Here is a 72,089-nt window from a genome sequence, read left to right as displayed (position 1 = left end):
TCTCATTGATAGAAATACATAAGTGACTAAAAATACAAAATTCCTGTTTGCATTTTTAATTCCATACATCCTGAAACAGATACTTGCCCAAACATTCCCTAAATTTTATAACCATGACAATGTCTCAAATTAAAACTTGGATATATCAGTTTATTCTTAAATTATAATGAGTTATATTATTAAAACTATATTGTTTAACAACTTTCCTTATTATATGGAATATACACCAGTATCTGTTTTACAGAACCAACTAGATTTTAAAAGCTAAATTTATGTTGATTATATATACATTTATTCTTATGTATATATAATGTAGAGAAGATGGCCAGATGTAGAATTCTTTTCTAGCTGAAAGTATAATCAAATAGACAAGTACTCTGTTAGTAAATGTCTTTCAGCAGATTAGTGAATGAAGGATAGAAACAATTCAAGACAACAAATTGCACACACACAACACACATTCATATATTTCCAATAAAAATAACTTAAAATTATATACTTTTTAAATAGAGTACTTTTTGCCCCATGATTTTAAGACACAGAAAACAGAAGACCTGACCTTCCACAAATAGTTATTGCCTCCTACATATCTTAGATTCCATCAGCTAGAAAATTAGTTATCTGGGGGTAAGTAAGATATTTTGACTTACTTATTTAGTATAAAATCTCTGGTCATTTAATTGCCCTGTCATCATATTTGGTGGTTTAGATGGACTTGAACAGATGCTACACACAAAATAAATTCTTTTCTTGCCCAAATTAATGCACCAATTTTAAGTTCAGTGTTACCAGTGATGAAATCACCATTAGTGAATGAAAGTTAAATATATTTTCATCCCTTTACTCAGTGGTATGAGCAATCCAAAGACATATAAGCCACCATTACTATATTTTATGATTCATATCTGCCAGAAGCTAATATAACAATACATGGTAGAATAAGAAAGTAAGCAATGGAGTTCAGAGAAGTCATGAATATAGAAGAAAAAGATCAGTTTAAACAATACATATGATTTCATCAATTAAAATTTTCATAGGCACACTTTTGGCCTGTTCTTAGCATTCTGAAGTACTTTGCCTTAAGAGATTTATTTGTTTGAGGATTTATATATTTGAGGAAGACATTATATCATGATACAGCAAACGGTATTCTCAGATATCAGCACATCATAAACTTCCAGAGCTTATCTATTTTTTCAGTTTTTACAAATAAAGGAGTTAAAAGATTCGCCTTGCATTATGTAACTAGTAAAAGTAACAGGATCAGAATTGGAACTCTGTCTTATTGTTATTGCTGTTATTTTATTGTGTTCTGTTTTATTAGGAAGGCAGTGGTCTTCACCAGACTTCCTGTCATAACCATGAATATTCATGGGCCATATGGAGACACCTAGAATGTATGTCTTTCCTTCCATATGTGGGTAGGACACTCTTTCCCTAAACATTTTATTGAAAGAAAAATCAGACATATCAGTAACGTTAGACATATATTAAAGTAACTGTAGATTGTTAAAGATGAAAAATAAGCACAATCTAGGTACAGCTAGAAAAATCCTAAATGACTTAGTATGTTGAACAACATATTACACCTGGCAGACAGAAAATCATTATGTAGGGTTTTTTTTTCAAATTCAGAATAATTAATCACTATTTATCAATAGTCTACATTTTTAAAAAATGATTTAATAAGAATTTAATTTCTACTTCATAGAATCAAACATTGGCAAAGACAATACATATAGTTCTCATGCTATAGTGTGTTAATTAAAAATTTCATGTATAAACATGTAATTTAAATGCTGTTAGAATTACCTTACACATAGGAATTATGGTGTCAGATATTTTTATTTTTTCATTTTTAAAACCTCTGCCATGACTTCATTCTCTTGGTATTGCTTGCAAGTTAAATGAAGATCATCATTTCAGTGAATAGATCATTTGAATCCCAGAGAAAAAGCTTTATAATGTGATGATTTTTTTTTCTTTTTAAATAAACTTCAGTCTTGGGGCATTTTTAGCTGCACGACAAAACTTATCAGAAAATATAGTTCCCACATACCTCCTGGCCCCACAGAAGCCCAGCCACCCCTGCTACCAACATTCCCTACTAGAGTGGTACAGTTATTGCAGTTGGTGAGTCTACTGTTTCATAATTACCACTCAAACTCCATAGTTTACCTTAGAATTCACTGTGGATGCACTGAATTCTAAAAATTTTGACAAATGTATAATGACACGTAACCATCAGTATAATGATATGTATCCAACATAATAATACAGTGCATATTTTCACTTCTCTAAAAATCCTTTGCTTTGTCTAATTTTCTGCCCCAACAATCACTGATCTATTTACTGTCTTCATCCATAGTTTTGCCTGTTCCAGAAAGTTATAGATTTGAAATCATATGGTAGGCAACATTTTCAGATTTGCTTCTTTCATTTAGTAATATGCATTTAAGTTTCCTCCATGGCTTTTCATGCCTTGATACCTTATTTCTTTTTAGTGCTGAATTATATTTCATTATCTAGACATACCACAGTTTATCCATTTCCCTGCTGAAGGACATTATGGTGTTTCCAAGTTTGGGCAATTATGAATAAAGCTGCTTTAACATATGTATGCTGGTTTTTATGTGAATGTAAGTTTTCTACTCATTGGGGTAATTACCAAATAGCACAGTTGCTGGATCATATAATACGATTTGTTTCATTTTGTAAGAAACTGCCAAATTGTCTTCCAAAGTGGGTCTACCATATTGCCTTCTCATCAGCAACGAGGGTTTCAGTTGTTCCCCATCCTCCCCAGTATCTGGTGTTGTGAATGTTCAGATTTTGGCCATTCTAATAGTTGTGTAGTGGCATCTCATTATTGTTTTAATTTGCATTTCCCTGATGACATACGATGTAAAGCATGTTATAATATATATTTTTCATCTTTATATCTTCTTTGGTGGAGTGCCTATTAAGTTCGTTGACCTATTTTTTAATCAGGTTCTTTTCTTATTGTTGAGTTTTAAAAGTTTTCTGTATATTTTGGATAACAGATCTTAATCAGATATGCTTTTCTTTTCTTTTCCTAGTCTGTGGCTTGTCTTTTCATTCTCTTGAGAGTATATTTTACAGAGAAGTTTTTAATTTTAATGAAATCTAGCTTATCAATTTGTTTTATAGATCATGCTTTTGATGGTATCTATAAAGTCATCATTATATTTTAGGTCCCCGGATTTTGTCTTGTTATCTTCTAGCAGTTTTATAGTTTTGAGTTTTATATTTAGGCCTATCATACATTTTGAGTTTCTTTTTGTGAAGGGCATAATGTCTAAATCTAGATTCTTTTTTTTTTTCATGTGGATATCTATTTTTTTAAAAGACAATATGATGGATTTAAAAATCACATACAATTTAAAAAGTTTCTTTATTTACAATGTAATTCATGTTAGTCTTTATATTTAACATTTGAGTACCATTAATATTATGCATTATTTCATGTCTGAGAGAGCATAACATTTAAGAAAGAAAAATGCCAAGTTATAAAGATTATTATCACTGAGTCTAAATTACCTGAAGCTATAGGAGTGTTGAATGTGGACGTAAAACTAAGCTTAACAGTACTTTTCTTAGGAGTGGTCCTTTAGACTGCATTTTAGAAGATCTGCATTATACACACAACTTTATATAAATGATAAAGTTATCTAAAATTTGGTGTTTGCCTTTCCAGACACCTATACCCAGCTGTATGTGCTATGTGTACACTCAGTTTAACCCTCATACAAATCCTGCAGGTAATGCTATTACCCCCATTCTACCTATAAGTGAATGAGGCTCACAAAGATCTTTGACCAGAATGGAACTCATAGTAGTCCTCAAGTTCAGATTTCCCTGACTTTGATCATTCCAGCTTCTACTGTCTTATCATGCCTCATCTCACAGTGATCTTAGAAAAACACTTCAAATGGGATACCAAATCATTTGAATGGGTTAAACATTACATTGTTCGCATTTGTAAAGACATCCTTTCATCACATTTATCATAGTGTTTTAATTTTGAATATGTTCGTTTAACTTCTACTCAGGCCTTAAATTTATCAATATACAAAGTAATCTTTGATATTTGAGAGATCCAAAGTCTCCATATGGTTGTTTACGCTTTTTTTAATTTCAAAAAGAAGTATTAAAAAATGCATGTATTTCAGTCCCTGGTGAATCACTTCAATAAAGATTCTTCAACATTTAAATTTTCAACATTATATTTATCAAATCTATGAGAACACAGCAATAAATTTGCCTTATTTTAAAAGTTTGATTAATGTAGGTAATTAAGAATAAACAACAAGGTCTGCTTTATAATGAAAAGCTTGGTTTTCATTTATAAAATCTATTTCCTTAATTCCTTTGGACTTTAACTCAATTTTCTGTTTCCTTTTTCTGCAAAAACACATTCATAAGCCTATTCTCGGCAATGCTCATACACCTTCATTAAGAAGGAGGTCATGTTTTCTCAACCTACCCTATATTATGCTGTCACAGATTTATTCTGTCTTCTATGCTGTGGATTAGCAGCCAAAGCCATGCGAGTCTTGCATAACATACCTGGTGGTTATAAGAGTATTCAGGTCAAGCTCCACCTCCATAGCCCCTCCCACAGATATTGTAAAAGTACATTCTCTGGGGTGCCTGGGTGGCTCAGTGGGTTGAAGCCTCTGCTTTCCGCTCAGGTCATAATCCCAGGGTCCTTAGATCAAGGCCCACATTGGGCTCTCTGCTCAGCAGGGAGCCTGCTTCCTCTTCTCTCTCTGCCTACCTCTCTGCCTACTTGTGATCTCTGTCTGTCAAATAAATAAATAAAATCTTTAAAAAAAATAGTACATTCTCTGCCACTTTCAGAAATCTATGTCTTTCATTCATCACCTGCCTTGGAAGATGTAGGAATACTAACTTACCTGTCTAATATCCCATGGCAGTTTCAGCAACCTCAAGAAACAATTCTTAAGTGGTATTAAAAACAAAAATGGAATACAGTTTACAGAGATCAATTGTAAAAGGTTATAACTAGAGGATGAAAAGAGGGAGGCTGAGAGATTGGATAAAGGTGTTCATTTGGTTCCTGCCTCCTTGGTCTTCCTTGGTATTCTTGGTGTTTCTCCACGCCTCATGCTTTTTTTCACTTGCCCATCATGTGATCATTAACCTCCTATAGCCAAATACTTGCGAGAGCTCCACAAGGAATCATGCTCTGCCATCCCTTGGGCCATACGCTCTACTCTTTTATTTTTCTCCCTAAGTATAATGACCTTTCTCTTTGAATTACTGCTGTCATTTCCAAACTAAAACAAAACAAATTCTCTCAGTGATAGCCACACCAAGACGTGAGCATTTTAGGAGGCTTATCAATTGAAAATCATGTGAAGCTTTAATTCATGGAATTTCAGACACAATAGTAAAACAGCCATCTTCCAGAGAAGATACTTTGGAAAGAACAAGCCATAGGCTATCTAAAATCATATCATAAATTCAATCTGAAAATCTTACTTGACACAATTATTTAAAAAATAAGTCTGTTCAGGATAATTCAATTAATAAACATGTACTTTGTACAGCCACAATGATACTAAAGAACCATGGCTTATCAAATCTTGAAAACTTTCTGAAACCCACTCTTATATTTTAGTATTTCATCCAATTTTTAACTGAGGTGCTATTTCTTGTTCATATAGATAATAGAAAAGTTCCCCTCTATAAGATGTGCCTGGATCATTGATAATTCAGTTAATTCAGTTCAATATTCCTAAACTGGGAAATATTTACAAAATGTCATATCTAGCAATTTGAGTGGATGAGTACTCTAAGAACATTAAGTCTAGTATCTACTCAAGTCAATAATTTCTCTATGATGAAACTATGATGATGTGATACTAGAACATCTGCTTCAGGTTCAGAAAGATATGAGTTCCAATTTGATCTCCATGATCTACTCCATAACCTTGAGCCACTTATTTACCCTATGTGAGTCAAAGTTTTCTAATAAAGGGAATAATGGCTTGTTTTACAGAGTTGATTTTATGGTTTATTAACATATATAAAATAAATTCTCTGCTTGTACATTTTCAGGAAAGTTTAGAGACTATTGTATAGTAGCAATGGAAAAGAGATTGGGATAAATTTAGGAAAAGCAGTTAAATTGTTTGAAATTTATATCTATTTTTACAATGAAAGAGAATAATCTAATAATTTAAAAATTTTTGAAGACTCATTGAAGCACTCTATGTAAAAGGACTTTGAAATAATTCAGTGACATGTAAATATTCATTTTTTAACTCTCATTGAGAATTTACTAGCTCTAATTATTGGGAAATCCTATTAATTTTCAACTCCAATATTCCTCCCTAACACATCTAACTCTTAACTTTATTTTCCATTCAAAGAAGATCATTTTTTCTTTTTTTATCTGTTCCTATAGTAGCCTTAACCTACAATCATTTACATAATGCCCTTTGTCATAATACTTTGCCATAATAATACTGTAAAGTACCCTTTACAATAAAAGTGACAGGTATTTTCAGGTTTTTGGGGGGTTTTTTTTGTTTGTTTGGGTTTTTCTTTGGCTGTAGTTTTGTTTTGTTTTGTTTTTACAATATGCATAGGTTGGCTTTAGTACTGAAAATACATTTCTTATGAAGCATATAGTTATTTTGTATAAATTCAAATGGAATTAAGTTTAAAAATACACAAAGTTGGGAAGTTGAAAGAAAAAATATAAAAAATGTAATTCTTATCCCTTTTTTATTCACATGGATAAGGCCACGTAATTTCTTAACTTATCATCTTTACTTAAAATTAGTGTGTGTGCTTTTCTAAGTAATCCATTCTTTTAAGTAAAATTTTGTATTTTTTTTTCAGCGGGATTCAAAAGATAAATATATTTCTTTGTGATCTCTCTTTTGTTTATATTCAGATGGAAACCAGACAAGACACTCACAATTTGGAAAGAATATGAGAAATAAATGACAATTAAATTAGAATAATATGAGAAAAAATGTTGCTCTTCAAGAACACCACACTTAGTGAGTTAGAAAGGTGTATATAATAGAAAGAGCACCTGCACTAAAGATGCTGAAGTTCTCTGCACCATTGCTTCAAGAAAGGAAGGAAAGAAGGAAGGAAGGAAGGAAGGAAGGAAGGAAGGAAGGAAGGGAGGGAGGACAAACCCTGGAAATAACTGATTTCTACAGGACAGAATATGATTTTCTTGCTAGCTCTCATATTGTTACATAATCATGGAATACAGAATCCAACAAAACAGGGAAAGTAAAATCGTAGTCTCAGCACTTCTTGGATTGACATTTAAAAAAATTAAGCATCTAGCAACAAAGTACATGCATATATGTGTTAATGTATAGAAACATGTACAATAATCTCAGAAGAAAATTTCAAAATTATATCTATGCAGCTCCTAGGTCCAAAACCACATTATTACTGTTGTCTAAAGGATCAAGATGAGGTAATGTCCAAAACCATATCTTATAACATATCCGGATGTGATTAGACTTCAGTTTTACTACAGGATCATAGTTCACCAAACAATTTCCTATTGCTTTTGTTTAAGTTAAGACTGCCTTTTCTGTATTCCTACTACCCTCCTCTGCAGAGTTCCGGATTAAAGGGGCACACTATATTTGAGTTTCTTTAGCTGATTTTTTTTCCTTCTACAATACTTTTTTTTTTTTTTAACCCTGGAGGAATTGAAGTCTACAGGAAACTAATTACAAATGACCTTGACCTTTTCATTTGAAAATTAACTTCTCTAGCAATCAGTCTTTTTGCTTTGAAATTTAGTAAAATAATAATGCAATGACACATAATTGTGTAATTAGTATTAAGTTCAAAGGAAACATGAATTGATCTAGGGATAGCTAGTGTTTCATCTCAGGGTAGTTAATTCTCTCAAAAGAATTTTTTTGTTATCTTCTCTCTAGTTCATGAGTCACACATACAGCAATAAAACATCAAACAGAATAAAAATAAAAGCATTTAGTTGTCGAAGCTTTCAAAATTTTTTGAAGATTCAACCTTTTGTGATTCAGTCATAAGAAGTGTGAAGTTATTAACTGATATATGAAGATATATGAGGATCTTATTTGTAGATCTCATTAAAAGGACAATTTTTGGTTCAAAAGATTAAATGAATATAGATCAGTGTCTTAGCTGGGAAAAATGATATGTATGTAATTAACAGAAATTGCAGGTTTTTAAGGATACTTAATTTTGCAATCATTATGACCATGTTAGTTCAACATAGGAAATTTAAAAATCTAAGATAAAAAGCATAGAAATTATAGAATATATTGCTTAAATTACACAAAAGTTCTCAGTAAAGATGAAGATGAGTGTCAGGATTTCCTTTACTCGATTCCATGAAATTTCAGAGATTTTCTATTATTGTTTCAAAAATCATTTATATCCATAATTTAAATCCCTGAATGTTAAAATAATATAATATAAGGAGTCTCACAAATTGATTTTAAGTGATCTGCAGTATAAAGGAACCTCCAATCATTCATTATTTTGACAAGAAATAACATTGTTGGATTAAGTGAATCTATTCCCTCCAACTTAGTTCATAGCATCAGTTTTATAAACAAAGACACAAATTAGCTGCTAATAAAACTGCCATTGACTGTTTTATGTTTGATCTTCTCATTTTTCTTTTTATCCAGAGATGAATGTGCTATAAAGATTAAAAAAAAAAAAACTTGGCAAGAAAAAAAAGTATAAACATACAGATAAATAGCTTGTGAGGATTTTAAAATGAACCATTTTTTTATAAAGAGTTTTGCCAAGATATATGGATAGTTTAAGAAGTCAGTATCTGCAAATACTAAGTGGTAAGATACAAAGTGTATCCATGGAGTATCCAACTGTCCAGTAACCAAGGAAAAACAATGTTTATAAAAGAGAAGAAATATGTTGTACCTCTATAAAATTAAAAAATAATAATTTACACTCTTTTAATAACTGAAAATGCTACAAAATCTCACAAAGTAATAAGACATTCTAATCTAATATTAAAGAAAGGTTATGGGAGCTCAGTTGGTTAAATGACTGTCTCCTGATTTTGGCTCAGGTTATGATCTCAGGGTCATGAGATCGAACCCCTTGTTAGGCTCCATCCTGGGTATGGAGCCTGCTTAAGATTCTCTCTCTCCCTCTCCCTCTGCCCCTACTCCCATCTCTAAAAAGAAAAAGAAAAAAAAAAAAAAAAAAAAAAAAAAAACAAGAAAGAAAGGTTAAACATTATAATGCCTTTAAAAAAAAAAGATTTTATTTATTTATTGAGAGAGAGAGAGAGAGCATGAGCATGGGGTAAAGGCAGAGTGAGAAAGAGAATTCCAAGCAGACCCCATGCTGAGCTTGGAGCCCACACAGGACTCAAGCTCATGTCCCAGAGATCATGACCTGAGCAGAAAACAAGAGTCTGATGCTTAACCTACTGACACCTAGGTGCCCCTATAATGCCTTCTAACTGGAGGGGAGCTGATAAAGAAAATATCGTTTTGATGATGACCAGTGCTGTGATGTATAAGATTTAATGCCTCATATATATTTAAATTTTGAAATCAAAGCAAAACTCTTAATATACACATCTATCTCATTTATATTTTATTTAAGCAACACTTTCTTCACCATTAGAAGACACTATTATACTCTCTATATGGGTTTTTCCCTTTCTGTTTTGCTATTAAACCTGGCATTTGGTCAGTAAGGACTGACCAGTAATGAGCATTTAGGAACTCAGTCTTTGGATGGTGTCAAAAGATTAACACCGTTAGAGGTGATAATGAGTAGGTAATTGTGAATATACTCACTCCCTGAAATGTTCCTTACATGTATATTGAAGTTATTCTTTCCTGGGCACTTAGAAAATGTATTGTGGTAAGAACACTTAAAATGACATCTACCTTCTCATAGAGATTTTTAAATGTACAATACAATATTGTCAACAGTAAGCAAAATGTTGCACAGCAGATCTCTAAAATTTATCCATCTTGAATAGCTGAAACTATATTTATTGATCAGCAACTCCCCATTTGTCCTGGTGACCACTATTCTACTCTCTGCTTCACTGACTTTGACTATTTTAGATACCTCCTTTAAATGGAATCAATAAGATTTTTCCTTCTGTGACTGGATTATTGCACTATCCTCAGGGTTCACCTACGTTGCAGTATACTGCAGGATTTCCTTATTTTTTAAGGCTGAGTAATTTCATTGTGTGTCTATATCACATTTTTTTATCCATTCATCTTTCATCAACAAGTTGTTTCTACATCTTAATGATTATGGATAGTACTGCAATGTACCTGGGAGTGCTAATATTGCTTTAAGTTCTTGATTTTAATTCTTTTGAATAAATACTCAGAAGTTGGATTGTTGAGGGATGCCTGGGTGGCTCAGTCGGTTAGGCTGCTGCCTTTGGCTTGGGTCATGATCCCAGGCTCCTGGGATGGAGTCCCACATGGGGCTTCTTGCTCGGTGGGGAGCCTGCTTCTCTCTCTGCCTCTGCCTGCTTGTGCTCTCTCACTCTTTCTCCTCTCTCTGACAAATAAATAAATAAATAAATAAATAACATCTTAAAAAGAAAAAAAAGAAGAAGAAGATGTTGGATTGTTGAATCATATGGTAGTTTAATTCTTTTGAGGAACCTGAGTAGGGTAGTGGGAAACCCGGATATTCACATGCAAAAGAATTAAATTGAACCTTATCTTATCTCATACAAGAAAATCAACTCATAACGGATTAAAGAAAGTTCTGGGACTGTAAATACTCCTAGAAGAACACATAGGAGAAAAGCTATATGACATTAGTCTTAGAAATGATTTTATAGGTAAATGACACCAAAAACACAGGTAACTAAACAATAAATAGACAAGTGGATTTCCAACAAACTAAAAAGCTTCTACAAAGCAAAGGGCAAAAAATCAAGAGAATGAAAGGCAATCTATGAAATGGGAGAAAATATTTATAAATCATACACCTGATAAGTAGTTAATTTTAAAAATTTATAAGAAACTCCTACAACCCAGTAGCAAAATAGTTAATAATCCAATTACAAATAAGGGGTGCCTGGGTGGCTCAGTTGGTTAATTTACTGCCTTCTACTCAAGTCATGATCCCAGAGTCCCAGGAGCAGTCCTGCCTTGGGTTCCCAGCTCAGCAGGGGTCTGCTTCTCTTTCTTTCTCTCTCTCTCTCTCTCTCTCTCTCAAATAAATAAATAAATAAATAAAAATGAGCTAAGTACTTGGGTAGACATTTCACCAAAGAAACATACACGTGGCCAGCATCCATAAAAAGGTGCTCCACTTCAGTAATCATCATGGAAATGCAAAATCACAAACCACAATGAACTATCACCTCAAACTTCTTAGGATAGGTATTATAAAAAAGTATTTAGAAGTGTAATGAAGATGTTGAGAAATTGGAACACTTTTGCACTATTGGTGAGAAATAGTGTAGCCATAAGAAATTTCAATACCATAGTGATAGTGATTTAAGGCAACAGTAGAAGCTATAGTTACCTATAATTGAATTCTTTTTTCCCTAAACTTAAATACTGTGTGAGGATGGTCACTTAACTGTCTTGCAATTTAAAACAGAATTATCCATTTGGTCAATTTATTAGGGATTTATTAGGGATAGTGTGTGTTGCAATAGATTGGTTGTTAAATAAATTGAACAAATCCATTATATTCTTATCACATATTTTAGCATCTATTTTCTCATGTTTATGACACTAAAGTTTCTGATTTATTATTATATTATATTCAGATTATTACAGATTGCTAAAGGCCATAGCAGAGAAGTAAAAATGTACTCATTCTATTCTTTTTGAGGGTGCTAGCTATATCCATGATTGAGTTTTATTTATAAACTACTTTGGAGGGATTACAAAAGAATCTAAGGATATAGAGCAAAGAAGCAAAAATCTTGTGAGAGTAGTACAGGGATGCCTGGGTGACTCATTTGGTTAAACCTCGGCCTTTGGCTCAGGTCATGATCCCATGATCCCATGATCCCCCATCAAGATATTGATAAGATATTGATAAGATATCTTATCAATAATTTTATGGCTTGTCACTAGTACCAATCTCAACATATTAGTGAATAGTGGCTTTAACAATGTCTGAAATTATTTTTATGATGAATTTGCTTGTAGAATACTTTGGAATATTTTAATTTTCTACCTGGGTGAGATATTTTGCATATTTCTAAATGATAAATTAGAGCTGAAAGAAAGCAAGAAAGCAAGCAAGCAAGCAAGCAAGAAAGTCTATTTTCTCTGATGTTCATAGCAGCATTATCAAATTATGGAAAGAGCCCAAATGTCCATCGACTGATGAATGGATACAGAAAATATAGTATGTATATATAAAACAGAATCACTCAGCCATAAAAAGAATGAAATCTTGCCATTTGCAATATCGTGGATGGAGCTACAGAGTATAATAAGCAAAATAAGTCAGTCAGAGAAAGACAAATACCATATGACTTCACTCATAGGTGGAATTTAAGAAACAAAACATAAACATAGGGTAAGAAAAAGGGAGAGGCAAACAAGAAAACAGACTCAACGACAGAGAATAAACTGACAGTTGCTGGAGGAGAGGTGGGCTGGAGGATTGGGCTGCATGGATGGTGGGTATTAAGAAGGACACTTGTCTTGAGGAGCATTGAGTATTGTCTGTAAATGGTGAATCACTAAATTCTACACCTGAAACTAATGTTATACTGTATGTTAACTAACTGGATTTAAATGAAAACTTGAAAATACAATACAATAAAATACAATAAAAAATAAAATAGAATAAAATAAAAGAGCACATTCAAAAATTCAAAAGGATTAAAAATAATTGCAAAAAGTTTCTTTAAATTTTTAAAACTTGTTATAGCCATTAAAATGAAACACTTCTCCACTTCCTCATATCAGGGAGATGGGTTAAGGGGGTAGGAGAAGAATAAATGAAACGAGATGGGATTGGGAGGGAGACAAACCATAAGTGACTCGTAGTCTCACAAAACAAACTGAGGGTTGCTGGGGGGAGGTGGTTGGGAGAGGGGGGCTAGGGTTATGGACATTGGGGAGGGTATGTGCTGGGGTGAGTGCTGTGAAGTGTGTAACCTGGCGATTCACAGACCTGTACCCCTGGGGATAAAAATATATGTTTATAAAAAATAAAATAAAAAATAAATTTAAAAAAATGAAACACTTCAATAATTAAATAAATATACTTGTCTTTTGATTTCAACACTATGATTCTATAAAAACACATAACTTTTAGTAGTCTGCTACAATCTGTTAAATAACCTCAAGGAGAACTTTCTGAAGTTAGACATTTTTTTCAAAAAATGTTATTTCTGTTGTTCTCTAAGCTCTTTTTTTGTAACATGACATTGACCTTCTGACTGCTTCATTTATATCACTCTTGTTTCTACACAACATTTACAATGACCTTTTCAAAAATTTCCCTTGACAACTGTGGTTCCAAAGGTTAATTATTTTACTTTTTTTTTTTCAAGATGTAATGAATTAAACTGAACAAAACCCCTCTTCCTTCTCCAGTCTGACCAGAAGTCTTGATCTATAACCTTCAGACATTTTACATATGACGATATCTCTGCCAGGAATGACTCTTTTCTTTGAGCTGATAATGTGAACTCATATGTTAGTTCTAAGCTCAGCCTTGTCTGATGTTCCATCCTGGAAAAATTATTGGGTGTATATACTCACTTAATATTATATACCCTTGCCAAACACTTACCACACTTAATGGATTTATACGTATTCATTCATTTCTTGATTAAAGTCTTTCTCCCCAGAAAACTATGAGCTCCACAGAGTTAGTTCATGTCTTTTTTTGCTCACTATTTTATTTCCAAAAGTCAACACATGCAATAGCACATAATAGACATTGGATGAATGTGTGTAGAATGAATGAACAAATGAAATTTTCAGGAAACGATTTTCATTAGGCATAGAAATCTGGCAAAAAGTGATGTCCAGATTCCAAAATATAAAAAAATTTAAACCCCTAATTTTCATAGTTTTGGAAAACTAGCTTTGGAACATAATCTATAGCCAAGATGAACTCATGTTTCCTATATACTGGTTGAATAATTCTGGGCAATGGTTTACTAGTTAGAATCTTCAGTTCCCTTATCTCTAAATCAGGAATAATAACCATGCTCACTGTTGAGTAAGAGGCTATCATGAGTATATAATGAGTAATGTATGTAAGTACTTAACATCGTCTCTGCTGTGTAGAGCTTAATAGACAGCATCTATTATTATTATTATCAGTGCTCGAGTGTCAGTCCTAAGCTAGCTTCTATAGTACACGGGTAATAGTGATCTCTTGTCTTGATAAATATTCTTTAATGAACAGTTAAATAGGAATGGAATTACAAAGAAAAAAACAGTATAAGAATGTTTTGGGGGGGGGAAGAAAAAAGGATTAATTTTATCATGAAACGGTAGCAAAAAATTCAATGAATAAATAACCATACAGTTTCCTCTAAAAGAATAAAATGATATTTTATCACATGGTGGGAAAATGAGGCTATCTTAGAAAGAAAATTGTGAACAACAACAAAAGAAAAAGAAGAAGAATTATAATTAATACATATAATATAGTTAATATAATTATAATAATTATAATTATAATAATATATTATATGATATATATAATATGATATAATATTATTTTATTATATAATATAATTATATTATATTATACATATTATATTATTATATATTATTATATATTATTATATATCATATTATATATTATATAATATATAATATTATTATATTATATATTAATTATATAATAATATAATTAATTTTTGTTGTGAGCAACAAAAAGTAGTGTTAAGTGAGCTGAGCCCAAATGTTATGCCATTCTAAGTAATGTAGATTTTATGATTAAGCACTTGGCATGTTCCAAATCCTCTTCCCATTATCCTAGAAATGTAGTCAGCATATATATTTTAGAAAAATACCAACACAATTTAATGAAATAATAATTAGCTAGCTCACATGCAATAGAAAGTAAGTCCTAAGTCCCAATTCTACTATCATTTTCATGCCACTATTTGCTAAATGTGTTAGTTTTCCACTGCTGCTCAATAAGTTATCTGAGAAATTAGAAACTTAAAAAGGAAAGTAAGGGGCACCTGGGTGATGCAGTCAGATAGGTGTCTGCCTTTGGCTCAGGTCATGATCCCAAGGTCCTAGGATCAAGCCTCGAATTGGACTCCCTGCTCAGCAGGGAGCCTGCTTCTCCTTCTCCCTCTGCCTGCTGCTCTGCCTACTTGTGCTCTCTCTCTATATCTCTGTCAAATAAATCATATATATATGTATATATATATAAAGATAAGTAGGTATTTAAAAAAAGATAAGTAGGTATTACTCCTTGTTTGTGTGGGTCAGGAATTCAAAAGCAGCTCTGGCTCAGGGTCTCTAGTTAAGCTATACTCCAAGTAAGGACACTTAGAAGTTCTATCTGTGACTGGACGGTCTGCTTTCTACATAGCTCACCCTTCTGGGTGTTGGCAGGAGGCCTCAGTTCTTTGCAGTGTGATCCCTCTATGGCAATATCAAAGGGTCCTCATGCCATGGCAGCTGGCTACCCCAGAACAACTTGCCCCAGACAGAAAGGTGTAAACCACAATGTCTTTTATAATCTAGCCTTGGCAACCACATATTGTTATTTCCTCAACACCCTACTAATTACGCAAGTCAGCCCTGTGTAATGTGGGAACAGAATGTAGAAGGGTGTCCAGATTAAGAAGTAATGATCAGTGTGAGTCACCACAGTCCCAGATCATTTGGTAGTAATAGTTACACCCAAATACAATTAGTGATAGAATTTTATAAATTTTGAATTGTTGTCTACAAAAGCTAACTTATAAAATTGATATTGAGAATTATTTTGGCATGAGCATAATGATTTTTAACATATTTATAAACACATAAGAAACATGTTTATTTGTACTCATTTATTTGTACTTATATTTTTATTCATATTTATTTGTACTCATATCGTCTTACTTTCTCATTAACTCATTCTACTCTCCACAACCTACCCAGAATTAGCTTCAAAGTTGTAAATGAAACATTTTCACTTTCTCTTTGCAAAGAAGAAAATATCCTCAATAGCTTGCCACTATCAAAGGACTTAATCATGTATTATCAACCATGATCCATATAACTGAACTTGATAATACAAAGTAGTGAACAGTGTCCATGCTTTGTATTATACACAACTAAATGCTTTCACATACTGGACTATTAGATATGCCTGTGGAAAGTTACAGCATATGGTACTTCCTAACTCACTCAGGATAGCTATCAATTGAACCTAAGGGTAGATTAGTATCTTCTAATTGGCTTAGACATAGTTATCTGGCAAGTACAGTATAAGGATAATAGTTAATGAGATTGTCAGTTTTCCTACCCAGCCTTGCTGGCTAGCTTCTTTTTTATTTTTGTTTCTCACTCAATATTTCAGGAAGCGAAAATTCAGACTGACTTCATTTCTTCCTAAAAACAGTCTGAATATGACCATAGCAATCACAACAGTTATGGTCGGCTGTCTAACCTCCAAAAAATCCCATCTAGCTGCTCATCACCTCATCTACAGGGTGTTTGTTTCCATGTTGATCTGCGGTGTTAGGCTGCTGTACACAACCACTTGAATTAAGTGTCTCACACCTCCAGGAAAAAAAAAAAAGTGGGTTATGTTTATTCTTATTGACCTTTCCAATGCAAATGTCTTCAAAGGCATTTCATCAATACAAAACCATTGCAGAGTAACAATATATATCTCAGAGTTAGGCATCTCTTTAGGATCCATAAATATTATAATGCATGCTTCCGGCTGCAGGCATATGTATTTCACAGTCCAGTTTCTTTGAGCTAGTGGTCCGCTCTAATACTCTGATGCCACAAGATGTGCAGCATCTGTTACTATTCATCAGTGGCTAAGAGGATTTACGGCTTTTCATTAATCACCTGGAAGAGAAACTATTTATTCACTTAGATGGCAGCTCTTCTGTGATTACAAGCAGTGCAGAGAGAGAGCACAATTTCAAAAGAGTGAAGCACAAAGGCCAATAAATGACTGACAAATAAGAAGCAGGAAGGAAGGCATGTAGCATCACATCCCAGGAGGCCTTCCAGATTTTTCCTTTTTGTAATCACTTCTTAACATAAGGAAATAGGGTATTCTCATAAGACAGTGATATATTTACTCTATTACTTTAAACTTTCACTTTCAAAGAACCACTACATATGTAACTCTTTAAAGTCTTTTCAGCATTAAAAAAAAATTTTTGAAAAAAAAAAAAGGCAATATGGAAACTCTGCCCTAGAACTTAACATCATGACAGATTAACTTCTAGTTACTTCCTTTTCATTTAGCAGTGTGATAATTCTTTTTTGAGAGGATATACATACGTGTACACATAAGTTTATTTGGTAGCTGAAATTTAACACATTTTAAATATCAAAAATTAACAAGCTAACAATAAAATGGAGAAATAATGATAATAACATTTGTTACCTTATAAAAAAAATTCTCCAAGTGGTATTTTTTTCAAGAATGAACAACTTATAAACATTCAGATATCACTTAAGATAACCCAGTACATCAATAGATAAAGAAGAAAAAAAATAAATGACCAAATCGAAAGGTACAAAAAAGCATTTGACAAAATATATATCCATTCATAATAAATACTCTTAAAAAACTAGGAATGGGGAACATTCTCACCTTCATAAAGAATAACTAAAAACCTATAGCTCACATCCCCCTTAATAGTGAAGAACTAGAAGGAATTAACAAAACTTCTTTGTTCACAGTCTGTATGATGATTTATTTAGAAAATCCCAAATAAGAGAAAGCAAAAATGAAAATAAACAAACAAAAGAACCCTCCTGGAACTAGATAGCAATTATAACAAGTTTTCAGGTTATAAGGATGATATATGAAAACTGATGTCCATGTATAAGGATATACATAAGCAATGAAGAATAAGAATTTTAAATTAAAGACAGAACGTCATTTACATTAGCACCAAAAAAAAAAAAAAAAAAAAAAGCAGAAGGAAAATAAAGGAAGGAAGGAAAAGAAAAAAGTTTAACAAAATATGTGCAATGTCTACTATTAGAAAAATGAAAAATTCTGATGAAAGAAATCAAAGATCTAAATAAATGTAGAGCTGGTTCAAGTTCATGGTTAGGAAAATCCAATATTAAGATATCAGTTATTCCATACCTGATCTATAGATCCAATGCAACCCTTATAACAATCCAACATGTTAATTGTGGGTTATTAACTGACCTTAAGGTATAGAGAAAATCAAAAGATCCAAAATAGCTACAAAATATTAAAGAAATAAATAATGATAAAATTAAAGTAGCAGGGACTAGATACTACCTGACTTCAAGTCTTAATATAAACCTACAATAATCAAGACAGTGTGTTACTGGGGAAAGAATGAACAAATAGATAGATGGAAGAAAATACAGAGCCCTAAATAGATCCACCCCAAATATGATCAACTGATCTTTGACAGAGAAGCAAAGGCAACTTTATGAAGAATAGTCTTTTCAACAAATGGTCTTGGAATAAGGAGCCATCCAAATGTGAAATGATATCTCAAAACACAGACTTTCAACTTTTCAGAAAAATGATCTATAAATATATCATGGGCATAAATGTGAAAACAAAACTATAAAACTTCCAGAAGATAATGTAGAAGAAAATTTCAGGGATTTTGGATTTGGTGATGTCTTTTTAGATGAAACACAAAAAAAGCACAATCCACGAAAGAAAAGAAATTGTTAAGTTGAACTTCATTAAAATTTAAGATCTTCTGTTCTGCAGAAGACACTTGTTAAGAGAATGAAAAGTGAAACCACAGACTGGAAGAAAATCCTTGCAAAACACATATCAGATAAAGAACAAGTGTTCAAAATGCACAAGCAAATCTTAAAGCTGAAAAATAGAAAAATAAACAATTAAAACTGAGTAAAATCCTAAATAAACAACTCACCAAAGAAGATATATAGAAGACAATAAGATATGAAAAAATATTCAGTGTCTGATATGATTAGGAAATCGCTAATTAAAACAACATTGAGATATCAGTGTAAATCTATAAGAATGGCTAAAATCTCAAACATTAGCATAAGTGTGACAATAACAATTCTTGTCCATTGCAGATGGGAAGGAAAGATGGTAGAGCCAATGTGGCACTTTCATATAAAACTAAACATAGGTTTACTATTTGATCCAGCAATCATGGTCCTTGATATTTATTCAAATGAAAGGACAATTTATGTCCACACAAAAATCTGCACATACGTGTTTTAAAAAGCAGCTCTACTCACAATACACACAGATACAGCTTCTGAAAAAATGTAAATGCCTTTTCCATCTGAAAGAGCACAAACAAAATGACAGATAAAAACTTAAAATATAAACAATATTATCTTAAGCACATATTCTTCGTTGCAAGAGGCATAAAACAGGAGGGATCAACTCTCTCCATCTCTGAGTTGACAAAAATTAGAAACTACCAAATATTCTTAAATAGGTGAATGGATAAACAAACTGTGGTATGTGCATACAGTGGAATATTATCCAGCAATAAAGAAAAAAATGAACTAGCAAATCACAAAAGACATGGAGGAAGCTTAAATGCATATTCTTGAGTGAAAGAAGCCAGTCTGAAAAGACCACATATTACTACATGTATGATTCCAACTATATGACATTGCAGGAAAGGCAAGACTATGACAGTAAAAACATCAGTGGTCATCAATAGTTCAGGGGAAGGAATCAATAATACAGTGGAATCATTCTGTATTTCATTATAATAATGGATACATGACAATGCATAAGCCAAACCAGGAAGTTGTACAACACAAAAAGTGAATCCTAATATAAACTACGGATTTTATTTTATTTATTTTTTTTTTTAAAGATTTTTTTTTATTTATTTATTTGACAGAGACAGATCACAAGTAGATGGAGAGGCAGGCAGAGAGAGAGAGAGGGAAGCAGGATCTCCGCTGAGCAGAGAACCCGATGTGGGACTCGATCCCAGGACCCTGAGATCATGACCTGAGCCAAAGGCAGCGGCTTAACCCACTGAGCCACCCAGGCGCCCTAAAGTACAGATTTTAATTAAAACAATATATCGATATTCATTCATCAACTGTAACATTACATCAACTGTAACAAATATGCCACATTACTGAAAGATGTTAATAATAGGGGAAATTATGTGGGAGAAGAGAGGGAGGGATTTGGTAACTCTTTGTTTTTTCTGCTTGATTTTTCTGTAAACATGAAATTGCTTCAAAAATATTCTATTTTAAAAAACATTTTTATTACTCTCAGTTTTAAAGCCATATATTTGCAGGATATTACTGTAAAAATAAAAGGAGTGAGAAAGTATTTTTCCTTAGAACTATAATTGATTCTGGGCTCAGTATTTGCCTATCAACTTCCAGAGGAAAAGACTTTGTGCTTTGTTAAGAGATTTTTTTAGAAAGATTCAGTGTGATTTTAAACTCTTGCCTTGGATCCTATTTTTATTGGCATCATTTCCATTATTTTAACTGTCTATCAAATAAGAAAACTTTAAACCACACTGCATCAGACACACTGATGTATGTAACTCCTGGAAAAAAAAATGACATTTCCATTTGAAAGAGCACAAACTAAATGTAGATATACAACCTAAAAGGTAAACTATAATTATTGAGTATATATTTACATTTTTCAGTGCAAGAAAAAAGAGGTATAATGGTGGAGGAGCTCCCTGTTTCCATTATTAAATAATTTAATTGGTCAGGCTTGAAGTAGAACATCTAAAAATTATATTTAGCTTTAATATGTATTTCCTGTAAAGTTTGTCTTCAATAACATTGTTTATCCATTCAATCTTATATAGCTAGCCCCAGGGCTTGACATAGAGTAGGAAACTTCTAAATATTTAATAATGGTTGGATGTCGCAGTCAGTTCTAACAAATGTCCCATGATCTGCTGAGGTTACACTCATTTTAGCCTTCACTCAAGGTCATGAAGTTGCTAATTCATTTTGAAACATTGTGCCTCAGGATCATTACTGAATAATCATTTCTTCCATTTTCTAAATCAGCTTTTCAAATCCTTGGCAATGAAGAATGTGATGGTGGGGTAATGATAACTCCCTAGCAATATTTTGGTCTCCTAACAATTCCCTCTCCCCACAATTTAAGCTCCTGAATAATAATTACAAAGCAGAATGGCTTTAAAATTTATCTTCATATTTTTTTCTAAGTGTCATGCACAAAATTCCATCAATTATAGGAAAATTGTGATCTATAGAGCCAGGACAAATGTTAAATATGTTAACACTTTCTATGTAGTCTTGGAAGTATTCTGGTTCTAAAGATACAGACATTTTTATAAAGAGTAGATACATTTATCACTTAAAATTACTGATCATCAAGCTTAAATCATGTTAATTAAAAGTAAAATATTGTGGAAACTCGTTTAAAAATGGTTTTGATGCTGTATAAAAACCCTTGGCTTTCTTTGGAGATCTATTGTTTTCATAGAATATGAAAAAGAAAAAATACTGAGTAAAAACTGAACATCACTCAACTCTGTTTTAATAACATTATTGGGAGGGTGTTTTGACAGGAGAATGTTTGTTCTAACTTGAATCTATAGAAGTCACTGGATTAATACATTTCATTCTACTTACCCTTAAGAGGAAAATGAGCTGGTACCTGTGTAGGGTAGTATAAAGATAAAAGAACATCCAGAAGAAGAATTAAAGCAAAAGCCATATTGCGAATGAAAACTCTAGGAAAATCATGTTCCTTTAGATGATAAGACATGCAAACTTTAATAAACACAATTAAGTCTTTAGAATATCACCTGGGAAATAACAAAGATGTAGAGTTAACTAGAGAGGATAAACATTACTGAAAAGCGAAAAGAAAGACATGAAAAGTTTCTTCTTTGTTTGTAGGACCCAAAAGGTACAAATACCACATCAAAGATATGAATAGCAATTGGCAAAACTAAATAGAAATCAAGGAAAAAAACAAGTGTTTCAAAAGTTTCCATTGTTTATTAACGGTTCTATTGGATTAAACATCTAAAAGAACAAGTACTTAAGGGCACTCTAAAATCTGTTATCTACCTAACAGTAAAAGCAGCCTCTTCCCCATGGAACAACACTGCTCTGCTGAAAGGGTCAGGTTAAGCTGTCAGAGGCGCGGATGGTTCAGAGGAAGACTTCAATCACAAAGCCAGCAGATTATCAGTGTAAATGTTCCAAATTTCCATGGAAACCTGTCTTACTCTGCTCTTCTTTTAGGATTTTTATCACTTAGAGGGAAAGAAGGAAAGAGTAAGAGAATGCAGGTGGCATGATACCATATTTTATCAATGAAAATAGACTAACAAGAGTTCAGTGAAAGGTACTGAGAGATCAGGCATAGCATAATGTTGCAAACATTAAATGGGAAGATGGGCATTATTTGGGGCAAGAATACAATTCTGTTTGGGGTTTTGTCTTTGTTTTATGAACAGTGTAAGGCCCATGAACAGAAGTGAGGTTTGTTAGTGGAGTTCCCTTCTTGCATTTTTACATTATGTCCTCTTTTTAACCTTCCTTCTCACCCCAGCTCTGGGGAATTACTCACTTTCTACTTTCTTTTGTTCCCAACTTGTTTTCATTCTTTCAATTCAACAGTATTCCCATAATACTCAATTTTTTTTTAAATCCAAATTTTTGAGTCTATTCATTCAGTGTCAAGGTGCTAAGATGCCTTTGTCACAAAAAAGCATTATACCAATTTGAAAATTACGGAATTGAAACTAAGAAAAGTTAAATAACTCCATTACAGGTAACAGTCTGAAAATGAAAGGACAAATGTTCAAATTCAAGCCTTCCTGAGCCCAAATCATAGTCAGTCCTGCTCCTAAATAATCCCATGTCATCCTATCCGTGCTATGTCATTTTCTTTTCTTCTTTAGCCCTGATAGATAATATAATAATATATTAATTTGATGCATTCCTATACAACATTAATTTATAACATTCTAACTTTTTATTGGAAAAGTATGTGAATTAAAAGGAATATTTGAAGAAACAGGAATATTCTGAGTAAAATATAAACAAATAATAAGATCAAGCAGGCTAAATTCCTTGTTCAAGAAATTACACATATACGTTATGGCTCTCTTAACAGCTCTTGGTGAAGAATAATCTTGAAAGCCTCAGGGTCATTCTCTTTTTGAAATCAGAGTAAATAAGAAACTGTAACACATGCCTGAAACCAGAACTGAGTCTTGCCCTCTAGGAACATTTACCCAGATATCTAAAAGAGCTTTCAGGACATAGGTAATTAGTTACAACTTACTAAATTTATTAAACAAATATTTTAAATTACTATCCAGACTTCCTTCTACTATTTCAACGACATTCCCTTATCAAATTCTTAAATCTTTATCTAACCTTATCTAAACCCTATACGTATCCCAGGAATTGCAATTACCACCCTATGTACTATATGTGTTCATAGAATTGGTATTAGTCTTAATTTCTAATATTTCTTTTGCTTCTGAGTCTGTAATAGAAAAGTCCCTCAACCATTTCATTCCACAAATCTTAATTTATATTAATATTTTTATATTAATAAAATATTTGTGACACAAATTAAGAACTTCCATTTTCCTATTTCCATTTTCCTACTCTACTGAATATAATACCTGTGAAATGAAGATGGTGCCTTAAAATAATAATGTCTCTTTGGAAGCAAAGCAGGTTGGTCAAAGTTTGTATAACATCTCAAATTACCCAAGATTTACCTAGTATATTTTTCTTTTTGTAACATTCCATTATTATGAGTTTTCATTATAAGCTAGGTGGAGGCAAATAAAAGGCTAGGGAATAGCAAACAAACACAGTAAGAATAAGAAAAGGATAAACCATTCACCAAATAAAAGTCAAACAAACCTCACCTGTTTTATTGTAGATTTTATTAGCAAAGGACACTCAAAATATTTCTTAATCTATAGCCATGTTTTCAATCTAAGGTTTCAAAATAAAATCTTTTGTAGAGTTTTTTTTTTTTAGGTTTGTAATAGCTATTTCCTTATTAAGGAAAATAAATATATTATAGTGCCAAATACAATTTTAATATCTTTCTCTGGTTATGCTCACATCAGCAAATGTCTAAACACTAAAATGTTACATTATCATATAAATGTACAGCTAAATTGGCTTTATAAAACGATCGCCAAGTTGTGCCAATTGTTAAAAAGACTAAATACAAGCCGTGCTAATAAAGTTCACAGTAAATTGTGAAGTGGCATAAAATCAAGTCTGTCCCTGTTAGTAATGAATCACTGAAATAATAGCTTTTCTTCCCTAGCAGCAGGATATATAAAAACATCTTGATTAATATCTATTAATTAAGTTCAAATATTAAAAGAAATGAAACATGGTACTAATTTTTATGATCATAAAATGGAAGTGATGGAGAAGGATTCCAAATAATGATGATTATATTACCATTAAAAGTTTCAAAGAAATTTTTAAAAGCTTAAAAAAATAGTCTGTCATCACGAAAACATTTAATGCAACTTTGTAGAACTAGTAATTAGAAGCTTCCAATAGGAACTATGTGCATACTTCTTGAAAACATTAAATAGTAGAGCCTGTATAGTCAAATTATTTTCAAACAAAGGAAAAACACAGAATTATTCCATTTTACTGAAGAATAAGCTCCAGAGACTCAATTTGACTTACAGTTATCCTGAAAATTGATACAGTAATGGTGGAGATTGAATCTTCTCTACACAAAATGAATCTATCCCATTAATTCCACCTTCATTTTACTTCTATATCTTTGAATTCCTCAACCTGTCAAGTATATTTCAAACTTTAAATTTCTTTCTAAAGTATGAAGTAATAATGTTCAGTATCTTCTCTCTCATAACTTCTATGCCACATGAGAACATTGCTCCCAGCTTTGCTTAATGTAAGTACATTCTTCAGGATAGTATTAGGGTGGATACTTGATTTATAGACCAGTGGGTATTTTTAGTTTTGAATCACTAGTGGTTGGAAGTTTTAAGGCATTTAGAAACAGAAACCAGTGAAAGATGTCTTTGATCCTTCTCAAATATAACAAGTAAGCAATATTTGATACTAAATACAATGCCTCCTAACTCTGCAATTGATTTAACCCACCAAAATCTGAAAGGTTGGTCTCTCAAGCTGGTGTCGCTCCCTGAGTCCCTGGGCACAGATGGCAAAGAGAACTTGACCCCCCCACCTGCTCTACAACAGCAGGGGCAAGTATTAGGCATTTTGGCAGGGGGAGGTGTGTCCCTGGGACAGAAATTTTTGGACTATAGTTAAATCCATTTACTACTTTCTGTCACCCCACCTGTCAAAAAAATAGAGACCACGCTAACGTATCTATGAAAATACACATATAAGACAAAATAAGCATACGGAATTCTTAAAGGATGAGTCTTTAAATTGGAAAACACATTATCCAATCACTCTGATGTGATACTACCTTATAGGGGGAAAAAAACCTGATGACATTGGGTGAATCGCTTGGAAGAAATGGTCATAAATGAACACAGTCCTCTGTTTCCACGTAAGAAATAAAAGAGTCATTGTATTTTGCTGCAGGTATCTCAACAACAACCTCAGGGTTTTTGCCAAATCATCCTTGAAATAATCTCCTATGGTCTTTCTGTTTGCCTCATAAGGCTAACAAATCCGTGGCTTCTGTTGTCATGGCTGGTGTTTACAGACTTACCTTAGTGTGCATTTGTGCTTGAGAATTTTACCCCTTTGTCGTATATTAAAAATTCTTGCTAGTGAGAGTATGACTGGAATATCCATTTCCATTCAGAATAAAGACCCTTGTTGAACAGCTTAATTCATTGCACTAATTTCTAACATACACAGAATTAGCTTCCCTTAGATGTGCCTAAATGACTGGTCTCTTTGACTTTGAATAAATTCACAATATCATGATATAAAACATAATCATAGAAATACCTAAGATATTTTTCAAAAGATATATATAAACATGTGTAAGCACTTACATTATTCATACCTATATTTAAATGAAGTCTAGCCCATGAAATAGGAAGAAGAAAATGTTTGAGTAAATGCATATAATTGTCAAATAAGGTTTATGCAATAAACAGAGTAATGTATTTCCAATATGATCTTTTTTTGATTCATAGATTATTCGTTGACCTTTTGACTGGTCGAAAAATATGTAAGTATAAAAGAACGTAATTGTTGCCTGGAAAAAAATCAGCCATATGAAAACTAAATAGGGATCATGCTAAGGTGCAAACAGATCGAAAGTGAACTTCTTTAAGCAAGAATAGAGAGAAATTCATTATAACTATGGAATCTATGCAGAGTTCAATAAATTGGCACTGGCTGGGAGATTTGAAGTGCAGTAGAACATCACCTGTGGAAATGCAGGGAAGGAATATCTTGAATAAGAAAAACAGAGCACCAAAAACAAAAGGAGGGTTTAAGAAAAAGAAAGGGAACTGTCTTACTGAGGTGTGGAAAGCAATAGCAAGAAATATGACTACGGAAGTGATTGTGTCTGAAGTGGTTTGAAATTTTCATTCTTTTAACAAATGGTAATTGAGTAGCTACTGAAGATAAATATAGGTTGGGCTAAATGAGTAGCTGTGAATAAAACACATTGTTGCTGTTGTAAACAAATATTAAGAAAATTATTAAGAAAATTAATTTATTGCAACTGTGATCACACTACAAAGAGAAAATACAGGGTGTTATGTGCTGATGAAAAAGAAAGTCCCCAACCTTTTGGTAAAGTGACCTTACGTTCCTAGTTTATTTGATCTTCCTCTTCACGATTCACATTTTGGGGAACCTGGGTGGCTCAGTGTGTTAAACCTCTGCCTTCGACTCAGGTCATGATCTCAGGGTCCTGGGATTGAGTCCTGCATCGGGCTCTCTGCTCAGCAGGGAGCTTTCTTCTCCTCCCACCTCTCTGCCTGCCTCTCTGCCTGCCTCCCTGGCTACTTGCGATCTCTCTCTGTCAAATAAATAAAATTTTAAAAAAAAATTCACATTTTGTATCTCTCCTTTCTTTTCTCACTTCTATCAGCTTTCTCCTATCCATGCTTGATGAATGTTGTAGATTTTTATTTCACTGAGAAATCACAAAGATGTGCAAAATCTCTTAGGCTAAAAAAAAAGCTTGATGCTTTCCAAGGTCTAAGAACCCTCAAAAACTAGAGTATGGAGAGAAAGAGAGAATAGTATATGATGGTGTTAGAGCAAGAGGTAAGGCCCCTATTATGCAGCTTCCTTCCTTCATTTATTATTCAACATATATTTACTGAACATCTATAGGCAAATATGTGTTGATGCTAGGGACATAATGGGAAGCATGATGGGGGAGATTCCTGATCATGTGGGTCTTAAATTCTGGTTGAACAGAGTAAGGCAGTAAATGAATATCTCCTTTAATCATGTCAATCATACCTCAATAAAGAGGTTAAAATGTAATAAAAATAAATAAAGATAATTTTATAGCGCTATTGTCACTAAAGGAAATGAAGGAGGAAATATGTTAGTGAGTAGAGTTAGCAAATTAAAGAACAGAGCAGGAGATAGCTATTTAACTGGTGTGGTTAGAGAAAGCTTCTTTGAGGTTGTATCAGTTGTGATTTAAATGATGAGAAAAGGTCACTATGTGAGAAATAAAAATTGGAATAAGCAGCAAAAATAAATCCCTTTATGAAATGATATTGGCACATTTAAAGTTAGAAGGAAGGCAATATGCCTGGGTTACTGTGAACCTGAGTAGGTAAGTGCCACATGATGGAGTGTATGACTGATTACGGAAAAGATCTGGCCTTTTTTTTTTTTTTTTTTTCCCAAAGCGAAGAGTCACTGTATGATTTTAAGCTAAAAAGTGCCATTGTGACTATGTAACCTCCTCAGGAGTTTCCAGGTGAATTCTGAAATCTGGCCCCCTTAGAGAGAGGGGAGAAAGAGACCAAAGAAAGAAGTAGTCACTCTATATTGGCAGGTGGCAGATTTAATAAGCAGGGGAACTTACTTAAGAGGGTGTGAAAAACAAGTTGATCTCCACACCTGCCGGCCAGAATCTTTAATGTTCATATAGAGGCTTTAACTGGGGTTCAGTCACATGCCCAGTCCATTACATTACATTTCTGTTTTAAAGACATGTCCTTGGAGCAACTTCTGGGAGCAGAGAAAACAAGAAGAACATACATTTCAAGGGGAAATGGAGGGAAGCCCAAGTCCAGCTTGGGGTCGGGGGGTCAACTGGGGATCATGTCTTCTCAATGATCTCTTACAACAGTCATGTTCTGAATTATAGTCTTTTAAAAAAACTACTTTGGCTGGTAAGTAGAAAATGAAATGTAATAGGTTGAAAGTAGAAATATACCATAGGGAAGTTTTTGCAGTAGCCCAGACAAGAAAAGGTATGGATTAAAATCCAGAGGTAGGGATGGTGATAGAAGTAGATTATTTAAATGTATATGGAATACAGATAAGCAGAGTTGCTAATAAAAACAAGGAGAAATTGAGATAAGGGGAGAAATCAAGTATAAGAAGCTACTTTGCTGAGAAAGATCAGAATGATCTTATTTTGGATAAGCTTACATTCCATTTTAGACATGCAAGTGAGAAACTCAGTTGGTATCGACTATCTGGTCAAGATAGGGAGTGATGTGAATTTATTGGTGGTGTGAAATTACCATGGTATATAAATCTATGGAACTCAAGAAAACCAAAGGTGAATTATGGACAAGATAATTGAGCATAGCTTTTCACCATCTTTTATTCCTTTTCAAATATTAAACTCCTATTATGAACTTAGCACATTTTTATATAAGTAACATATTATTTTAAAAAGACAAAACTTTTACTTGTATTGATTTATATTATTTAGGGGTAATAAGCCAATACAAATTAAATGTAATTAAAATATATAGTAAATGAAAAAAAATGGCAAGTAGTATTGCCAAATACAGCAAGATAAAGGGGACCAGTCACAGTAGGGCCAGAGGAGGTGTACTTTTATATTGTGTGACTATGATTGACCTCTTGTTGACATTAACAACAGACCTGAAGGAGAGGGAGTAAATCAAGCCAAGAACTGGCAGGAGAGCAGTGTGTGTATAGGGAAAGGATAAAGAATAAGTCCTACAGTGGGAGGGGATCTAATGTGTCTGAGGAACAGTGAAAAGTCCAGTGTGCAGAGTATAAAATGATCTTGGAGAGTAGGACAAAAGAACAGAATTAAAAGAGGAAGAAGGATAAACCAGGTAGATTACCGTGGGATATTTGCACTTTTACTCTAATATTGAGTGAGATGTGTATTCAATGAATGATTGTAAAACAGAGGTTTAACATGATTTTTTTTCCAGTTTTAAATTAATCTTTTATTAACTTTAGATATGATATAGATATATATATAGATATATATATGATATAGATATATGCAGAAAGATCAGTATTCTGGGAAATAAACAACTGTGACTCAGTCTGGGATGATAAATGAAGTGGTAAGGAAGAGATTCTAGATATGTTTTGTAGGTAATGTCTTAAGCATGATTCCAAGTCAATTAAACTGAAAAATTGAAAGCGTAAAGTTGCCAGCAACTGAGATGGAAAATACGACATGTACAAAGAGAATATTAAATTTGAGGTGCCTAGTAGATGCTCAAGAATAGATGTTAAGTAGCTATGGTCATTTAAGGCATGATAACCAAATGAGATTATTAAGGAACTACCTGTAGAAGTGACAAGGGAAATTGTTCAGTACAAGAAGGTGTCAGCGGTCAGATTAGAATGTTTGAAATTGAGATTTTTGGAGAAGGTACACTTACTGGTGATAATACCAAAAGAAGAACATTCTGAGTAATTAATATTGATGAGAGAAAAATTGTTGGAAGTCATGAAGCTAAAAAAATAAGAGCCCATGGTGTTGGACAGATCATACCTGTGGATGTTCTTATCTTCACAATGATACTTAGAATAGTTATGAAGAAGGAAGTGGTAAAATCAACACCAGATTCTATGTATTCAGAGAACTGGTCAATAGTCCACAAAGAAAGGAAAGAGTAATATTGTGTGTTGCGGGGGAGGGGCATGAGTTTTAAAATATTACATTTTTTTATTAGAAGTAAAGAGAAACATAAAAGAAGCAAAAATGGGGAACAAGTAGGATTTCTATACCATCTTCAGTCTCTGAAATAAGTGTAAAAAGAGAATACCCTTCACTTAAGGGGGCTACAAGAGGGAAAACTATCTTCAAGACAAAACCAAGTCTCGGAGCACCTGGGTGGCTCAGTGGGTTAAGCCTCTGCCTTTGGCTCAGGTCATGATCTCAGTGTCTTGGGATAGAGCCCCACATCAGGCTCTCTGCTCAGCAGGGAGCCTGCTTCTCCCCCTCCCCGCTCCCGCCTGCCTCTCTGTCTACTTGTGATCTCTGTCTGTCAAATAAATAAATAAATAAATAAATAAATAAATAAATAAATAAAAAACAAGTCTCAACTAGAGCAACAAGGAGAAAATAAAAACTGGAGAAAACCAAAGCTATGAATAAGGGAGTAGCAGGATGAAGTAAAGCCCTATTGGCTGCAGGTGAGCATGACATTAGTTTTATAGAATAAAATGGAGAGAATTGTCAGAGTTAGAAACTTGTGAAGATTTTCAGTGACTGGACTGTGCTCAATTCCAGGAATAGAGGCATAAGATTGGTCCAGATTGTTTCTTAATAGTTTAAAAAAAAATTGACCAGTATATTTAAGTGAAATTTTACCCTTTACACAAGACATCTCAAAATTTGAAGCTATCAGCCAAAGTTTTCAACTCTTTTGTGCAGCCTGCTGAGGAAAACAGAAACAAAGAGGTATGAAGATATTAAAACTTAAAAGGAAATCAGTTTCTAGACACTCAGCTTGTTTGGAAAATGGATATACCTGAGGAAATGGCTTTGGCCGAAATATTACGATGGTTCTCCTTTGCATCACTTACTGGAATCATATTTCTCCCACCTTAAAAAGCAAGTATATCTCTCCCACAATCCAAATGTTATTATGATGAATTTCCACCCCCATCCTTGACTATAAAAATACTTTGGTGTTCCAGACAAAAATGTAATCCAGACTCTTGGTATAACTAAACTCTGTTTTAATCAAGGGGTCATTAGTCTGTGTTAGACTTTATATCTTTTTCTGAAGTATAAGAGTAGAGAATCATGTTATAAATGAGTATGTCAACATAGCTGAAATGTTATGAATTCAAGTATATTCACAGTTTGGGCAGTTTAAGTGTTGATAATTTTTATTTAAGGAATTCAGATGCCCATTCTCAACTATTGCCAAAGAATATATTGTTCTTGAGAGTAAAGCAAACACAGTTAGACAGAAATACCAAAAAAACCCAACATGTTTTTTTTTTCCTAATTTATAATCTCATAGCAAGGCTTCGTGTTTTCATATATCTCCTTTTCTCTCTTTTTCTCTCTCATTTTTATTTCTATCTATATGTCCATCTAAAATAACAATGGAATATTCAATCTTTATAAAAATCATGCTGGAAAAATACTAACAGGATATTAATATGCTCTTTGTATTTTCATCTTTGTCAATAATTTTTAAAAGGTTTAGTCCTATAGCTTATCCATATTACAGTCTGTGTCTTGGCTGTATACTTTCTATAATTTTAAAATAAGATGGTGTAAGTATCACTTCTGAGAAATCAAGCTTGTATTTTTAATGTAATAACATTTAGGGAAGATATTGTTTTATATTTTCTTAAGCAATAATTCAGACCAATAGGAAAAAATATTCCTATTAACTTTTTCTTTAGAAAAATATATAATTTTTCTTTGTTGCTGGTCTAGTGATTATTATTGGTAGCAAACCAGATTTCTACTGGTTTACTCATTCCTTCAATTTACTTATCATATATTTAACTGGAGGTTGTAAATTCTGGCAACAAAATTCTTTAACAAACACATTAATATAAATTTTAAAGTATTATATTTTCTAGTGTCTCTTATGCCTCTTCTGTTGATGTTGTGGGTATTTTCCATTTAAGGTTTTATACTGCAATCTGAAGGGGTGGTTGGGGGCAGTATTTATGTAACTGTGAAGGGAAAAATACAAGCTTGGGTTTAATGTCTTGAAATTCAAAAAGCCAGCTGCACTTAATTAGGATTAATTGTATTGTCCCTGATGTTTCTCATTTTACTAATCCACTAAAATGTATAATTAAACTGTCAATTATTTGCAACAATTAAGTGAGGATATGTATTTACAAAATGTATATATGCATCTTTGTTCATAGCCAATTGATAAAACCTTAAAACATAAAATGTCCAACTTTATGAGATTTTTATTTTTATTCAATGTTCATCTAACTTTGATTCCATAAATAAAATATATTTAAGAAATAGAATAGAGTAAAAACCTTGTATTAGTCAGTAAATCCCTCTTGACATACTTCTGATAAATCAACTAAATAATAAATCCTTTGTAATTTTGTTTCAAAACTGAAGGAAATCTTAACTGAGGTTTAAGATGATAGATCATTAAAAATATTTTTGTTATTGGTAATGCTAAAGCACAACTTTCAAAATGTCAGCAAATACAATAATTTGTATTAAAGAATTTTTGAAATCATTAATTAAAGGGAAAACTGGCAATATTCTATGATCAACTCAAGGAAGAACTGAAAAGCTAATAGATTTATAGGGCATTTAACAAAGAAATGTTAGGATAATAATTCCATGTTAGATAAAAAACCAGATAAATTCCCCATAAATTCATTAACTATGAGTTGTTTGTACCATTGGGGAAAAATTATTTGCATTACTAGTGAAAAATTCTTAGATTAACAAGATAACATCACTAAATCTGAGACTTTTAATTACAGTAAACAGTGAGAGAAACTACATACCTTCCCTGATAATCTTTGTGAAGATTGTGCCCTCAGTGACACTAAAAACACTGTACAGCCCACTTTCTCACCTTATGTCCAAAATTGGGATAATTTTTCCATTTGATAATTGGCATACAACTCGGAAGGAATGCAAATAATTCAATGACATTGCATCTATTTATATAAAAACATTTCACATTTTTAAATCCAAAAAATAAGTAACAGTCACCTGAAATACATTCTCACTAAATTCATATCTTTCAATAATTACCCAGAATATAAATGGGCTAAATGCCCCAATCAAAAGACACAGAGTATCAGAATGGATAAAAAAATAAAAAAATAAATGAATAAAAATAAAAAGACGAGACCCATCAATATGCTGTCTGCAAGAGATTCATTTTAGACCCAAAGACACCTCTGGATTTAAAGTAAAGGGGTAGAAAACAATTTGCCATGCTAATGAACATCAAAAGAAAGCTGGGGTGGCAATCCTTATGTCAGACAAATTAGATTCTAAGCCCAAGTCTATAACAAGAGATGAGGAAGGACACTATATCATACTTAAAGGGTCTGTCCAACAAGAAGATCTAACAATTTTAATTAGCAATAATCCTGCCTCGGATAAACCTCATTGGCTACGATACTGCCACTGCGCAAAGCTAAGAAGATCTAACAATTTTAAATATCTATGCCCCTAACAGGGGAGCAGCCAATTATATAAAATAATTAATAACAAAATCAAAGAAACACATCAAAAATAATACAATAATAGTAGGGGACTTTAACACCGCCCTCTCCAAAATGGACAAATCATCTAAGCAAAAGATCAGCAAGGAAATAAAGGCTTTAAATGACACACTGAACCAGATGGACATCATAGATATATTCAGAACATTCCATCCCAAATCAACAGAATACACATCCTTCTCTAGTGCACATGGAACATTCTCCAGAATGGATCACATTCTGAGTCACAAATCAGGTCTCAACTAGTACCAACATATTGGGATCATTCTCTGAATATTTTCAGACCACAATGTTTTTTGAAACTAGAACTCAACAACAAGAGAATCCAAATACATGGAGGCTAAAGAGCATCCTACTAAAGAATGAATAGGTCAACCAGGAAATTAATAAGAACTTAAAAAAATTCATGGGAACAAATGAAAGTGAAAACACAACTGATCAAAATCTTTGGGATACAACAAAGGCAGCCCTAAGAGGAAGGTAGGTATATAGCAATACAAGCCTTTCTTAAGAAACAAGAAAGATTTCAAATATACAACCTAACCCTACACCTAATAGAGCTGGAGATAGAACAGCAAATAAAGGCTAAACCCAGCAAAAGAAGAGAAATAATAAAGATCAGAGCAGAAAGCAATGAAATAAAGACCAAAAGAATAGTAGAACAGATCAAGAAAACTAGGATCTGGTTCTTTGAAAGAATTAGTAAGATTGATAAACCCTGGTCAGACTTATCAAAAAGAAAAGATAAAAGACCCAAATTAATAAATCATGAATAAAAGAGGAGAGATCACAAGCAACACCAAAGAAATACAAACAATTATAAGAACACATTATGCTCAACTATACACCAGCAAATTAGACAATCTGGAAGAAATGGATACATTCCTAGAGATGTATAAACTACCAAAACTGAACCAGGAAGAAATAGAAAACCTGAACAGACCCATAACCAGTAAGGAAATTAAAGCAGTCATCAAAAACCACCCAAAAAACAAGAGCCCAGGGCCAGATGGCTTCCTAGGAGAATTCTACCAAACATTTAAAGAAGAATTAATACCCATTCTCCTGAAATTGTTCCAAAAAATAGAAATGGAAGAAAAACCCAAACTCATTTTATGATACCAGCTTTACCTTGATCCCAATTCCAGACAAAGACCCCATCAAAAAGGATAATTACAGACCAATATCCCTGATGAACATGGATTCAAAAATTCTCACCAAAATACTAATCAATAGGATCCAACAATACATTAAAATGATTATTCACCTCCATCAAGTGGGATTTGTTCCTGGGCTTCAAGGTTGGTTCAACATCTGCAAATCAATCAATGTGATACAGTAACATTAACTAAAGAAAGAATAAGAACCATACGATACTTTCAGTAGATGCTGAAAAAACATTTGACAAAGCACGGGATACTTTCTTGATCAAAATTTTTCACAGTGTAGGGATAGAGAGCACATTCCTCAATACCATCAAAGCCATCTATGAAAAACCCACAACGAATATCATGGGGAATATCATAATATTCTCAATGGGGAAGAACTGAGAGCTTTTCCCCTAAGGTGAGGAACACTGCAGGGATGTCCACTATCACTACTGCTATTCAGCATAGTACTAGAAGTCCTTGCCTTGGCAATCAGACAACAAAAAGAAATAAAAGGCATCTGAATCAGCAAAGAAGAAGTCAAACTATCACTCTTTGCAGATGATATGATACTTTATGTGGAAAGCGCAAAAGACTCCAATCCCGAAACTGCTAGAACTCATACAGGAATTCAGTAAAATGTCAGGATATAAAATATGTGCACAGAAATCAGTTGTATTTCTATACACCAACAAGACAAAAGAAAGAGAAATTAAGAAGTCAATCCCATTTACAATTGCACCCAAAACCATAACATACTTAGGAATAAATCTAACCAAAGAGGTTGAGAATCGGTACTCATGAAACTATAGGATACTCATGAAAGAAACTGAGGAAGACACAAAGAAATGGAAAAATGTTCCATGCTCATGGATTGGAAGAACAAATATGTGAAAATGTCTATGCTACCTAAAGCAATCTATACATTTAATCCCTATCAAAATACCATCAACTTTTTTCAGAAAAATGGAAAAATGATCCTGAAATTTATATGGAATCAGAGAAGACCACAAATAGCCAGAAGAATATTGAAAAAGAAAACCAAAGCTGGTAGCATCACAATTGCAGACTTCAAGCTCTAGTACAAAGCTGAAATCATCAAGATTGTATGGTACTGGCACAAAAACAGACACATAGATCAATGGAACAAAACAGAGAGCCCAGAAATGGACTCTCAACTCTATGGTCAACTAATCTTCAACAAAGCAGGAAAGAATATCCAATAGAAAAAAGCCAGTCTCTTCAACAAGTGGTGTTGGGAAAATTGGACAGCCACATGCAGAAGAATGAAATGATCATTTCCTTACACCATGCACAAAAATAAACTCAAAATTGATGAAGACCTCAATGTGAGACAGGACTCCATCAAAATCCTTGCAGAGAACACAGGCAGCAACCTCTTTGACCTCAGCCTTAGCAACGTCTTTCTAGAAACATCCCCAAAGGTAAGGGAAGCAAGGGCAAAATGAACTATTGGGACTTCATTAAAATCAAAAGCTTTTGCACAGCAAAGGAAACAATCAAAAGAAAAAAAAAGACAACTGATAGAATGCAAAACATATGCAAATGACATATCAGATAAAGGGCTAGTATCCAAAATCTATAAAGAACTTATCAAACTTAACACCCAAAGAACAAATAATCCAATTAAGAAATAGGCAGAAAACATGAACAGGTATTTCTGCAAAGAAGACCCCCAAATGCCCAACAGACACATGGAAAAGTGCTCATCACTCTGTATCAGGGATATACAAATCAAAACCACAGTAAGATACTACCTTACACCAGTCAGAATGGCTAAAATTAACAAGTCAGAAAACAACAGGTGTTGGCAAAGATACAGAGAAAGGGGAACCTCCTACACTGTTGGTGGGAATGCAAGCTGGTGCATCTGCTCTGGAAAAGAGTATGGAGGTTCCTCAACAAGTTGAAAACAGAGCTACCCTAAGCCCAAGAAATTGCACTACTGGGTATTTACACCAAAGACATAAATGTAGGGATCCAAAGGGGCATGTGCAACCCAATGATTAAAGCAACAATGCCCACATTAGCCAAACAATGGAAAGAGTCCAGATGTCCATCAACAGATAAAAGGATAAAGAAAATGTGGTTTACATATAACAGAATATTATGCAGCCATCAAAAAAAAAAAAAAAAAAACACAAAATCTTGCCATTTGCAATGATGTGGATGAAACTAGAGGGTATTATGCTAACATAAATAAGTCAATCGGAAAATGCAATAATCATATGATCTTACTGGTATGAAGAATTTGAGAAACAAGACAGAGGATCACAGGGGAAGGGAATGAAAAATGAAACAAGATGAAATCAGAGAGGGAGACAAACCATAAGAGACTCTTAATCTCAGGAAACAAACTGAGGGTTGCTGGAGTGGAGATGGGTGGGAGGGATGGGAAAACTGGGTGATAGACATTGGGGAGGGTATATGCTATGGCGAGTGGTTTGAATTGTGTAAGATTGATGAATCACAAACATGTACCCATGAAACAAATAATATATTATATGCTAAATAAATAAATAAATATATTTTAGCATCGGGATTCCATTTCCTATAAGCTTTAAAAGAACATATATTTATTTATTTCAGCATTATATTTACTGTTGCAATTGTTTCATTGCATAATTTGTTATTAAGTAAACTTAAAATTTTTAAATATTTGAAAAAAACTTAAAAGTGTTCAAGAAAGTATTGTAGATTAAAAAAAAAAAAACCTAGATATTTAGAAATTATATGACCAGAAATTTTTTAACAGTATTGATAACAAGGAATTTTAAAGATTTTGGACTCATAATACAAGCAACTAAAAGTCATACAAGATATTTAATACTCATGATCATTTTGCTTAAATAATACTATGCTAAATAAATCATTCTTAATTTCATAGGCAATGAAAAGATATAATGAAATACATTTGCTAAAAAAATTACTTTTGGAGACGTTGCTTCAGTCAACAGTCTATCACTACAGTCATAAAATCTGTCTGACACAACACAAAGGAAACATCACACTTTTTTGTTTATTGGAGCATAGTTAACATACAGTGTTATATTAGTTTCAGGTATATAATATAATGACTCAGCAATTCTATATATTAGTCAGTTCTCATTATAATAAATGTACTCTTAATCACCTAACATCCCCTAACAGACATGTCAGAGTATGTGCACGTGTGTGTCCATTTTGGTTTTTAGTTCTGGCAAAGATATTATACATGATCCACTATGCCAAAGATGGGTAGCTACATATATTAGTACAATGAACATAAAATAGTAATAAAATTGTGTTCACCATCTTACCTGTCTCATTCACATTTCCCATAATCAGAGAGCCCAAATATTACCGTGCTTGACACAACTTCGCCATGTTTGACAAATTCACCCAAGATTTATGCTTTAAATTAACAGGAAACTGTAATAAGATTGACTAACTAGTACCTCAATGCTTTAGAAACATATTAGAAAGGCTCACTATAAACAGAAAATAGCTTCAGTTTAACAGCTAAAACAAAATAGGGGGCTTAAATTTAAACTAAACAAACAAACAAACAAAAATCCAAAAAAGCACAGAAGTCTGAATCTAGTTTCAGAATGTCAACCATCTAATAAAAAATTCAAAGGCATTACCTGATTTCACTGTATTTAGATGTCCATAATTATGAATTCAAGTCATCATAAAAGCTTAAATTATGTTCATTGTTCTCTGCTGAAGATGGCAAATTATTATAAAATGTGCTGTAAAATAATCAAAAGAATTGTTTCTAAAATGTTTCTTGCAGAAAGCCTTAGGCTTTTATTGGCTGGAAAATTTGCTGTTTTGATACACTGCATTGCCCAACAATATCATACAAAGCAGACATTACTTCACTAGTTCCAGGATACATGAAATTCATTACACCTTAAAATACTTGAATGGATATTTTTATTTTGAATTTATTTAAAGAAAACTGCAAGTTTCAGGAGCTTTCTAGAGTTGCCTGACAAGACTGCTTGACATTTAAAGCATAAGATAATTTCACAAGAGATGCTTATTTTCTGATGTTTCTGTGATTGCACATTTAAAAATTTTTTAAATCTGTTTGATGTAAAGCAAAGGATAATTTATATATATAAAGGATCTTTAATGCATAAATTTAATTTATCAGATTGTTTAAGATAGTAAAATCAAGAATGGGTAATTTTTCCCTACCATTTTACAGATACCAGTCGTTTGGTTTTTTTTGTATATGACAGAATGCATATATAGTGTATCAGTAATAGAGCATTTAAAAAAGCATTTTAAAAAGCATTTTAAAAAGCCCTTTCATGTTTATTTTAAATTAGTTATATTTGTCTTATTTTGAGATGACCTACTTAAATACAATCATATAACCAATAAACTCAATTACAACTTCATATACTTTATATCATTTATACAAAAACAAATGCAAAAATGAGTATACAAGACAAAAGAATATACATCAGAAATTTCTTATATCTCATTTTACTTTATTTAAAATTAAATTAGTTTTAGGTGTTCTTTACAGAGACTGAAGAAAAAATGAATAAAGTTTTGAAACCCTTTTACTTTTTTTTTAAATTCAATATAAAAATAACTACCTTGAACTTAATCACATAAACATCTAGGAGTAATTACACAATTGATAAAGTAGTTTCTAAGAGAAAAAAAGTAGAAAACAGAAATAAAAATTTTGTTAAATGAAACCAATTCAACTTATCAAGTGAAACTCTATAAAGAGACATAAAAAAAACCTGACCAATGAATACTGACAAAAGGGAACATGATATAATCTTGTAGACATATGTCTTTGTTAACATATTTAATCTAAATATGGTAATGATTTTTGTATGGATGTTTTCTGTAATGCCACTGATTGAAGACCAATAGCAGAACCAACTTTTAAGGAAATTCTGAAAATGGCCAAAACAGAGCCTGATAAATGTAGACCATTGCGTAAGTAATCCAGAGTAGTGGTTAACACTATATCATCATATCTGAAGCCTCAGAAGCTTCTTCAAAATGACTGTTCCCTGCAGGAAAGCTTTAGATAAGAATTAGTACAGAGTTTATGGTTCTAGTATCTGATTAAAATCTGGAGTGCATATGTGATGTAGATTTCTGACAGGTCCATATGGTTTTCCAATTAATGAAACAAAGTACACAAAAGCTTTGCGTATAAACAGAGAATGATGTGAACCAAGCATGAATTTGTGGATAAGGCTAAAATTTTCCCAAAGAATACAGTCCTTGAAGTTGTATGCCAATAAACAGGTCATAGCTAAGCAGTTGTTCAAAGTTTGCAAACACAGCTGATGAATCATTGAACACTACATTGAAAACTAATGATGTATTATATGTTGGCTAATTTAATTTAAATTTTTAAAAGTGAGGAAGAAAATGTAACTATTTTTCCATAACAATAGCCTAATCTCATTGAGATTTTATTCTTAACATGTACATTTGAAACGAATTAATATCCTTTTGATTCCTGCAGTAAAATAATTGGCAAATATATAGCTAGGATGTAGATGAGTTATTTTCCTATGAAAAATATTAGTTATAAAATTATTCATTGTTGGAAAATTTGGGGCAAATTGTTGATGATTTTGTTTTGAACATAATAATTCTGAAGGCATTCTCTTACAGTAATTTACTGGTTAGAACACTTGATTCTTGAAATCACTCTAAATTCAAAACAATAAAGTTATGTTGTAGAATGCTGCCCATTCTCTTGTGCTATAGAGAAACAACCAGTTTAGTCAAGATGTTTTGAAATAATTTATGTAAAAATGGGCAAAGGAAAAAAATTAAGTATAATTATATCCTAAAGAAATTTTCCACATGTTTCTTAACAAATTGTAGTCATGCATTTGGGCTATTTTTTGGTTTTGTTTAAGACAATTACCCAGGTGATATGCAAAGAATATGTGCAAGTTAGTTTATTTACAATTCTTCATTATAAAAGCAAAGTCCAAGAAAATATGATGAGCCCTTAAAGTATATAATTAAATATGAATCCCCCATTGTTTCTCTACATATGGAGTGTCAGTAGAATATGAATGGTAATTAGAACCTAGAATCCTCCAGTTCTTATGTAGAACAACTACCTTAACACCACATAATTATAATTTTATAGATAAAAATGGTGTCTGTTCAATATTGTGACTAGTAACATAATCAAGGAGATCAAATCATGAATCCTGTATGAATAAAGGCTGTTAGAAATGCTGTTTTGTTCATATACAGATAGGAAAAGAAGAACATATTTAAAAGATTTCCTTATTTTGAACTTCATCAACTACGATAATATAAGAGAAATATTTTCTACATCCAACACAAGTTGAATCTTACAACTTAAAATGTTTAGAGCTGTTGAATTTTGTATATGAAACAGAGAATAAGTCTCCCAGGTATCAATTTGTATTTTGGTTTCAGTAAGCTCCTTCACAAAATCCAAATATCTCTATATTTCCTCATAATATATCTCTATATTTCCTCATAAATGTCTCTATATTTCCTCATAAATTATTATCACCTGCTGATATTATAAGGACTCATCCCTGGATTTTTCATGAAAATAATAATTTTCTAATAGAACTGAACTTGATTTTGAAAATCCAGATATTCTTTATCTAAATTGCATGCTTGCATCCTGAGTATTTTCTCCTTGACATAAAGATGTTGTGTGTATATGTGTGTATTTGTGTGTTATTAAAATTACCTCAAAATTCTTGTCCACAAAGGTACAAGAAAAATGAGCCCTAGGTTTTCACAGACACAGATGTGATGAAATTAGCTATTTCATCGACAATGTTTTGATAGAAGCAGTAATGCAGATATTGCTCCCAAGGCATCCAAAATGTTGTTTTAAGACCTACTCAGCTGTGCATTCATTAAAATTTGTTGTATAAGGATATTTATGTCATTAAAAAGATGTTGTAACTTTTAAGTGAAAAAAAGCAGCTCATACATCAGAACATCCACTCTGATTATCATATTTAAATGACAATTTCTAAAGTGTTTTTGGAAAATTATAAACTAAAATTATAAAGATGATTATTTCTGTGTGGTGAAATCATCTCTTTTTTGTTTTATTTAATTTTCCTCCATTTTCTAAACTACATCCAATAAGAACTTATTATTAATAGAAGAGGAAATAAGTAAATGTGAGGGATTTAAGATTTTATCAATAGTAAAAATTTCTTTTACTTCATGTACAATCATGAGTGTAAATGCCCACTAAGATTGCTCTAAAGAGTTCAAAAAAGAAAGAAAGAACAACCCCAAATGGATACTTCTAATTTAATTTATAAGACTACAGCATGTTAGAAATAAGAATATAAATTTTTTTTTCATTTATAACATATGGTGCAATGTGTATTAACAGATTTTGCCTATAAACATGGTAAATTCTCACTCAGATTGACAATGTAGTGTACTTCTCACAACAGTGAAGTCAGCCTGACTTGGGTTGAATCTATATTCTGTCTTTACTACTTTTGTCACCTAAGCAAACTGTTTAACTTCTATTCCTATCTCCATTTCTCATTCATGATATGGGAACAATAACAGGATTGCTGTGTGGATTACACAAATGAACACAATGCAAATAAATGCTTTAGTACAGTGACTAGCAAATTATGAGTACGCAATTCACATTGACTAATATAATGTTTTGTTTTGTTTGTTTGTTTGTTTGTTTTTGGTTGCTGCTCCTAGTGAAATGAACCAAATGTAAAGTCTTTCCTTAGCTCCAGTATTCAAGCATTTCCGATAGGACCTCATTTCAATTTTGACATTCAAATCCCCAAAATAATATATTTCCCTGTGTGGGTGAGAGGAAAAATGAAATTCAAAAAAACTAAAAACACTAAAGGTAAGGTAATCATTCATCCAATAAGATAGTAGAGCTCTGTATTCAAGGGGAATATTAAGTATGGATATATTTATGTGTAATTCTTTTATCTGATAATTAGGTCAGGACCTGAAAAAAAAGTTTTATTAAAATTAGAGAACTCAGAGGCACATGGGTGTCTCAGTCGATTAGGCATCTTCCTTCAGCTCACGTCATGATCCCAGGGTACTGGAATCCAGCCCCTCGTCAGGCTCCCTGCCTAGTGGGGAGCCTGCTTCTCCTTCTCCCTCTGCTCATCCCCCTGCTTGTACTCTCTCTGTGTCAAATAAATAAATAAAATCTTTAAAAAAAAATTAGAGACCTCAGCATATGATACTCTGAAAAAAAAAAAAAAAAGTTTGAAGTGGTTAGAGTTCACCCATACCTAGCAAAGACTTACAATATAAAATTAGAAGTAAAAAATCTAAAATCCCCGACGCCTGGGTGGCTCAGTGGGTTAAAGCCTCTGCCTTCGGATCAGGTCGTGATCTCAGGGTCCTGGGATCAAGTCACGCATCGGGCTCTCTGCTCATGGGGGAGCCTGCTTCCTCCCCTCTCTCTGCCTGCCTCTCTGCCTACTTGTGATCTCTGTCAAATAAATAAATAAAATCTTTAAAAAAAATCTAAAATCCCAAATATATGTCTTTTCTAAAATGTAGAGACTCTGTAAGTAGCAGTAAGTTTATATATAACATAGAAGAGACCATTTATGATCTTTTCCTTAAAGATATGTTTTTATTACATGATAATCATATCAGTCATTGCTACACTAATTGTCCTGACAATTGGAGGGATAGAGAAGAAAAGTGATAGGACAAACAGACTGAATCATTTGTTGCTCATTAGGTTCACTACATCTTCCTAAAAATAAAAATCCTTTGTGGAACCACAGCACCAATTCAGAAATAATCGAATTACCCTTTTCTCATCAGTTAGACTTCAGACCCCATATAAAGTCATGTGGATACTGATTGCATCAGTGAAATTAAAGTCCAATTTAATTTTTGTCAGCACTCTTCTGTGAGATATATTTTGGTTTCCTGTTTTAACTTACAGAGAAATACTCAAGACTAGTAAAGCAACACAAAAATTTGAGTTGTTAAATTACTTAATTTATGAAAATAAGCCAACATGTCTCCAATATCCAGATGTAAGACTAAAGATGTCTTTAGTTTCTAAACTACTGGTGACAACTAAAGCATGTCACCATGCTTTATTGCCAATATTTTTTAATGTTAATAATTTAAAACAAATGACATATAAGTGGACCATTCATTGAAGATAAATTATAAATAATCAAGATAAAGAAAAACAATAATAACAAAAAAAAGAAATAAATAAATCCAAATGCATAATTAACAAGAAAACATTTTTAGCTTTACTCAAAGTCTAAAAAAATAATGCAATAATGACAGACGTTACTTAATTTACTATAACTATGGATCAGGAAGTCTAGTATTTGTTTTATAATATTATCACATTAGATCTTCACTATAATCCTCTATGTGGAAGATCAAATCATCATTTTACAGATGGATAAATTGTGGCAAAGACAGATTAAGACTTGTCCAATGTAAAATAAATTAAAATTGGCAGAGTCAGAATTTGTTTTCTTGAGTTCTATTTCTGCACGTGCACATACACATGGACACAAGAAAATGAACAGAAGACCAAAATTCACTATACTTATTGCAGCTTGATATGTGCTTACAAAAACTTGAAGTCAACCTATGTATCCATCACTAGAGGATAACATAAATGGACGGGCGTGTATACTATGGAATTACTCTGAAGTTAATGAAGAATAAAAATCTCTGTGGATTGACTTAACTCTCTATGGTATATCATTGGCTAATATAGCATACTGCTAAATAATACAATTTATACAGTATTTACAGTGTACATACATATATGCAAAAGAATTATCTACCAAGAATACAAGTTTTTAAACTTGGAAATGTGTTTAGAGTGTGTTTTATGTGATGCAGGGCAAGGAATAGGCGCTGAGGTTTTGACTTTTTATACTTACTGAGAACATCACTACTATCAACTTAAAGGAATGACTCTTTTTTTTCTTTTTTTTTTTTTTTTTAGGAATGACTCTTTACATAAGATTGAGTCCTGGGGTAGGCTCTGTGCTGGGCATGGAGCATACTTGGGATTCTTTCTCTCTCTTCCTCTTACCCCAATCCCCCATCATGTGTCCACATGCTCTCTCTCTAATAAAAACATGCAAAGTACTCACTTTTAAACATGAACAGTCATTGCTGAGACTTTTATTATTATTATTATATTTATACCATATTTATCCTTGCAGTGGTAAAGTACACACTTCTACGTGGCTTTGCTCATGGAAATCTTGAGACTCTTGATTGAAAAGAAGCAACTTAAGTCAACTCCTCCTTATTCATGCTTTCAAGTTCCTTAGTAACTACGTAAAAGTAAACACTAAATGCTATAAACTATGTCAGATTGCTTTTTTAAATGCAAAGTACTCACTTCTCTATATGAAAAGTCATTTCTGAAAGAAAAATCAAGATTGTGTTTTAGATTAGCAATGATATGATGGTGGGAGAGAAAATACAACAACATTTGAATGTTTATTTATGAGAAAAGAAATTTTTTAAGGATTTAATTGTGTTTATCTACCATGTACATTAGTTTTCTTCTGTTGGCATTCATTGGGAGATAAAATGATACTTAGTATTACTAATCTTCTTATAGGAAAGCCTTTTTGTATCTCTCTCTCTCTTTCCCTCTCAATCATAGTTTCAAATTCAGGAGATGGGAATGTCAAGGAATTGCAATTTTAATTATTTCAAAAATTTACATTTTTTTTTTTTACCTCAGATAAATTCATTTGCTGCTTTCATTCAGACCGTTAAAATGAAGATAAGCGTTTTAACTGGAAAGTTTTTTTTTTTCCTGGACAATGTATAAAGTGATTATGAAGCACTTTTACTGCACAATAAGGTTGAATAACTATTTTAGTTATAACCATTTTCCTCAGGTTACCTAACACATCAGAGAGCAAATCAATATCCACCTTCAGTTTCATTTTCCACTTCCACACAAGCCAAATGCTTACACAAGTGGTCATATTTTGACTTATAGAAAACCAAATGATACTTGTCACCTAACTTTTTATATCTTTATTTGAAAAAGCAATCATACTGTTTATTTACCACTATTTTTCCTTGACACACAATTGTTAAGAAAAGATTACTGTTTTGTTTTCTCAAAGGATACTTCTTAGTGAAATATCAAATGCTTTTTTGGTATGCTCAAATATTATCCATATAAATTCTTCTTTAAAATATTTTTTTAATTTTTTAAATTAACATATAATGTATTATTTGTTTCAGGGGTACAGGTTTGTGATTCATCAGTCTTACACAATTCACAACACTCACCATAGCACAAACCCACCCCAATGTCTATCACCCAGCCGTCCCAGCCTTCCCACCCACCCTTCCCTTCCAGCAACCCTGTTTGTTTCCTGAGATTAAGAGTCTCTTAAGGTTTGTCTCCCTCTCTGGTTTCATCTTGTTTCATTTTTCCCTTTCTTCCGCTATGATCCTCTGTTTTGTTTCTCAAATTCCTCATATCAGTGAGATCACATCCATGTAAATTCTTAAGACTTTTTTTGCGGTGGTAGTTTGTTTTACAACTCAAAAGTTTGAATTTATATTTATAAAACATACTTATCAATCACATAACTGAATAAATAAGTGATTTTAGATAAAGAGAATGCTCACAAGTTGACATCAGAATACATATGATACAAATGGACAAAAAGTGCAAGCTTTATAACTATATTAATTTTTAAGACATAGTAACCCAAAAAATTTTTAAATATATTCTTTTTAAAATAGATTTAATTTAAGATGCCTCATTAGCGCAGTAGGTAGCACGTCAGTCTCATAAAATAGATTTAATTTAATTTTATTTTTATATCTCATATTTATGTTATTATTTTTTAAAATTTTTATTATGTTAAGGTAGCCACCATATAGTACATCATTAGTTTTTGATGTAGTGTTCAATGATTCATTATTTCCATAAGTCTATGTCTAGAGTGGGGCTTGAACTCAAAACCCTGAGATCAAGAGACACTTGCTCTATACAAACTGAACCAGCCAGGTACCCCTCAAAATGATTTTGATATATTCTCAATGTCTATTATTAATTTCAACTGTTCATTAAGTATTTTATAAGTCAGAGGACTTCTTCATGACAAAAGAAAGATTATTGAAACCACTTGATTTTCAAATTAATATGCAACTTAATTGAATTCCAAAATTTATAAACCCTACTTTATTACCCTTAACTTGAACTTAAGAAGTGTTTATATTTTCATATATAATCACTAAGTAATGGTATTACGCACATAGTTATCATTCTAATAGTATTGAAAAAAAGTAATACGTTCAGTGTTGTTCAATATTCCAAAGTTGCCAAACTCAAAATCACCATTATATTTCCTTTGGCAACACATAAGGAGTAATGTTATGTATAAAGTATATAAGCATAGAATATCAAATTATCTTAATCAATTTTATGCATATTGAATATACACAATTTATCTTTTATTTTTTCAACCTGAATCTGAAGTAATTAAACATTTTGTCATTTAAATCACCAAACTAGTTCATAATTATATCTGAAATGTAAGATTTTGGGGGTGCCTGGGTGGCTCAGTGGGTTAAACCTCTGTCTTTGGCTCAGGTCATGATCTCAGGGTCCAGGGATCCAGCCCCGCATGGGGCTCTCTGCTCAGCGGGGAGCTTGCTTCCCCCACCCCCTCTGCTTGCTTCTCTGCCTACTTGTGATCTCTCTCTCTGTCAAATAAATAAATAAAATATTAATTTTTTATTTTTTTAAAGATTGGAGTGGAGTGATAAGATAGAGTGGAGTGATATAGAGTGGAGATGCCACTTTCTTGCTCAAACCACCCCAATGGTTTCCCTTCTTAGAGTAAAAGTCTAACTATTGGCTTTTACCAGGACTATATGATCTCTCTTTTAACCTTCCGCCTTCATGTTTTATTCATTTCCATATTGTATTATAGTCACAATAGCCTGCAGTCATACTAACCTCCTTGCTTTATGCACTTGCTTTCTTTTACCTGGGATGTTATTCCCTGGATTGCTACATAGTTCACTCCTTCAACCCGTCATATTTTTGTTCAAATGTCCATTGTTCCAGGAGACAACTTTCTCCCTTGGTCTCCTTATATCCTAATTCTAGGGATTCCTCTTCATATTACTTCTCTCCACCTGATATTTATATATTTCTTCTTTTGGTGTCTGCATCCCCTTCATAGATAGAAAGCTTAATTAGGACAGGAAGGTTTTTTTCTTGTACCTGTTTATTCACTGATATGTATTCAGTTCATAGAAAAGTACCTGACATATATTGAGTTTCCATTATATACATTTTTTATAGGATGGAACGTCTTTTAATTTCATCCATATATATATAGCAATATCCCTGCATATATGAATAAAGAGAAGTATAAATCTTTGCACTAGATGATTATTTGCACCCTGGTAATATTTAAAAAGAGAGATGGATTTTCTAGAGATCAATACAGCCAAAAGATGAAGATAATTACTTTAAGAGTGACATAAATAATTTTTCTTATAATTTCTAATATAGCAATCATGACTGAAAATAAGGGTATATGAACATACATTCATTTTATGTAATAAATATTAAAATATAATATCACTGAGGACATATATAGTGAGACATTTCTTTTCTTTTTTTATAAAAAAGCTGCTATTCATAGCAGCTTTATTCATAATAGCAACAAGATACAAACAACTCAAATACCCACTGGATTAATAAATGAATTGTGTCATATTCATGTAGTAGAATACAACTCAGCAATACAGAGGAACAAAGTACTTATAGATTCAACAACATAGCTGTATCTCAGAAAGAGTGTGCTGAATAAAAAGTCAGACAAAAAAAGACTTCTTACTGTGTGATTCCATTTACATAAAATTCTATAATGGGCAAAACTAATCTTTAATAACAGAAAGGAGATTACTCATTTTTCTGGGCTGGACCTGGGTCTCCTCACTACAATGAGGCAGATGAAATATCTTTACAATAATTGAAATAGTCTTAGTTGTGGTGACACACAAGTGCACAGATTTGATCATAAGTACATTTAGTTGTGTGTAAATTATACTATAAAAATGTAATTTAAACATAAATTAAAATAACTTGGTTTGCCAGGATACTGGAATACTGAAAACTGAAATAGTAGTCACTAACTCCTAAATGTTTGCTGAGTGTCATTAATTATGAAGAATCTCTCCCGTGACTAAATTGGCTGTGCTCTCCAGTATCTTTGAGTAAGTGAGCATAGCTGATTCTACACCTTCTTTCCCCTTCTCGTTTGCCTTGTCCTTTTGACTCTAACTAGGCCTTACCTACATATCTCCTGTTTAAAAAAAAAAAAAAAATGCGTTGTAGTGCTTGGTGTAGGTTAAGGAAAACTTATGTTGATCCCCAACATCAAGTCAACTCTACAAACAATGTAGCAACCAATATGGCAAGCTTCCTCGTGTCTAATACTTTTTTCCTACTGGCAGGATATTAAATCTCCCAATTTTCACTCAATTACCAGTCTCTTCTTATTCCTCCTGAGAGAATCTTCAGGAAACCACTGAGTATTGGAAACAGAGGAAGCTACTAGTTCTGAGCCCAGATGCTTGCAGCAGCAAAACAGGTTGTTTTACAGGAAGACACCTGGAATCTGGCCAATCTTCTCTTCTGCTCTAACCTCATCTGGTGGCCAGATTCTGCACTGGGAGCAATGTTGGCTTCTCGAGAGGCTTATCAAAAACTTAATTATAAAATGTTGTATCATAAAGTATTATAAAGCTTGTTTTCACAATATCTTTCAACTTAAGGCAAATGAGGTAATAGTAAACATTATATGAATAATTAGAAAACTGTATTTATTTGGTATGAACACTTAAAAGAAGTGAAGATATTTATTCTGAACAGTAAAATTAATTTTTAGAAAATCCACTGTTTAATATCATGATTGTACTTTCTTGGTCAAACTTTTATAAATAGAAGCTCTTTATGGTACCTCAAATAAAGTCTGTTTAACAGCATTCTGAAAATATGATGACAGTACATCTTATATCCATATATTATATATAGATAATAATTTTGTTCCACTTGCCTACCTTCAGGTCAGTTCAGAGCTATAAAATAGCAAAGCTAAATGTTCTGTACTGTGAAATAAGAAACAGTATCAAGACATAAATATCATTATTGATGATGAGAAGAATTCTTGACATATTGAGGTTGAGTCAATGTATGGATTTAACTTCTAGTTCCTTTTTCACATATCATTAAATAAAGTACACCACAAATCAACATGATAAACAGACACTTGAACATAGGAGAACATTTCACACTTTTAGGCCTCTGAGACTGCATTATCTATAACTGCATTATCTATATACTCTGATAAAGACTACAAAGAAATGAGCTTGAATGTTTAATACACTAATTAATGCATTAATACATTAACAATACATTCATTAATTAATTAAAATAAAAATTGCGTGCTTAGGGGCACATGGGTGGCTCAGTCAGTTTAGCGGGTGCCTTTAACTCAAGTCATGATCCTAGGGTGATGGGATTGAGCCCCACATCTGGCTCTCTGCCCAGTGGATAGCCTGCTTCTCCTCCTAACTCTGCTTGCCACTTTGTCTGCTTGTGCCCTCTCTTTCTCTCTCTCTCTCCCTGTCAAATATATGAATAAATAAAATCTTTAAAAATAAAAAAATAATAAATTCTTTAAAATCACATGCTTGAACAGGTATTCATTTTGATTCTTAATTTTTTATGTGAACTGGGCTAGGCAATGGTGTCCTGTTTGAAAAAACATTTGTCTAGATGTTGCTGTAAAGGTATTTTGTAGATGCGATTAACCTTTAAATCAGTAGACTTTCCCTTCATAACGTGTGTGGACTTCATCTCATCAGTTGAAAGCCTTAAGAGAGAAGACTGAAGTTTCCTGAAGAAGCAATAATTTTACCTCGAGAATACATCATAGAAATCCCTCATGGACAACTATCATATGATCTCCCTGATATGAGGAAGTGGAGATGCAACATGGGGGTTTGGGGGGTAGGAAAAGAATAAATGAAACAAGATGGGTTTGGGAGGGAGACAAACCATAAGTGACTCTTAATCTCACAAAACAAACTGAGGGTTGCTGGGGGGAAGAGGGTCGGGGAGGGGGGTAGGGTTATGGACATTGGGGAGGGTATGTGCTATGGTGAGTGCTGTGAAGTGTGTAAACCTGGCGATTCACAGACTGTGCCCCTGGGGATAAAAATACATTATATGTTTATAAAAAAATTTTTTTTTAAATTATAAAAAAAAAAAGAAAGAAATCCCTCATGGGTTTCCAGTTTGCAAATTTCAGGCTCACAATCGTAACATCAAATCTTCTCTCAATTTCCATCTTATCGGACTGCTCTACAGATTAAATACTTCTCATCCCCCACAATCATGTGAGCCAATTATTTAAATTTCTATCTATATGTATACACAAACACATGCTAGTGATTTCCCTTCTCTGGAGAACTAGGACTAATATAGTCATTGACTGACTTCTCTGTGCCTGGCACTGATGACAGTGACAAACATGACAGAAGAGTACCTATTCTCATAAGTGCAGTGGAGTCAAATGACAATAAGCATTTCAGGTCATGATAAATGCTATAAAATATTTAAGAAAGTAAGGAGTTAGAAAATCAAATGAAGCTTACCTGATGGTTAGAGGAACCCCCTCTTGGGTGATAATAAAGCTATCAATAATGGCGAAATATAACATGTGGATTTGGGAGAAGGGCTTTAAGGCCAGACTCAAGAGCAGATATACAAAGAAGCTTGGAATATTTGAAGAAAAATAAGAAGGCTAATGTGGCTAAAGAAAGAAGAGGAAAACTGAAGGATACATGTTTGAAGAAATATTCAGAGGTCACTCAAATTAGCCTATAGGCATAGTTAGGGGTTTTTATTTTATTCCAAGTTTTTGGAGTCTCTTAAACAGGCAGATAATTTAGTCTGAAAAATACCAATTAATGAATCATTTCTGTATGGAAAAATGCCAGTATGATAAGCAAGCACAAATCCAGTTGCAACTAAGAGCCCTCTACATGATGAAATTGATCCTATGGCAAGTTGTGATTAGTAAATGATGATGTAATAGCTGTGCAACAATGATTAAAGTAGAGAGGACATCTATACATTGGTACCTTTCTCAGAACTTCAAAGTCGGTGAATGCTGCCTGGCCTGATGAATCCACTTAGCAGAAGTCCAATATCAAAGTCTGTATCTCAGAGTAACTGCATATTCAGATATTATTTCATGTGAACATTCATTTCCTCTTAATAGACACACACACAAAATGGTGCCCTCTAAGCTTGCTAGTTTGTTTTTGGATAGTTTGTTTTATCTGCCATTCTTGCAGATAAAAACGTAGATGGCTCTGATCTTTTCCAACTAATACATGTCTTAAATGTATCTATTTCCTTCATTGCCTCCTTTAGGCTAAGGACGATGGGAATTCTATTTATTCTCCTGACAGTTCTTCTCCCACTGCTTGAAAATTCCGTCTTCTTTATACCTCATCTTCAAAGCTCCATCTCACTGATGGAAAATCTATTTCTAACTTTTTTAAGACTGACTCCAGGAGGAACTTTGTAGTAATAGCAAGGACTGCATGAGGATAACTGAGCGAAAAAGACAATTAAGTTCCAATTACTGTGCTGTTTCCTGTCAACACTAGACATCACTTCACAGCATTCTTCCCACCTACATTTCCTGTTCTCTGCCTCTTCCTCCTCTGGTTATTCTATTTTGTCACCACCTCAAGATCCTCATAGAACATCTGTGGAAAAATGCCCAGTTCAGCCATCACTTTAAGGAAGAGGAAGAGAAAGGAAGTTGGATAGTTATTTTTTTTCTTTTTTTCTTTTTTAATACAGATGGTTCTAATCTAGTTCTCTGTATATGAAAACACCAATCAGGATTACTACACAATCTTTATCTTATACATACTGAGTCTGTGTTGCAGTCACAGGTTGGGTTCTGCTGGAAATCACCTCAGAGATAAAGATTACTAGAAAGTGATCCTGCAAGTTGCAGTGAGTACTGCCAAGTGAGTACCCTTGGAAATAACACCTGTGGGAGGGATGGAAGAGAAATATCCTGTGTAGAGGGAGAAGTTGAGTTGTGATCCAATTCCAACCATGATGTTGGCCAATGTTTCACCATATTCTGGAAATGAAACAGACATTCAGTGTCATCATGAGTTGATCTAGATGACTTGGTCGTTATGGCTCCCCATTTGTCAATCATTGAATGTGATGCAGGCAGAGTTAAGAGAGAGCTTTTTAGCAGAGACATCTCAGAAGAGGACCAAAAATTAAATGTAGCATTCTGACAACACTCTCACCAATTGAGACGATAAATTCTTCATTTCTGAAGAGATCTGAGCATTGCATCAGAGTGAGTGCTTTAGTGGTATAGGGTTATCTGTTAGGTAAATTCTGGTCATGATCCTGAAGAGGAAAGATAATTGAAGGGACAATGATATGAATAAAGAAGTGACTGGTCCTGGTATCTATAGAATTCAAGTGAAATCAAAGACCATTTTATCATTAGACCTTTTTTTTTTTTTAACCTTGTATTTATTTTTTCTTCCTTCCTGGCACTTTCTCAAATAACTGGCTATAATAAAGGAATCAGAATAACCACAAAATGGCTGTATGCTTGCCTTGGCGATAGGCAAGAAAGTTGGAAAGTATGGGATATTATTCTACTTTTGTGTGTTTGGACCTGGAGAAGAGAAAGACTGCTAGGTAGAGAGGAGATGAAGGAGGACTAATTCCCTAGGTTCAAAAGAAAAGTCAGTGGAATGCTATGAAGATTCTCTGAACACACACAATATCCCCAGAAGGTCTGCACTGTCAGAAGCATGGTGTGTTGTTGTTGTTGTTGTTGTTGTTGTTGTTGTTGTTGTTGTTTTTAAGATTTTTATTTATTTATTTGACAGACAGAGATCACAAGTAGGCAGAGAGGCAGACAGAGAGAGAGGAAAGCAGGCACCCTCTGAGGAGAGAGCCAGATGCAAGGCTTGATCCCAGGACTCTGGGATCATGACCTGAGCCGAAGGCAGAGGCTATAACCCACTGAGGCACCCAGGCGCCCCAGAAGCATGGTGTTTCTTACCTGCACAATCCTTGAGCTTCCTTCTTCCTTCTAAGCTTGTGATCAGTTGAAAAGTTGAAAAGATGTGTTTTATGATAGAAGCAACACCTGCCAGATTAATGGTTTAGGGCAGTATCCACTGTCCCTTCGTGGTATTTCGTGGTATTTCTCACATCCTAAATTCAAATTATGGAAACAAGTACAAGGACTTTTATAATAAAAATGATTAGCATTTCTTAATTATAGCATACAAAGAGAGGAGCCAAGATTCCTGAAAAGTCATTATAGAGAAGAATGCTGTTGAAAGTGTTAAAATATAATTAACATTATTGTCAAGAAGATCAGATTATAAGTCTCATATAAACATAAATGGAACACATGTCAAATATTTCAATCCATTAATTAATTGTTGGTTCAAAGAGCAGTTGAAAGGCTAAAATTTGTATAAATGGTAAAATTGCTGGGTTAGATAAAAAGCAGCTTAATGTCCAACAAGGCTATAAATTACTAAATCCAGGACTATTTACTCCACTAGACACCAATTATTTGCATCTTTACTGTACAAAAATCTACAAATTAACCTATATGTTTTCTAAGGCTGAAGCTTTTAACTAATAGTAACTAAATTTTAACTAATAGTAACTAAATAATGGAACTAAATACACTCTCCTACAATCTAGATAATCCTTGGGAGAGATTTAACCTCCATAAACACTGAAAAGATGTGGTCCGAATTTTTGTCTATGTTCAAGTTTCAGATAATTTTTTGACAAAGTTTTAATATAAATGTACAGAGAAATAATTTATTTTTGATTTCAAGAACAAATAGTTTAATAAGAAGTTAGGAAGACAACTATAATCTAAAAAAACAAACAAACAAACAAAAAAACCCAAGAGTTGTGAGTCAGTGATAAAAAGAGTATTAAGAGGGGAGCGGCGGCCGGCCAGGCGGAGGGGGCGCGCCCGGAGCCCTCCGAGTCCCCCCCCCCCCCCCCGCCGGGCGCCCCGGGACCGCCGCCGCTGTCTCAGTCACCTGGTGGCCTCTAGAAGAAGGTCGTCAGGGGCTGGTACAGACCGTGTCAGGGTTAGGGATATTATTAGACCATGAGCCAGCAGAACTCAACAAAAATCCAGTGGAAGGCTTTTCAGCAGGTTTAATAGATGACAATGATCTTTACCGGTGGGAAGTCCTTATCATTGGTCCCCCTGACACACTTTATGAAGGTGGTGTTTTTAAGGCTCATCTCACTTTCCCAAAAGATTATCCCCTCCGGCCTCCTAAAATGAAATTCATTACAGAGATCTGGCACCCAAACGTTGATAAAAATGGTGATGTATGCATTTCCATTCTTCATGAGCCCGGGGAAGATAAATACGGTTATGAAAAGCCAGAGGAACGCTGGCTCCCTATTCACACTGTGGAAACCATCATGATTAGTGTCATTTCAATGCTGGCAGACCCTAACGGAGACTCACCTGCTAACGTTGATGCTGCGAAAGAGTGGAGGGAAGACAAAAATGGAGAATTCAAAAGGGTCTCCAATTGAGAAACATGGCACTGTTTTCCTGCACTCTACCCACCTATTGCTGGACTTCTGTTGTAACAAGTTGGCGGACACTGGCTGGAGCTGGGCTGCAGTAGAACAAGCCAGTACCCGTGCTGACGAGAGCCTAACAAGTGCCAACTTACAGGGGATTGCGCAGTTTGAATTCTCATGAACTGTTTTAGCCTTCAGGAAGACTTGTAAAGACCTGTACAGAGCACAACATGATCCGGATAATATATACACCATTCATGTACATCCACCAGTACACCTTGTACCAAGTAATGCTCTCTTGTAGTAGGACACGAATCGTGTAAATTCTCAAAGATTTTAGCAGGTTTTCTTTCCCTATTCATTGTTTCTTATCAGTTTTAAAAGACTCCTTAAAGCATGTCAGATGAAAAACAATTAGGATTAAAAGTTTCCATTTAATTTCCTTTAAAAAAGAAAAAAAGAGTATTAAGAGAATAATCCTAATCCTTAATATATAAAAATTCTCTAAGTCCTCTGAAAAATTCTAGTTAACAGTATACTTTGTATATTCAAGTATTTTCATTAAGTTACTTATATGCTTCCTTGCTTGTACCCAGTAACATTTTAAAAGATACTGCTATTGTTCTGAAAAGATTTACCCAATAGAACAAGGTACTATTCAGTATTGTTAGGGGATAAAGAAAACTGGGCTTTATTAGAAAAGGAAAAGCATGGCATAGGGTGAAACATGGTAGGGAAATAGAGAACACAGTCATCTGCAAAATCAAGAAAGAGCCAGAAATGGAGTGCAGTTTTGTAATGGAAGAAAAAATAATTTGCAAATTAACTCATGTTTTACTTCCTTTTCACTCATTCAATACTGCTATTTTTTCAGGTATTATCTCAAATCTTGTATTCAGCAAAAGTCCTTCACAGATTATGTTAGCTCAGAATGAATTTTAGCTTTCATAATCAATCTTAATGATTTCATCTTCCATTTTTCATTCAATTATATCATTTTTTAAATTTAATTCATCTTTTAAATTACGGCTCACTGTCCTAGATGTTTTAAGTTCTTTGATTTCAAGAACCATGGATATTTATATGTACATCAAAAAATTAACAAGAGTAGACTTTACATAAATAATTGTTTAATTATTTGTTTACTTTATTTTTTAATTGTTTATTTATATGAACAATGTAGCCCCAAAGAGAGTTGGGTGCCTGGGTGTAAGTTATGGTGAAGAACTGAGTTGAACAAGGGAATAAGATCAGAATGTTCCTGTAGACACAGGAGAATCTTAAGCTAAAATAACCTCAAAAATATAATCAACAACAATGTTCTCCAAAAAACTTTGCTTATTTATTTGTTCTCATGCTTTATTTTCTGAATCTGACTCTCCATGTATTTTTCAATAAAGTAATCACACAATATACTTGTGAATTAGATTCAATATTGTTCTTTAATTCCTTTATCTGATTTTGTTTGAGACTTTTGAGTAGATTCCTTAGCTGTCTATAGAATGACATGTGTTTGTTTAACAAATGTTTGAGCAAAGCAGGACTAGCCAAAAGAAATATTGCCAAGTAGTTTATCAAAAAACAAGCATGTACACTCTTGTCAGCATACAGACACAAACACAGAGACAGATACACACACACACACACACAAGCATGCAGGTATTTCTTAACATAGAAAAATAAACTCTATTGTCTGAAGAGTAATAATCTCAGTGATAAATAGAAAACAACAGATAGTCACTTGTAACAAATGTTACCCTTTCCTTTTTCCTGCTAAGTGACAAAATGTTCAGTGTTATATCAAAGATTTTTAAATGAGCTGGCAAGACAAATTAAACAGATACAAATTTTCTAAACACTTGCATTATGAGCAAAAAAAGTTGTGTAAAGAACCTAATTTTAAAATGACAAGTACCTTTAAGGATTGTCAATAGTAGCAAATGAAAACAATCCATTTTCAACAGTACTCTAGATATTTAACCACTCCAACAGTCACTTTACCAATTTTTATAGACGTCATCTCAAAATAAATATCACTATTTTTAAAGGGTATTCTAAACTGTTTTCTCTAGGTTTCCAGCTTTCTTTATCTTTAGACAAAGCTTTTCCATATAGTTAGGTTTTTGCCATTTCACCTCTATCAATAATAATGAATTTTACTTTTCATTAAGATTTACATAATAAAATATACAGCTTTTCGTGTTTGTTATCTGATCTTCACAACAGTCATATGAGAAAGTTCCCTGAATTCTCAACTTACACATCATTGAACCCACATAGAATTATTCAATTATTTGACTAAGGCCACAAAGGATTTAAGTAGAAGAGACAAATCTTGAAAAAGTAAATTCCTACACCTATTTTACCACAATTGCACCATTTCCAGTATCTGAAATTTGAACATTCCACATAGTTTTGTTTTGTTTTGTTTTGTTTTCCATGTTAATAACTAGCTTGCTACTATATTCACTATTCTATCCTTTTGGGAAATGCCAACATACTGATTACACCATTTCATTCATTCATTCCAGGATTGTCTTCCTGTCCTTAATTAGTTATTTATCACAGATATCCTCCCATTTGTATACATTCTCAACGGCTGTGATTACTAGTGCTCATACTCGGTTTTCCTCTTGCAAGTTCTTCAACTACTGCACTTCCCAGTGGTCTTGTGATGGGACTGACAAATGAATTGTTCTGATCAATGAGCTGGAAACTAAAGCAATATGTGTAATTTCCCCACTGAAGGATTTCATTGTGCTTGTGGGATCCCTTAGTGATTCTTTTCCCCTTCTTTGGTGATAGACAAGGCTGTACCCCAAATGGTGTAGCCAAAGGGTGATGTACTATTAATTTTGGGCATCTAAATGATTAGCCAGAGCAGCCCCTTGCTGACATGTATGACACATAAAACATAATTGAGAACTAAATATTTATGTGGACCCTGACATTTTGGAATTGTTTGCTTCTGCAGCATAATCTGGTCAATCCTAGCATAACACCCTTGTAAATCTCCCCCTTTATGGCACTCACCTGGAAAAACCTCTTTTATCTACTCTGCTTGCATGCACCCGAGCATTGGACAAGGCTTAAAGAAACATACACAGCCTTTTTGTCTGACCCCACTTTATGATCTTAAATTTCAAATAGGTCCTAAGAACTAACCATCCAATTTATTACATTTGTCAATCTTATCTTCCATCTTCTGAAAAAGTCAGGACACATCTTCTCCTCTCCTTTTCAAACTCCTCCTGCCTTCTCTGGGTCCAACTTCTTATCTGATGACTAATTTTCTTCATTCCTTGAAAGATTGAAGCAACTTGAAGTGAAGTAGCTCAAATTCCTACCATCAAATTTAATTACCTCTCAGCCTCTATATCCGATTCTCTACCTAACCCTTTTGATCCATTGCTTTTATTCCTACCTCAAAACCAGGCTTTTACTTCTGCAAAATACTGTTTTGCTAACTGAATCTTCCTGTTTCTTCTTCCTATAGAAGCAGATTTGATACTTCTCCAGGATTGTTCCAAATTCTAACAAACTCCCATACAAAACCAAAGAACAACTGCAACAAAAACTCCATAACAAAATCCCTACTTTGACCTCTGATCCCTTCCAATCACTGTCCACTTGTTCTACTCCCTTTGTATTAGAACTTCTTGATATAGTTGTCATTGGTTATTGTTTCTATTTTCTAGATTGTCGTTCTCCCTTCAACCTACTCTGAGAAAATTCAAGGTTTTGTTCCATTACTTCTTGAAATTGTATTTGTCAAATTTGGAAATGACCTCCATTTTACCAAACTAAATAGTCAATGCCCATTCCTCTTTTCTCTGGATATTCTTGAAATATGTAAGCTCATCTTTCAGGAAATTCCAGTCTTCTTGATTGCGTTCTCCTCACTCCACTGGGTGTTCATTTTTGATCTCTTTGCTTTTTCTTCCTTTGCTTTCTCATTCTTAAGTGTTTGAAGACCCAGGGATTAGTTGGTGTCTGTTCTCTATATTCACTCTATAGGTGAATAAATTTCATTTATCCCTTCACTTTAAATATCATCTTTCCAAATGCATATCTCCAGAGCTGAACTCTTTGTGTGTGTGTGTGTGTATGTGTCTGTGTGTATGACACATTTAGTTTATAACCAACTCCTGCCAGACTTCTCCATTTTGATGTATAATAGTCACATCAATCACAAATTATTGATAATCCTGTTCCTCCTAAGTATCTTTATATACATAAATAGCACCACCATTCATCTAGTTGTTCAGGACTAAAATTATTGTTGAATCCTCTTTTTTTCAAACCTCATTTGTTTTTCAACTTCATTTACTATCTTGATGGCAACATTATACCCCAAATTCATCTAATTCTTACTTCTTCTTCTTGTAGGTGGGAGTGTGAGCTACCATTATTTTGGTTCTTAGGCCATGGTAATGAACTTGTAAAATCTCCATACTTGAACTGTGGTCTCTTCTCTGCAGAGTCTATCCTTGTAGCATCCAGAGAGCTCTTTGTTGATATAAATCCTGTCATAACATTCAATTGAGCACAATCCTACAACAGTTTTCTTTACAACTAAAATAAAGCCCGAACTCCCTACCATGGTCTACAAAAAACCTATATTATCTGGCCCCTGCCTACCTATTCAGCTAATTTTTCTCTCGTGGTTATTCTTAAATACATTAAGCTAATTTCTACCTCCAAGTTATTGAACAGAACTATTTACTTTGACTTGAATATTCTCCCTCCAGTTTTCTTATCGCTTTCTCCTAAGCATTTTCAAGTCTGCTCAGAAATTTTTTTGAAAAAGTATTTCCTGAGCACTCCATTTAAAACAGCCCTCTAAAAGCCCACTTCAAATCTAAGTACCTCATCTCCCTCTATATTCTGATGCTCCTTCATCTTTCTTCAGAAAATATATTACTTCCAGAAATTACACACACACACACACACACACACACACACACACACACACACACACACAGAATGTCCAAATCCCTAACCCAAAGCTTTTCTACCGAAGTTCTCTTGGTGGGCTTCAGTACATTCCAGGATCATTAAATCAAAGAAATTTTGTGTATATGTGTGATATTGGAGAGGTGGTGGAAGGGAGAGGGGACAAATCTTTGCAGAGCTGAGGGCAATAAAGCAAAGCTTGTAAACTTTTGTGAAACATACAATAATTTTCCCAGCAGGGCCTCAAGGTGCTATGAAAATTTCATGATGTATGACATCTGATGATACTTAAGAATATTATCAGCCTACTGAGGGCTCTACAGGCCAATAATAATTCCTCTGGTCTTTCAGTTGTTTGTAACACCAATTTTCTGGAATAAAACCTTCAAGTAAATTTCCCTTATTCTTCTACTTGAAAAACCCTGGTTTGAACTTCTAGCATTTCTATATATTTTGTTTTAGTTATGAGCACCAAATAAGTTATTGGGTTTTGGAAAAAAAATAGAATATTGTTAATAGTACTTAACATACTTAAAACAATCCTACACAGATTAAAATGGTTCAGATGCTACATTTAAAAATTTTATTTGCAGTCTAAAATGTATAGGGGTGGGCACAATTAATGATAAAATACAATTATCCCATTATATTGCCTTAAATAAATTTTGAAGATGCTGCAATATTTAACTATTTTCTCTCACTAAACTCTGTATCTTTAAAGCTTCATTGACCTCGATAAAATTAAACATAACATGAATTGTTCTTTTCTTTCCTTTGTTTTAGTTTTATTTACATCTGTATCTACATCTCTATCTTCTTATTTTTTCCTCAACAGCTTTTAGTTTCAAACAAGCATAAAATGGAAAGATAGTTAAATTATAGTAGCAAAGAAATTGATTAAGTTTAGAAAAAAAATCAAGGGCATCCTTTTCTCTTGAGGCTATTTTATTATATTTTTTATTATTTTATTTTTTTTTCGGAAAGTTGATTCCTCCTGTCTCTTCTATTTGGGAAAGAAATACTCTCTCAGTAGTATAAAAACAAGCATTGCACGTTACATTTGGATGTACAATATGTGAAAATACCTGAATGAGAAGAAAAGAACTAGAAAAACAATAAATATATATCTAAGTATAGCAAGATTAGTATGTGGCAATAAAGTCTATTATCCTCTCTTCTTCATTTCTTTTTTGTTTGTTTGTTTATAATCTGGATTTAGAGTGGTTATATAAATCAGGCGCTGATTAAATTGCCCCCACAAGTGAAACAAGATACTTTGTCCTATTTGTAATTTACTGCATTAATTTTTAAAAAGTCTAGGAATCTTTTGGGTGTTTGATACATATTAAACATAGAGGAACAATTCAGATTTTTCAATCTAGCTAATACCACTCGGTATGTGCTATGGTATGTGCTAAGGTATGTGCTATGGTGAGTGCTGTGAAGTGTGTAAACCTGGTGATTCACAGACCTGTACCCCTGGACCTAATAATACATTATATGTTAATTAAAAAATTTTTAAAAAAGTTTACTTTTATAAGTTCACCATGAAAAGGAAAAGAGATAACAGAAATAGTAATTTGCAATCATTTTTACTTATCCTGGTTTAGCAAATGTACCAGTTCAGTGTAAAATAATCAAACTGATGATGCTCACAAAATAATTATTTCATGTTTTACAATGATTTCATGAACAAACTAAGAGACAATTGAGAAAATCTTTTGGCTAATTGGAATCAAAGTTGTTATACTATTATAAAATTCACAAACAATAAAAACAACATGTTGTTACTACTGTTTTTAGCAGTAGTCCACAACACACACAAAATATTATATTACAACCGAAGGGAATTTGATGGTAGACAATTTAAACATGTTTAGTGATAAATAAAAAGACATTACTATTTTGAAATATTACTCTTGATCTAAAGCACTCTTTACCATTAGTGATTGTCAAAGAAATGTCAATTTATGCCCAGATGTCAGAATTCTAAATCATTGTTAAATTGTAAGATACGAGATATCAAGGAAAACAAATAAATTAAAAGAGTTGGCACAATGACTAAATCTAATTTAATAGCCAAGACAATCCTAAATCTGGAAGTCTTTACAAAGGAACCAGCAATCTGAAACCCAGATGTTAAAGAAGGTAATTCAAGTTTATTGAGTGCCTGAGGCACCGGGCTAAAGCCTTTCTCTTTCTTTTATCATTTAATGGATCTGCCATTTCCATAGATCATAATTCTCATTTACAGAGTAGTTAACCAAACTAGAATCTAAAATATTCAAGTAAACTTTCTCAGACTTGTGTAAGGAGACAAGGCTCAGCTCTAGGCCTACCACTCTGTAAACATCCAGTCCTGTAAGTACTAAATTCTTTTCCTAAGAGCTTCTTGGCAATCCAGATATGGAGGTTCACACACTATGGGTATTCATGTGTCATACACATTCACATAGTCCCAATATTCCACAAAACTTCAAAGTGAAAGTAGGTCAGTGTACTCAGAGGAAAAATTATCAAACCAAAGTGACAAGGGTGACACCAAAACAATTTGTGGAGAAGTACTCGACTCTCTTATGTCTTTTATTATGTGGAATCATTATGTTTTGTATCTCAACTAGGAAACAGATCAATTAGTATTCATAATGTTTAAAGAAAGAAAAAGTAAAAGTAGCAAAATTATCTCAGGCATTTATGTACAATTTACAGGAAAAAACTTAAAGCTAATGTGTTTCAACACATTGTTGATTAAAAATCAGGCAGAAATTAAAGTACAGAAAATGCAATAGTATCACTAAATATTGAGCGATTAGTTGTGTCTTTATAAAATTCTTATTTTACAGAAAGGAAAACAAAGTATCACACTTTTAAATTCAAAATCAACTACCCAGGAATCCTGGCTAAAAATTTCCAAGGTTCACTAAGAATAGTTTTCTAATTGATGCAAGCATAGAAATAAGAGAGTGATTAGTAATAATAGTTAAACTATTTGTAATGAGTAATACAGTATGGATATTGACAGTCTATAACTGTGTTAGATACTAGCATTTTTAAAAATCAGTTCTTCATGTGATTCCGGTTTTATGTTACACATTAATATTACTACAACTGGAAGGTGATGCAATGAATCCACAAATCTGTTTTTACAGAGTATCTATAATTTTTATCTCAAACTAATTACTTTGCACTATATGTGACTCTGGAAATACCTTTGAAATATTTTTATCTCTAGACAAGTCATGGATTTGCAAAGAAAAAGAAAACTCATTCTGATCTCACAATTTCAGGTACCAAATCTCTACAGTTGTCAAAATCTTTAGATATAAATATATATGTGCTTTAATATTTTATACACAGATATTCATTCAGGTTGATGCTTTGACTATGGAAGGGTCTCCTTCCCTTTGCATTCAGGCAGTGCATATTCTTTCAGTGACAACAGTGAAGACACCTTACCAGTGCCTACAGTATTGCATAAATGTGACAAAAGGATTTCTTTAGGTGCCCTCATCTTGCTCATAGAACAAGCATACGAGTAAAGCCATTTCATTCATTCATTAGAATACTAGCATTCTGGTGCACCTGGGTGGCTCAGTGGGTTAAAACCTCTGCCTTCAGCTCAGGTCATGGTCTCAGGTTCCTGGGATCAAGCCCTGCATCAGGCTCTCTGCTCAGCGGGGACCCTGCTTCCCCCTCTCTCTCTCTGTCTGCCTGCCTCTCTGCCTACTTGTGATCCTGTCTGGAAAAAAAAAAAAAAGAATATTAGCATTTCAGGGATATGAAGGGTGAACAGAGCTTCCCCCTGTCACTTATCTAGACATAAATAAAGATTTCATTATGATGGAGAAAAAAAATCAAATATTTTTCCACCTATAATGCAACTGTAATTTTCTGGACTTGACTTTTTATTTTTTTAGTTGTAGGGAGAAAAATGTCTTTCACTTCGGCACTTTCAAGTTCTTGGTTGAGCACTCTATAAAAAGACATACAGGTATGTCTTTCAAAAGTTTGCATTATACCATTTTGCTTTTATGAAAGACCTACATCAGTACCTGTTTTCACTGACCAAAAGAAATCAGAAGAGGATTTTCACTTTTATGAAAAAAGGCAAAAAACAAAAATAGTGTTTAGTGTTTGTTTTGCAGCTAGCCTTTGTAGAGGCAGCATGCGACCAACCAGCTAGAGTAGCTCCACTAGGCTCCTTCCCTGGGGACTACACATAGCATCTCAGTCAAACCACCACAGCTTTGAACTCTGCTTGTGGGTATCTGTGTTTTATCTCAATTTATTTTGTGCATCTGTTAGTAAGATGTGTCCTAAGATATGAGAAAGAGCTGAGAGAGGTTATTTTTTTAAGTCTGGGAATGCTTGAAAAATGTTTCCTGTAAATTAATGTTAATTGCTTCTTTCCTTTAAGCCATGTCGGTTTACAAAAGTTTTCAGAAGAATGTTCTACTTTTGGATAGCAGGGAAAACCTATATTAACAAGAGAAAAGCATAGAAATATATTTAATAAAAGTCTTATGTGACACAGAATCCTTCAAAAAGAAATGAGGACTCAAAGAAGGGGTTCAACTTGAACAATTTTAGGCTAGGTTTGATGAAGAGTTGAAAGTCTTGGGAAAATGTGATAGATTAAAGGAGTGTGAGCTAAGGGAGCTACCTGGGGAAAGCAGAGTAGGGTTTGTTCCTTCAGATTCTTCTCAGTATCCTCCTCTGTCATTGAGATAAGGATATTCCTTTATTCTGGGTGTAGAAAGAGTACCTCTCCTATGACAGTCTTAAGAACAGTGGGAGAAGGTCAACGTCCTTCCTGCTCTTGCTTTTTTTCTCAAATTTCTTCAGGTTAATATATTCAATATGCCAAGAGGCCATGCTCTAGAGTAACATGTCCTGAAGCAGTGTGCCTTATCAAAATCTAAAATTCTAGGGGAATGTCTTTAATTAATTTTCTAAGATTATCATAGATATGCATTCAGTTGTTTTGAAACAAAGTATAATAACATGAGTGTATAAAATGAGTCACAAAGATGACTATATTTAATTCATGTCATGGATTCACACTAATATGGGTGATGAGAATGATAATTTTGAACTACACATTACTGCTGTAACTTAAATACTAACAGTTTCAGATTATATCAGAATTTGTTTCCATATTTCCTTGGATTATCTTTTGCATGGTCTTAAAATTTTAAGAATATCAGATCTTATGAATTTACAATAACTAATATCTTCTAGAACTCTCTTTATGCAATTTAGAAAAAAGTTTAAGTAGTTTTTCTTGTTTTAACTTAAATACAAATATAAAATAAATAATTAGTTTTGGGGAGCCAAAGATTTACCATCCAAAAAATTGTTTTATTGACAAAGCCATGGATAAATGTAAAAACATTTAAAGGACACAGATTCTGAAAATATTTCCTCTTTTTCATGTATTATATATGTTCATCTCTCAATGATATGATCTAACAAGTAGTGATCATTCAACCATGATTTGTTTTATTGCTACTAGTTTGGCTAGAACATCATTTCATATCTTATCATTTGAAATGTTATTTTCCTAGTAAAGAAAGACAATAATTTTAGGTGTTTTGGCTTATAACAAAAAAGTTCAGAATTTTTATCTAAATTACCTTTCTAAAAAATAGAAATTTTTTTATCTAATAGTAACTGGTAGTAAAGTTACATTAAACCGATCCTTCATGAAAAATAAAAGTAGGGGCACCTGGGTGGCTCAGTGGGTTAAAGCCTCTGCCTTCAGCTCAGGTCATGATCCCAGGGTCCTGGGATCGAGTCCTGCATCAGGCTCTCAGGCTCTCTGCTCGGCAGGGAGCCTGCTTCCTCCCCTTTCTCTCTGCCTGCCTCTCTGCCTACTTGTGCATAATATCAAATTGACTCCTATGGAGAAAATGAGTGCTATTTTAATACAGACAAAATCAAAGTTATAATTTATAGTTACAATGAAATACAGCACACTAAAATAATTTATATTGGTCATGCTAAAGAAATCAGAGAAAACATTGCAAAGATAATGAACATTAGAAGATTTTGGGTAAAAAGACTTTATTCTGGGGCGCCTGGGTGGCTCAGTGGGTTAAGCCACTGCCTTTGGCTCAGGTCATGATCCCAGGTCCTGGGTTCAAGCCCCGCATCGGGCTTTCTGCTCAGCGGGGAGCCTGCTTCCTCCTCTCTCTCTGCCTGCCTCTCTGCTTACTTGTGATTTCTCTCTGTCAAATAAATAAATAAAATCTTTAAAAAAAAAAAAAAGACTTTATTCTCTATTGCTATAGACTGAAAGGTCCATTCCTCCAAAATTTGTATACTGAAACATAATTCTCAATGTGATTGTTATTTGGAAGTGGGGCCTTTAGGAATTAGGCCATGAAGTGATGCCTTCATGAATTGGATTAGTGTCCTTAAAAAAGATCTCAAGAAGCTCCTTTACTGCTTTCTCCATGGGAGGATAACAGTCTAAAAACCAAGGAAAAAGCTTTCACCTGGGACCAAATCTGTTAGTGATCTTGGACTTCTCAGTTTTTAGAACTGTGAGAAATAAACTTGTTTGTTCATAAACCACCCTACATATGTATTTTAACACTGGAATGGATTAAGAATATCTGTCCTTCTAGTCAAATTGATTGACAACTGTCCAGCATTCTCAGTGTCTCCTCAACCATCAAAACCTTTAGTGATTTGAACTAAATTAAAAATTAAAAAAAAAAAAAAGAAAGAAAAGAAAGGTAAAGAAAAAGGAAATTCTTCATACAAGGGCCCCAGAACTGGGCTTTTCAGGTGGTTGATAATGACTAATGTCTAACCATCTTTGTCAATAAATTTAGCCTTGTTTTTAAGAATCATTTTATTTTATTTTATTTTATTTTATTTCATCTTGTTAAGTGTACTCTTTAATTTCTCTCCCCTACTTTCCCAATCCCCTCAGATCATTCCCCTCAGGTAACCACCAATTATTCTTTATAGTTAAGAGTCTGCTTCTTTTTTGCCTCTCTCTCTCTCTTTTACCCTTTGCTCTTTTGTTTCTTAAATTCCACAGATTAGTAAGATCATATAGTATTTGTCTTTCTCTGGCTGACTTATTTCACTTAGCATTATACTCTCTAGCTCTATCCTTGTTTTTGCAAATGGCAAGACTTCCTTCTTTATTATGGCTGAATAATATTCCATTGTATATTTGTATACTACCTCTTCTTTATTTATGTATTGATGGACTCTTGGGTCTTTCCAGTTTGTCTATTGTAAATAATGCTGCAATAAACATAGGGGTGTATGAATTCCTTTGAACTAGTGGGGTTTTTTTGTTTGTTTTGTTTTTGTTTTTTGTTTTTTTACTTGGGGGGTAAACATCCAGTAGTGCAATTCATGGATCATATGGTAATTTTTTTTTTTTTTCGAAGAACTTCCATACTGTTTTCCATAATGGCTGTGACAATTTGCATTCCCATCAACAGAGCATAAAGCTTCTTTTTTCTCCACTCCCTCCCCAACACTTGTTGTTTCTTATGTTTTTTGCTTTAGTCACTCTGACAGATGTGAGATGACATCTCATTATCGTTTTAATTTACATTTCCCTGCTGATAAGTGGCGTTGAGTATCTTTTCATGTGTCTGTAGTTTATCTGTATATCTTTGGAGAAATGTCTGTTCATGTTCATTTTTTGATTGGCTTATTTGTTTTTTGGATACTGGGTTGTATCAGTTCTTTTTATATTTTGGATGCGAACCCTTTATCAGATATGTCATTGTCAAATATTTTCTCCCATTTAGTAGATTGCCTTTTAGTTTGTTTTTTTCTTTCACTGCGTAGAAACTTTTAATTTTTATGGAGTCTCAACTTAACCTTGTAATACAATTTGTCTTTCTGTGTGTCACTAGTTTTCCTGTAATTGTTGTTTTGAACATGTTCTCTGCAAAGATGCAGAACTATTCTCCAAACCTCTCAGCTCCTAGTTTTTAGGGTCATTGCCTGCACAACAAAAATATATAAACCTGAATAAAGTTCAAAGGCCAATATGTTTAAGGATTAGTCTACCCTATTTTGAAATTAACAGTTATTTTGGCCAGTGAGTCATTAGTCATGTAATTATCTTGCATCAGCATATACATCTACACAGACATCCATACATACACCATATATGTCTACAGCAGAGAAATGTGACATCAAACTTTTATTGTATAAATTCCTTACATGAAAAAACACTGGCATTTATTGATAGTATTTATTTATTTATCTTTAAAGATTTTACTCATTTAATCATTAGACAGAGAGAGAGGCAGAGGCAGAAGGAGAAGCAGGCTCTCCATGGAGCAGGAGCTAGAGGCCAGACTCCATTCTAAAACCCTGGGATGATGACCTGAGCTGAAAGCAGACACTTAACTGACTGAGTCACCCAGGCACGCCTATTGATAGTATTTATCAAGTGAGAGGAAACAAAAAATTCAAATAGTGAGAATAACAGTGTATTTTCAGAAATACAATTAATTTCTGGAAATGTGCTGATATTTTTGTAAAAACACTAATTTATAAAGAAGATTAATGTTTTTATTAATGTACAATGGTGTCCATATCTTTCCAGTTATTAGCATATAAATGTTTGCTATTTGAAGAACATTCTTCTAGATCTCAAGGTACCAAGAAAAATTAATGAAAGGATCAGTTTAAAATTTTATTTCCTGAATGGTCCATATGTATACTTAATCTGATTTGGTACAGACTAAAGTTACACAACAGAGTATCCCAGTGGCTGGAATACTTGAGACAGACATTTAAAGATAAATCTTCTTCAGAAGAAAGTGATAGTAAAGCATGCTGGGCCACCATCCCATATTATGGCAATAAACCGGACCTACTTCAAAATTAATTAGTTCAATTGTTTATATTATATTCCCTAACATTTATTGAATGAGGTTTAAGACTGATGTTACTTAATTTCATATTTTGAACTCATTTATGTGTTCTTCAAAGCAATTCCAAGTCATTTATTATCATAATGGTCAAGAGGTGAGCATTTCTTTGTTGCTCACAGCCCCTATATACAACCTGCACTTTTCTCTCAATGCTGTAGGCTCTTCTAATTATAGAGAAGTCTGAGAGATGGAGTAGTCACTGTCATAAAACTTTGGGAGAATGTCTTTTTGATATTTACTATGATCAAGTCTGATATTAATTTTAAAAATTGTGGCATATGTGCATATTTTCAACATATTTAGCATTTACAGAAATAATCTTGGAGATAAAAAAATAAGGAAGAAATAAAAAAATGAATACTTGCTATTTCAGTTCCACTATAGAACATAATTATTTCTTTAAAAATGTCTTTTTTTTAAATGATTTTTTCTTATTTATTTGATAGAGACACAGAGAGAGAGGGAACACAAGCAGGGGGAGTGGGAGAAGGAAAAGGAGGCTTTCCCACAGAGCAGGGAGCCCAATGTGGGGCTTGATCCTAGGACCCTGGGATCATGACCTGAGCGGAAGGCAGACGCTAAACGATGGAGCCACCCAGGCGCCCCTAAAATGACTTTAATGTAACTTTTCTATAAAGTATCTTTCAGCATTCAGAACATTGAAACCAAACCCGGATATAGCTTCAATTACTTCACTGTGATTATATTCTATTTTTATCTCTAGGACCCCTGAGTGCTGGGCAGCTCTTTTGAGAAAAACAACAAAACTGAAATCTTAAAACTAAAGGCAAAAGAAAAGTTGGCCTCAGGTATGGGAAAGAATGTATTGCTTTCCCAAAGCCATTCTAGCCTGGAAGGAGAAAGGAAGTTTGTGTGGAGATAGTGGTAACTGCTTCCAACTGTCAGCAGTAAGTCCTGACTTGCAAGCTGAAGCTTTGCAAGCATTTTGGGGCAGAATGCATTTATTTTTCAACAAGTCAGCAGTTCATAACAAAAATTCACCTATGCATAGACTTTAGGCTGCATCTAAATTATTGATGAGTTTAGTAACTTGCTGATAGCAAAGTTTTTCGGGTCCCAGGCTTATAATATGCAAATGCTCAACTGCTCCTTCTTGAGTATAAAAGCTTTTTTAATTGCCTTTGATATTTTATCAATAAACAATTAAAAAGAAAAAAAAAAAGAATAAGAAGAAAAACAAAAGAAAATTACTTCACAAAATCTCTGTGGGATGTATCACATAGCCAGACAGATTTACTTTTCTCCTAAGAGAGAGACAGAAGTTAGAGATTTTATTTCTAGATACAAAAATTTAGAATCATTTGAAAATAACAACAATAATATTATATACTTTTAGCGGCGCCTGGGTGGCTCAGTTGGTTAAGCGACTGCCTTCAGCTCGGGTCGTGATCCCAGGGTCCTGGGATCAAGCCCCACATCAGGCTTCCTGCTTGGTGGGGAGCCTGCTTCTCCCTCTCCATCTGTTGCTCTGCCTGCTTGTGTCTCTCACTCTCTCTGTCAAATAAATAAAAATAAAATCTTTAAAAATTGTTATATACTTTTAGATAATGTAAAGCAAGTTTTAGAGGTTAATTATAGGTCTAAGAATGTCTGACAGGTTTTTAAATATAAAAGATGCCAAAGAAGTTTGGAAGATAAATTCTCCAGAATTCTTAAATTTGGGGGTGTCAGTTAAGAAGGGGATGAGTCAGTGGAACATAATTGCTTCATATCTCTGTTTAATTCTTTCTGCTTCAGGGTTTCTCAACCTTGACATTAGGGACCTTTTGAGCCTCATAATTCTTTGTTGTGATGAGCTGTATTATGCTTCATAGGATGTTTGACATCAGCACTGGCTTCAACTCACTGAAGGCCTGTAGCACCACTCACAGTAGCACCACTTCCCCAACCAAAAATATCTCAACTGTTTCCAGATGTTGCCAAATGTCTCCTGGATAAGGTTGGGCAGTCAAAATTACTCACTGCTGGAAATCACCACTCTAGTGAGAAGTAACCAAATGGCCAATACTAGATCAAAGGAGAAAAGAAAAATTAAACAATTTTTTAAGGTATTTTATTTAAATTTTATTTAATTTCTTTTTTTTTCTAAATTTTTAAATTTTTTTTATTTTTTCTGCGTAACAGTATTCATTATTTTTGCACCACACCCAGTGCTCCATGCAATCCGTGCCCTCTCCAATACTCACCACCTGGATCCCCCAACCTCCCACCCCCCCACCCCTTCAAAACCCTCAGATTGTTTTTCAGAGTCCATAGTCTCTCATGGTTCACCTCCCCTTCCAATTTCCCTCAACTCCCTTCTCCTCTCCATCTCCCCTTGAAAATTAAACAATTTTTACAAACACAATATGTCCCTAAATTGTAAAACATACTGATTTTGCAATCCATTAACAGACTCTAAAATAAATGTTTAGAGATATGTTTAGAGATAGAGTATGGAATGTACATAATCAAATTACAATCAATCACACAACTCTGAGTCAACTTTTAAACAGGAGTT

The 72,089-nt window shown here is 33.3% G+C and overlaps 1 protein-coding gene and 1 pseudogene across 1 annotated transcript; one reads left to right on the top strand and one right to left on the bottom strand.

Moving 5' to 3' along the window:
• Positions 1-33,579: 33,579 nt before the first annotated feature.
• On the bottom strand, positions 33,580-33,741 carry LOC125096527 (uncharacterized; annotated as a pseudogene).
• Positions 33,742-39,912: 6,171 nt separating this feature from the next.
• Positions 39,913-55,697, top strand: LOC125095663 (ubiquitin-conjugating enzyme E2 G1-like). Its single transcript, XM_047722067.1, has 3 exons — positions 39,913-39,949; positions 55,078-55,203; positions 55,267-55,697. Exons 1-3 carry the CDS (start codon positions 39,913-39,915, stop codon positions 55,695-55,697), a joined length of 594 nt encoding a protein of 197 aa, XP_047578023.1.
• The last annotated feature ends 16,392 nt before the right edge of the window (positions 55,698-72,089 follow it).

The sequence above is a fragment of the Lutra lutra genome, chromosome 3, assembly GCF_902655055.1.
Source record: "Lutra lutra chromosome 3, mLutLut1.2, whole genome shotgun sequence".
Lineage (NCBI taxonomy): Eukaryota > Metazoa > Chordata > Mammalia > Carnivora > Mustelidae > Lutra > Lutra lutra.
This window is presented reverse-complemented; position numbering and strand designations above follow the sequence as displayed.

Coding starts and splice junctions, on each gene's coding strand:
- LOC125095663 (XM_047722067.1), top strand. CDS start 39,913: ATGGCCAAAACAGAGCCTGATAAATGTAGACCATTGC. Junction 39,950..55,077: donor TGATAAATGTAGACCATTGC/GTAAGTAATCCA, acceptor AAGAGTATTAAG/AGGGGAGCGGCGGCCGGCCA. Junction 55,204..55,266: donor CTGGTGGCCTCTAGAAGAAG/GTCGTCAGGGGC, acceptor ATGAGCCAGCAG/AACTCAACAAAAATCCAGTG.